The sequence below is a fragment of the Podarcis filfolensis genome (assembly GCF_964270895.1).
Source record: "Podarcis filfolensis genome assembly, chromosome: 6".
Classification (NCBI taxonomy): Eukaryota; Metazoa; Chordata; class Lepidosauria; order Squamata; family Lacertidae; genus Podarcis; species Podarcis filfolensis.
Window position 1 is genome coordinate 93,921,908 of NC_139609.1, and position 72,089 is coordinate 93,993,996.

General features: G+C 42.0%; 2 protein-coding genes across 9 annotated transcripts in view; one reads left to right on the forward strand and one right to left on the reverse strand.

Annotated features, from left to right (window-relative positions):
• The first annotated feature begins 8,826 nt into the window (after positions 1–8,826).
• ZBTB46 (zinc finger and BTB domain containing 46) lies at positions 8,827–58,897 on the forward strand. 7 transcript variants are annotated; one of them, XR_014549171.1, is made up of 9 exons: positions 8,827–9,325; positions 10,524–10,773; positions 23,268–24,238; positions 30,913–31,194; positions 36,061–36,233; positions 38,080–38,131; positions 38,218–38,776; positions 53,146–53,321; positions 55,685–58,897. XR_014549171.1 is itself a non-coding variant. In XM_083618613.1 (8 exons), the coding sequence occupies exons 3-8, from the start codon at positions 23,302–23,304 to the stop codon at positions 56,075–56,077; spliced, it is 2,013 nt and encodes a 670-aa protein (XP_083474739.1). In that variant the 5' UTR covers positions 8,832–9,325; positions 10,524–10,773; positions 23,268–23,301; the 3' UTR covers positions 56,078–58,897. The 7 variants fall into 7 exon arrangements, 4 of the variants coding, with proteins under 4 accessions (XP_083474739.1, XP_083474740.1, XP_083474742.1 ...); XR_014549172.1 differs by lacking the exon at positions 10,524–10,773; XM_083618613.1 differs by lacking the exon at positions 38,218–38,776 and having other exon boundaries at positions 8,832–9,325.
• An 8,124-nt stretch (positions 58,898–67,021) lies between these two features.
• The window catches only part of SLC2A4RG (SLC2A4 regulator), a 46,455-nt gene continuing 41,387 nt past the window's right edge, over positions 67,022–72,089 (reverse strand). For both annotated transcript variants that reach the window (XM_083618843.1, XM_083618844.1), the window contains one exon: positions 67,022–72,089. This exon is cut by the window's right edge and continues 2,329 nt beyond it. The gene's annotated coding sequence lies outside the window, so the exon portion shown is untranslated.

A 72,089-nucleotide genomic window follows, 5' to 3' on the forward strand; every position in this document is an offset into this window, starting at 1 on the left:
TAAACGATGAGCAAATTTGGAACAACCTAGAAGAACTGGGGTGGGGAACAGGGGACTTGACCCTTCCAGCTTTTCCTAGACCCTTTGAGGGAGATTCCTCCTGGAACTCCCCTTTCCATCTCTGAGCACACTCCCCAAGGCAGAAGTCAGGTTGCAGCTGCCGCAGCTCACAAGGGAATGATGCTCGCTTGACACACAGAGCTAAATAAATACATACCTTCCTCCAGCAGAGAGAAGGGGGGCAGGGAGGAGTAAAAAATTCTGGGGGTTGTAGGGTGGGAACTAGGGCCTGCATGCCTGAAATCAAAGACACGCAAGGGCGATGGAGGAATTCATTCCCAGAAGTGGAGGAGTCTACAGAGAAAATACAGTCATAAGCAGCTGGAATGAGAAGACCTTAAGAATGCAATTCGTAAACCACTTACTGTACTTGCAAGTGTTCTCACTGAAGCTATGCTTGGGTTGGTAAAATTATATTACTCATCATAATTTGTAATATTTTATTTTTTGGATAGAAATCACACTTCATCTACAACAGCCTTCTCCAGCTTGGTGCCCTCCAGGTGTTGTTGAACTACAGCTGATGGGAGTTGTAGTCCAACAACACCTGGAGGGCACCAGGTTGGAGAAGGCTGATCTGCATGAACCATACTTGGGGAACAAATGATTTCCAGCTTCACTGCTACATTGTTGGCTGCTGACCAGTCGCAAAGCATGCAAGCAGGAGGCAGGGAAGGGAGAGGAGGGAGTGTGGTGGAACAGTCTGTAAGGATGGACAGGAGTTTTGTGTGAATAAATTTCCGGTGGCAGCAACAGCCACTGGGCAGGAGCATGGCGGAACTTGGGCCCTGCACCCTGCACTCAGTCAGTGTTGGAAGCTGGCCCATAACATGCATCCTAAATAGTCTTACAATGAAGCAAGCAATTGATCCAGACCACATCACAGCTCTTGATACTGGGCGACTTCAAAGAGCTGTTGGCTGAAATGCCATGAAGTGATAAATTGGCTTTTTCATGTCCTCAATCGCGCTTTTAGATTTGCACAAGTACATGGGCTATTGCAACGGGCAAACCATGATTTATCTGACTGGCAACAGAACTCTTCCTAGCAAGAGTTGCCTTCAGCTACCCAACAGAAAAGGCTGCTGAGAAAAAACTATGTCAGCCTTGAAAGACAGCTTTGTTGCATTAATCAATTTGTATTGATCTTCTTTTCTTAAAATAAAGACGTTCAGAGTGCAATGAATGAGCGGATCTGAAGGACGGTTAACAAAATTCACTCAGGCTTTCAAGCGGAGCTGCGGCGGCTTTTGCATGCGTGAAACGATGTTTCTTCACTCTTGCACAGATATTGATCCAATGTCTGTTTTCACTGGGGCCATGCCTGCCGAAAGTTACAATCCGTACATATGGATGCTACGGACAGCGAATGGCTCTACTTATTCAGGCAGAGTAACACCAGGATTTGGTATCAGGGCCTAGCATAAGAATATGCTTTCAAATTTCAAAAAGAAAAAGGAAAAAAGAAAATGCTTTAAGTGAAGGGCTCAGGTTCATAGAATCATAGAATTTGAAGGGACCACAGGGACCACCTATTCTATTCCAACTCCGTGCAATGCAGTGAATATTTTCCCAACGTGGGGCTCAAACCCCCACCCTGAGATTAAGTGTCTTATGCTCTAGTACTGACTGAGCTACGGGCTGAAGCAAAAGCGGGATCTGCAACAAAATGTGTTCCTGGTCAGAGTTCCAGCCAGCCTTTTCCAGAATACTCCATACTGCCACCACCCCAGTTTTCAACCAATTCCCCAGACTTTCACTCAGGATTTCCCCATGCTCAGTTTTTATTGGCAGTTTCTGGGGTGTCACCCCATTAGTTTATTTTCCTCTATAGTGAGAGAGAGGGGGGAGGGACTTCTGCAAACCTCTGGCTTCCCCTGACCACGCTGGTATCTCCCTCTTCAGCATGGATGGTGCTGTTTTGGCTACACCAAAAGGGCTGGCACTCAGAGAACTGAGATCACTATTGGCTTAAACAAGTGGGCCCTGAAAAAAAAATGTTGCTGTGCATCCCTGATGTGCATGTATTATATTACCTGAGCCCTGTGGCTGAGGGGCTTAGTCAGCCTGAATGACAGGAGTCTAGGCTTTAACTTCATGCATGAAATTTAGTTTCTGAACATTTTAAAACTAACTGCATGCATGTCAAATGAGCACGAGGCTTCTGAATGCAACTGGGCTGTGTGATTTGGAGGAAGTCTGATGAGGCAATTTGAGTAAATTGACCTTTTCTGCAACCCACAGACTCCTCCACCCTGCAGTTTGGACAATAAACTGCATTTGTTTTAGAATTTGCTGCAGCAGGTTTATAGTGAGCTGGAAAGTTAGAACTAAGTTACAAAGAGCAGGAACAATTATTTCTTGTGGCTGGTTTTAGGGGTAGTGTAGCTGTAGTGGGATTTGGCACCAGTATATCTACCCTTCCATTCCTGACACTCTTAACCACAATGGCATAAATTAGCATATAGATGTGAAAGGTGAACATGATTAAAAAAGAGGTAATGGAAAGACTGTAGCATATTTTATTAAACTTCAGAATTCTATTGTATGCTTATTCTCTGATGTATTTGCATAGACAGGAAGCCATTATTACTTTTTGCACTTCTTTTTAAAATCCAAAACTTGATTTCCCCTCCTGTAGGCAGGTGTTTTAGCCATCTCAGCATACTGAGTACTGTTCTTTTTTTTAAAAAAAATAATAATATTTATTAACAGTTTAAAGACTATAAAAGAAGAAAAAATTCAACAAAACAATACAATACAATACAAAAACAAAAACACTACATTACACTAACACTAAAACATTAACTTAACAACACAAAACCAACACAATTTAAAACACATCCAATAATTTCAGTATCTTATCTTTCATTCACTTGTTTCCATGACCACCTCACACCTCCCTTTTTGTATTTCACTTCAATTAACTGTTTCAGCAATTCCTTTCCATCTTCCTCTGTTTTCTGTCCTGTAATTTATCTTAACCTATTCTAACCTTATTTTTTCCCTTTAATACATTAAAGATCTATTTGTACTTAATTCCTTATAACATTTCTGCTAAAGCCATATAACTGTTGCGGGGGGGTCAAATTTGACCAGGGGGTCCGGCGCGCTTCCGCTGCGCAGCTTTGCTTTTGCCCCCTGGAACCTTTGACTCCAGCAGAGTAAACACAGCAAGAAGTAGAAGCTTGGACGTTCTGTCGTGTGGCAATAACTCAGGCTTGAAACACAGCAATCCTTATCTTAACGTCTTTATTGCTGTACAGTTCAACACATCGTAAATCTTCCCGGTGAGACGCAGCTCATGGCTCCTTTCTCCGTGGAGCGTAACACACAGACTGGCAAAACACACAGAGATCCACGCCCCTTCCGTGTTCTCTGCCCGCCCTCAGAATGTGAGGCGTCACCACTCAGAACTCTTAACCCTGTAAGTTCTGAGTCTCTCAACACCCCCTCTCGAATCACGTTCTGAGGGGACCTCTGAGTGTTCAACACCTTCCCCATTGCCTTCCGCCCCTTCTTGGCATCGTTGTTAGGCACCTGTTGAACCTCACAAACCTCAGGTTCGCACTGTGCGAAACCAACCCACGCATTCGTGACCTGAAACCTCTCAGGTGGAATCTCCTTTGTTGCCCTTGAAGACCGTCTGGGCACAAACTGGGATTCTTCTCCTGACCCACTGGGGCCAGCAAGTGTGTCTTCCTCATCAGACTCCCCCTCTGACTTGACACGTCTGTGAGCTTTCTCCATTATGCGCACAGGAGATGAGGGCTCACTCTTGGACACTCCCTTAACAACCTGTGGAGACGCCTCCCCCTGGTCCTGATCCTGATCATCGACCAGATCACCATTACCTGGCTCTCCCTCCTGCTCAGATTCGGATTCAGACAGACAATCTGAGACAGCGTCATGGCTGACTTTGCGCCTTGACTTATTTCCCTGCTGCTCTTTGAACTCAGCATGCTTGCTGACCAGAAGCTTGGTCTGATCACCTTCTGGGTATGCGAACCTCCACCCTTTGGTCGCGGGTTCATACCCACAGAAGATCATTTCCTGGTACCTTGGACCACTTTCTTGCTGCAACCACTTTGGTACAGGCACCATGGCCCTGCAACCAAAAGTGCGAAAGAAATGCACAAGCGGCTTCTGCCGATGAAGCAGGAAATACGGGGTGTCACCTACCACTGCATTGTAGCACCTGTTCATCGTGAAATTGGCCGCTTTTACCGCCTCCCCCCAAAAACTGTGAGGCAAACCAGAGTCATCCAGTAGGATTTCGGATGCTCGAACCAGAGCTTTATTCCTCAGCTCTGCCACGCCACTCTCTTGAGGAGAAGTCACCTTGTGACGTATCCCCCTCTGGCGAAAGAAACCCTTTAGAGCAGACCCAGTGACCTCTGAACCACGGTCAAACTGGAAACCTTGCACCTTGGTGGAGAACCTCTGTTCCACCTCCGCAACCCAATCTTTGATCAGTTGCGCTGCTTCCTCCTTCGTTTTCAGAGAAAAAGCCCAGGAGTTCCTGCTGAAATCATCTGTCAGCACCATCAGCCACTTGGCCTTGCCCAGACTTGGCTGTGGCATACCTTTAAGGTCTGCGTGCACAAGCTCAAAAGGCTTTGTGGTCACCCTCTCCACTCTGGGATCATCAAATCCCTTGTTTCTGGCTTTCCTGCAAGCCTTGCAATTCAAAGGTTTCCCACACTCTTTTACCTTGCAACCTTTGGTGCACTCTGATAACATCTGGACGTCCTCGCAGGACCCATGTGACATCCTCTTGTGCCACACGCAAGCACATGACACATGAGTGTGCCCCCCTCCCTCTAGAGGTGATTCCAGAACAAAGAGGTTGTTCTGATCTTTTCCAACACTTACGAGCTGCTCTCCACCTCTGGAAATTGTACAAACATCCTTTTCAAAACTCACAGAATATCCCTCCTGTTAAAGAGAAGGTACAGACAGCAAGCAATGCTTTATCTCAGGGAGAACATAAACCTTCAATTCAGCCTGTAAAAAAGGGACAAACAAGTTAGAAATATGGGTTACACGGCCCTGTGCACCTGTAGCAAATCTAACAGTTTTCTCAGTTGAAACAGCTTTGCAGTTCCACATTTGTCCATCAGGTGGCGCTGTTACCAAATGGGCATTCGCAGCTGAGTCAACAACCCAACGTAGGTCCCTCCCCCGACTGGAGTTGTCCTTCTTTGTTGCCTTAGCAACTGACTTGACCTTGGAGCTCTCGTTGCAGGTGGTGTTTTCCAAAACAGCCATCGAAGCAGTCAACGTCTCTTGTTTCTCACGCCTGCTCCCTCTGCAGGCCCAGTTGCCATGGAAACCCGCCTGGTTCCCATGGGAAATGTCCTTGGGACCTTCCTGCCCTTTGTCTCGCTGTGGACAGCTTCTGCGCAGGTGCTCCGGAGAACCGCAAGCAAAACATCTCCGAGTGGAAAACTTTGCAAACTGGCCTTTGGTCTTGTCTGCCCCCCCAACCTTTCCAGCAGCCCTCCTCCTTGAGGCTTTTCTGCTGTTGGGAAAATGGCTTTTGGCTTCCAGCTGTGGTTTCTCTGCAAACCCCTCTCAGCTCCTGCCAAACAGCCTGGGCACTCTCAAGACTCTTGGAATGGCCTTCCTGGCCTGCACCCCCAAACTTGGATGCACAGCCTCCAGAGGAACAGCTAGCCACTGCTTTCCTCTTCCCAGCTTCCAGCAGCTTTGCAGCATGCAGCTCACGTGTGGGGGCATTCTGGCAGCCCTCCAACACAGTCCCAGCCCCTTCTGGGCCTTCTGGGCATTTTGGGCGTCCACCAGCCCCTTCTGGGCATGGTGCTTCTTCAGAGCAATTCTCAGCCCCCCCTCTGGGCCTGGCTCCCACTGCTTTCTTCAGTGCCTGCCTTCTCCCGGCCCAGGGCTTGCTCCCGTCCACCTTATCAAAAGGGATTGACGACTCCTGGCTGTCTGCCATCTCTCCCCGGGGGCCCAGCTTACTTACAGGTACCTCCCGGTCCGGTAGATATCAGCTCCTCCCGGCTGGCTCCAGCTACTCCTTAGCTCCTCAGCCGATTCTCTTTCCCAGCAGATTCTCTTCCAGCGTCTCATCAGCTGGCCTTTAGCTGCTGGCCTCTTTGCCTGCAGCCCTCTCACACACACGAACGTTGCTTATCTTTATTGCTGACACCCATAACCTGTTGCGGGGGGGTCAAATTTGACCAGGGGGTCCGGCGCGCTTCCGCTGCGCAGCTTTGCTTTTGCCCCCTGGAACCTTTGACTCCAGCAGAGTAAACACAGCAAGAAGTAGAAGCTTGGACGTTCTGTCGTGTGGCAATAACTCAGGCTTGAAACACAGCAATCCTTATCTTAACGTCTTTATTGCTGTACAGTTCAACACATCGTAAATCTTCCCGGTGAGACGCAGCTCATGGCTCCTTTCTCCGTGGAGCGTAACACACAGACTGGCAAAACACACAGAGATCCACGCCCCTTCCGTGTTCTCTGCCCGCCCTCAGAATGTGAGGCGTCACCACTCAGAACTCTTAACCCTGTAAGTTCTGAGTCTCTCAACAATAACTTCATTCCAACATTTTTCTAACGTTCATTAATTTTACAATATTTCTGTAAATAATCTTTAAATTTTTTCCAGTCTTCTTCCACCGACTCTTCTCCCTGGTCTCGGATTCTGCCAGTCATTTCCGCCAGTTCCATATAGTCCATCAACTTCATCTGCCATTCTTCCCGGGTGGGTAAATCTTGTGTCTTTCAATACTTCGCGATCAGTATTCTTGCTGCTGTTGTTGCATACATAAAAAAAGTTCTGTCCTTCTTTGGCACCAATTGGCCGACCATGCCCAGGAGAAAGGCCTCTGGTTTCTTCAGGAAGGTATATTTAAATACCTTTTTCATTTCATTATAAATCATCTCCCAGAATGTCTTAATCCTTGGGCATGTCCACCAAAGGTGAAAGAATGTACCTTCAGTCTCATTGCATTTCCAACATTTATTGTCAGGTAGACTATAAATTTTTGCAAGCTTGACTGGTGTCAGGTACCACCTGTAAATCATTTTCATTAAATTCTCTCTTAGGGCATTACATGCCGTAAATTTCATACCTGTGGTCCATAACTGTTCCCAGTCAGCCATCATAATGTTATGTCCAACGTCATGTGCCCATTTAATCATGGCAGATTTCACCGTTTCATCCTGAGTGTTCCATTTCAACAGCAAGTTATACATTCTTGACAAATTCTTAATTTTGGGATCTAACAATTCTGTTTCCAATTTTGATTTTTCCACCCATACTGAGTACTGTTCTTGAGGGTGTAAATTTGGCTTTTATCAGGCCAGCTGTTTGACTGAAAATTTTGAAATTAAAAAACAAAACACAGCTAGGATCTGGGGGATACCAAACTTATTTTATTCGGCAAACACCCACACTTTATAGATCAGAAAGTTTCCAAAATTGCACAGACAGGTTTTTTCCCCTCTTTTTTGAAGTTAGGAGAGGCTGAGAGTTGGGTCTCCTTGGAATACGTTGATATACCTTTATCAGTTCTGAACTTCCCTGCCGTTAATATAAAGCTGAAAATTATATGGTTTCGCAACACCTGAGGTATTTCTGCCATGTTGTGGAATTTATGTGCACGAGTTATTAGACAGCTTTGAAGAACTCACATTATTTGGGGGCGGGATATTCCCCAATTTATTTATTTGTTTGTTAAATAAATCACATGTGCATTTTGGGCAGATTTGAGGGTAAACCATACACAGCACGGGTCTGCCCTTGTGGCTTGTTGGAAGTTGAAACTGCTTCACATGTACTATTACGTTGTCGTTTTTATGAGGATATACGTTTGACTTTTATTACACCTGTTTTGCAAAAGTCCAGGAAAGAATCGGAACACCATCATTTAAAACTACTGCTAGAGGACAAGAATCCCAAGACTACATTACATGTAGCTAAATTCTGTGCGTCTGCAATCAATCGCAGGAAGCAAGTGGTATTCCATAATGACTAAACCCCTAAATGTTAATTACAGGGGGCACGCTAATAATTAATTTTAATTTTTATATTTAAATCCTTGTTATATTCATGTTGTCTTTTGTATTTCTGATATATATTTTATGATCTGTGATATTGTGTGTGTTGACGCTGGTCTGTGACCGTATTAATAAATTCATTCATTCATTCATTCATGTGCATTTGCTCGGATGGGTGAATTCTATGAAACTCAGCTGGCTTCCAAATTGTTGTTATTTTAAACAGGCAGTTGCTATACATCCAGATCATCTCTTCTCGCTCTGCCTTTGATTTTTGTGGTGGCTTGCGAGTTACTGAGCGTCTGTTGGATCCCTTCTTGCAACGTGCGCTTCAACCCCACGGCACGATGCATTTCCTTTTAATTTCGCCAAGCCCCTCACGGCCAGGAGGAAAGCAGCTACGTGTGCGAATCCCCCCTCACTTCGCTCAACTGTCCCCCTACATTAAGCCCTCGCCGCAATGTTAGAGGGCGTGAAGGACAGCGGGAGCAGGAGGGGAGGAAAGGCCCTGACCGTTGCCAGGGAGACAGAAGCCCCAACTTGCCCTTGGCAACAGTCTTGTCAGGCTCGGCTTCGTCCCATGATGCTCAGCGGCCTCCTTCCCCCCCCCCTCCCGCCCGCCCGCGCGCAACCAACCCTCGTGTCCGGCAAGCTTGACAGTTGCGCTCCCACCTCGCGCGCTCTCTCAATCCCCTGCCGGCGCGAGGGGAGGCCGGGTGGGCGGGGCCTCAACCGACAGAAAGAAAGCGAGGAAAAGAAAAAAAAAAAGACTCCGCGTGGGTGTGGCTTAGGGAGGCCTGTGCTCAGCTACGCCCAATCAGCGACGCGGCTGCTGCACTTCGCCTTCCCCCTCAGCTCTTCCTTTTCCACAGGAGCCCCGCCCACCCTTCGCTTGGCCACGCCCACCTCTAGTTGTGGGGTTTTTTTTTATTGCCGGCTCGAGCGCGGCGGCCCCTCCCCCTCCCCTTCTAGGGCCAAGTTGTGAGGGGAAGTGGAGCGCGCGCGCCTCCTTTCCCTCAGGAGGGGGGGGGCAGGGAAGAAAGCGAGGCGGGAGCGCGCACCAGCTCGCTCTCTTTCCCTCCCCACATCTCTCTCCCCCCCCCAACCATCGTCCCCTCTCTCTCTTTCTCTTCGCCCGACCCCCCCCACCCCCTTCACACAACTCATGAAGAGAAAGACGCGGAGTGTGACCGTGTGGAGCCAGCGCTCCGGCCGCGCTCCTCATGAAGCGCAGGTAAGAGAGAGAGAGAGAGATGGGCAGGCAGGCAGAATAATCAAACAAAACAATTTTTTAAAAAATAAAAAAACCGCTTTCCATTTATACATCTTACAAGGTTAACAATAACACCACCACCCCCTTTATTTCCTTCTTCCCCCGTGTTCGACGGCGACCTCTTTCTCTGCTCTGAGGCGATTTTCTCTGTAATTTGCGGGGGGGGGCGTTGTTGTTTCCTAATTAGCCTTAAGCGCGCTACAAAAACTTGCTTTTTTATTTTATTTCTTTTAAAAAACGCGCCGTCCCCACTTCTTAACCGCATTGGGTTGCGCTCCCGCTCGCGATACTTTTTCCCTTCTCTTTATTTCTAGGAAAAGTATGTTTTGAAAGACCTGGCAACTCGGTCCCCTCGGGTCTCCGCGTATTTATTTATGGCGCGCAGCGGCGCATTTTCAAAGTCTCCTATTAACCTAGTTCCCTGTAGGGAGATTTTTGCGTTTTTCTTGGTGGGGGGGGGACTTTTCACCCCCCCCACACCACTACCACACACCCCTTCTCTCTAGATAGTGGGGTGAGATACACACACACACACACACACACAGACACACACACACACAGACACACACATACATATATACACATATACATACTATGGATGGGGTTTCCTTTGGGGGACAGCAGAGAAGAGAAATTGACCTTTGGGGGGCAGTTGAATGAGGGCATCGGGTTCCCTTCTCCCCCCCCCCTCCTGCCCCACCTCTCCTAATTGAAGGCAAAGGATACTCGTTTCGCCCCCCTCCCTCTCTGTCATGGATTTTAGCCCCCCCCCAACCCCTCGCTCGCCCCTCGCTCGCCCGCCCAATGGGAGGTTCGTGGGGGCCGCGCGTCCTCCTTGCGCGCGGCGCACGCACGCTGTGCCTGTTCCCTGAGATATGCTGGAAGGGCAGCTGGGTAAAATCCCAGCTGGAGGGTGGGACGTGGTTGGGGGGCGGTTTTGCTGAGATGACTTTCCCACCCCCCTGTGTGTGGAAGGGGCATGGAGCTCCTCTGATCTTCCTTCACCTCGGGACATGATGCCTTATTTGGGGCTAGGTGGGTGGATAGATGGGGGACAGCTCTGTGACTGGCAGGGTTTAACCCCCCTCCCTGCTTCTCTCCCACCCCCTCTCTCCTCCTCTTCTCCCCCCACCCCACCCCTCCCTCTAACCTCCAAAAGGGGAATTTTCCAGCTGGTAATTTCTGCTGCGTCAACACCCAGCTCAAGGGAGTGGAGAGGAGACAAGGGGGCATTTTAACAGCAGCTCCACTTCGTGAAATAGCAAGCCTTTCCATTCTGGTTTGATAATTTTATTTGAAAAGCAAACAAAAACCACCCCACAGCGTTTAAAAATAAGCATCTGTGCAAGTTGGACCCAAGAGCTTGACAAGAGAGAGTGGCTCAAAACTGCTTGGAAGAAAGGGATGAGGTAATAATACTGGTGAAACATGTTGTATATTTCTCCTTCGCTTGCTTTCTCTTTCTGCCTCTCTAAAGCCAGGCCTGTTTGGGGTTATTGTCTCCCCCTGAAGTCAGGCACCGATCGGCTGGCCTTTCCTCCATTTTAATTGCAAGCTGAAATATTGGTAGTGACCCTGTATATTTTAAAAAACCCAGTCTTCAGAATAATGCTTTCCCTGCCTAAAGCTGGAGGACTACATAATATGCTAAGTGATAAGTAAGGGAATTGATTTGAAAATGTTGCATACAGGTAGGGAACATTTTATGAAGGGGGTGTCAACACCCCAAAAGAATAATTTGTAGGGAGAGTAAAAGGTTTCCTTTAAAAAACAACAACAACCTAAAGGTGATGGTAGAAGTTTTTAAGTTGTAGATTGCCTTTTTGTGTCTGTAAATAGGTTGTCAGTTCTGTAAAAGTCATGCAAGTAGCATCTGATAACTCAATCCCAGACGACAAATAAGGAATGAACCAGATTTCCAGGACTGTTAACAGTGGTAGGATTCCTTCAATTTAAAGACAGCTCCTTATTGCTTGCTGTACTGCTGGAGAGCCAGAAATAGATATAATAGAACTATTATATGCAGTAATATATTTTTGATGTGTCAATAAATGTAGAAACAAAGGGTAGTTTTACTAGGAGATATTTCTTAAAATTAGCTTTCTCTGTATTCAGTCAAGGTAATTATTTAGCATGGATTAGAGACAAGGTTATTATCAGCAGTGTTTATATATATGCTAATAAGGAAGTGTGTTTTGCAAACAGTGTTTTGCAGGCACCTGTACTGAAGTTATTGTATGCATTTTAATACTTGAGTCATTTCAAATGTTTAGTTGCATTTTCTAAATATATGTTGTACACTAGCATTTTAAGTACCAGTACATATACTGTAACTTGGTTCCCTACTTTTACTGCTTCTATTTTAAGGGGTTTTCTTTGAGAAGAGTATTCTATTTTGGTAAAAGGGAAAGCTAGACTCGGCTTTCTTGCCACGAGACAGACAAAAGCTGCAGTTTTACACAAACTTTGGAAATTGCATGATATCCCCCCCCCCCCCGCCAGCTCGGTGAACTAAAGTTTGGCAGTTTATACTGTGTCACTTTAAATACAGTAGTATTTCAGGGATAAAGGGAACCACTCTTAGCATTTGACAGCCAATTCTGTTTTATTGATTGGCTGTGCTGAACTGAATTAATAGCAGTTGAATGCAGCTATTGCTTGTCAAGTTCTCAGTCTTGTAGTCCTTTCATGATATGGGGTGTGTGTGCATTTAGAGTCTTAGACTTTAGAGCTTACTGTTAACCACAGTTTTCCACATAGTGAAAAATTATCCTCTGGTGTATTACAAGTTAACAAAGGAGAGCCTTATGGGACAGACAGGATCTACAAAACAGTATCCAGGTCTTGATTAACTAGAACTTGCATTTCTCCATCCTGAAAATAATGAGCAAATCTGACAGTGAAATCCTAATGCATGTTTACTTGGAAGTAAGTTTTGCTGTGTTCAGTTAAGCTTACTCCCTAGTAAGTGTGTTTAGGCTTGCGGTGAGATACTAGTGTCAATTGTTATTTAAAGGATGATGAAAAGCTAATTTTGCTGTTAGTAGACTACTTATTGGAATCATATTGTTACAGCTTTTGATTAGGCTATGATGTCCTGTTTACTCCATGAAGCCATATCTAAATAAGTGAGAATGATACATTATGCATTGTAAATTAATTGGATCTGTTTCTTCTCTTTCATATGACATTATTTGCTAATTAAACAGACATAATAACTATTTAAATAAATGATGTATGGCAATATACAGGTCAGATTTTGGAATTTCAGAGAACAGAGGAAATGGGCCACATTGTCCCTATGGCTTGTGTTTTCTAGGACATCCATACAGTAGAGCCTATGTCCTTCTCTTCCAGGTTGTATATTAGAAAAGCTTTCTGAGTAGCTTACAGAAACAACCTTGGCATACTTTATTGGGTGGATAGCCTAAGCGAAGTGAGGCTTCAAACCTAACCTACTTACCTGAGTACCTGGGAGTAAACCTCATTGAATTGAATGAGACTTACTTTTGAGTAGACACTGCTAGGATTGCAGCCTTAATTACAAACTGTAGGTGCCTGCTTGGTCTGGTATTGTTTTGATATTGGCTCGACATACTCTAAAATACATTTCTTCTTGCCTTTACTTCCTCATGAAAGCTTTTGCTTTTCATTGCAATATTCACCATTCCTTCAAGGTTTTATTAATACAAGTACAGTATGCATAGTTTTTGTTTCATAACTTTTTGCCTTTCTAGCTTCTTAAACCAAAATTATTTTCATGAACAGCCCACATCTCCTGAGCAGTGATCCTTTTTTCAACTGAGTTCTGTTTGCTTCTTTTAGCAACATGGCTTTCCTGCATTATTTGTAGTGTGAACTAATCCTTGTTACTATATTCTTAATTTAATTGGTAAATAAAAGGATAAAAGGGGCTTAGTTTAAATCTCAAAAGGCTCCCTGAAATTCAAATAGTTATCCTTTACACTTATAATTCCCTGAACTCTGAAGCTTTGTACCTATGCCAGAAAACTTTGACACCCTGCACAATAGGATTAGCTGAATATTTGTTGTGTACTCAAATGGTTGTTGTCTTATCTTAAACTAGGCAGTTTAAAGGTAAGACATAGTAGGCTTCCCAATCAATTGATCAGTTTCCTCCCGAAATGGAAATAATGCAAAATTAAATTCTTAAGAATGTATGTAGTAATTCACAGAAGCTATTGTAATGGATTTGCCAATAATAAATCCCGCTAAACTAATATTATCTCTATCTTGTATCACTTTACTAGAAAACTTAGCAGACGGTGGGAATTATGTGGATGCAGTTTAGCTTGATTTCAGCAAAGCACTCGACAAAAGTTCTCTGTGATATTTTGGTTAGCACATTGGTTCAGTGAAAGCTGCACGATGGTACAGTCAGATTCACAGCTGGTTGCAAAACAGTATTTGAAGTGGAAAGGGATCTCAACACAGTTGTTCCCAAGTGCCTTCTCAGACAGACACTATGGAGCTTAAAGATCTCCATAGTCTTCTGGGGAGTTGTGGGCAATGAAACAGGATGGACTATGGTGTAGCACAAGTTGGGTAAATCCTGAAACACATATGACTGAACACAGCTAATGAGCATACATTTGTGCGTACTATGTGGCAGTGATGGCAGTGAAAGAGCTTCACCTCTGCCACCATTGCAGCTTGCGGTAGGCATCCAAAAGCTTATACACACAGTGAAGGGGCCATTTGTATCTGTCCCGATAAAGGAGATGATTGGAGGCATTCTGTGACAAATTCGCTAAGCACTTTGAAGATAAAATTGCTTGAATCCATACAGAATTAGATACTGCAGTTAGGACTAGTCTTGTGGATGTTTCCAGAACACCATCTGGTTAAGTTTTATTGAATCAGTTTCAGTTATTATGGCCTGAGGATGTGGGCAAGCTTAAAGGGATTCAGCCTACTGCATGTCTCCTTTGCTAATAAAAGCTAATGTTGAGGGCTGAGAAGGTGCCAGTGGCTTTAAAAGAGGCACTTTCTTTAAACCTGTAGTTGTTAAATAAATACTGCTCCTTGGGCAAGGTGCTTAAGAAATTGATGGTGGTGCACCACCAATTTCAATCCCTTTCAGTCCTGTCTGAATCAGGAGAAATAGTGCAGGTGCTGACCTGATATTTCAAGGTAGTAATGGGCTAGGTATGGGTCAGTAAACTGAATCCAGACATACTGGAGATGCTATGGGTGGGCTTTTATGGGGTTTGGTAAGACAGCCTGTCCTGGATGGGATAGTCCCTTTAAGGAACAGGTCTGTAGCCTGGGTATGTGTACACTTCCGGAGTCATCTTTGTCACTTGAAAGTCAGGTGGCTTCATGATTAGAAGTGATTGTTCCCAGTTATTGATGGTTCACCAGGCATAGCCTTTCCTGGACAGGGATAGCTCTGATAGTTTTCGGATTGGACTATTATATTGCAATACATTCTTATGTGGAGTTGCCCTTCAGTGGTCTGGAATTTGCAACTGGGAAGTGCCAATGGTTGCTCACACCTATTTTGAAATACTTGCACTAGCTGCCAGTTGTCTTTCAGGTGCTTATGATGACATTTAAAGCCCTGAATGGCCTGGGTCCCAAATATTTGAAAAAACACCTCCTCCCATACCCTGCTCTATGATTTGCAGATCAAATTATTTTGGTGGTTCCTAAACCTAATGTGGTCCACGGTGTAGGTGCTTGTGGCAGGACATTCTCTGAAGTGGATCCACACCAATGGAATGAACTATCCTTCCATACCTCAGCCTTACTTGCTTTCCACTGGTAGTTGAAGATGTACCGGTACTACTTTGTCGAGTGGGGCAGGGGTAGTGTTGAGATTCACTGTAGAACTGGGTATAAGTGTTTTTGTTTGTTTGTTTTTTGCTGTTGCTGCTGCCTGCAATTTTTTACTGTAAATTTAATTGATGAATTTCATTTTGTTTCTACAATGTTAAGTTTTGGGCTATTTTTTTTCTTATACATATTCTGTTCTGGCATCTTTGAGTGAAGGAGGTATATAAATTACATATTGTTAGAATAAGTTTAAAATAAATAGTATTATTAGATAAGTACAATTCAGGGGCAGGATTCTCCTAACAAGCCTTATCGGGGAAGTGCGATGCAAGGACTTCCACAAAAGTGCTTTCCCCCGCACCAGAATTAGCTTGGGGAGGGGCATCGAGAGAACCTCCAGAACAGTTCATGGGAGAAGGATCATTCTGATGCAGATGGAATGTTTGTCATAGGGCAATGTTGAGTTCCACTCAGGGTTTTTTGACTCAACTCCAGCATTCACTTTCATATCCACATGGAAGTGTCCAGCAAAAATATTTTGACTGCTGTGTGGCATGATAAATCCAGGCTGCTTCCATCGGGAGCCATAAATAAATTCTTGGATCTGCAGTAATTTGCTATCTACTCATGGGCAAAATTGTTGGTGTTTGACGTGTCTGCTGGAGGTTTATACACATCTTTCTTTTATGTGGTCTTGGGTTCCACAGAGACACAAATTGTACATTGGGCAATTAGCAAGAAGCTGGTCTTGACTGTTGAAACTCCTGGCCGTGGGGCGGGGGGATCTGAGAAATCACAGGCCGATTAGCGTAACATCTGTTCCATAAAACTTGGTGGAAAACATTATCAAAGAAGCATATAGAGGAAGAAGCCTTGCTGCATAAAGACCAGTGTGGCTTCCACAAGGGCACATCGTGACTAACCTTTTAGAGTTCTTGGAAAGTCTTAATAAGTAGTTAATTTCATTCTCATCTGACCCATGCCTGATCTATTGGCCTTTACAGTCTCTGGCCATGGTTGAGGCAGAACTTGGGGACATCAGTTAAAGCTCAGATTAACTAAGGCAGAGAATAGTTGGTTGGTAGGCCATTTTGAATAGGAGAAACTTGCTAGTTACTGTTGAAGTTGGTTCTCCTGTGGTCATGCATTCTTGGGTTGTGTCCCTGGCATTTTAATCTTCAGATTGTAGTTTAGAGCTGCCACAGTCTTTCAGAAAACTTTTGTGAGAAGGCTGAGACCTCTTTCAGATTGCTACATCTCAATGGTTACTACAGTAGCAAACATGGTTTTTTGTTTGCACATCTGGTGGTGGAAGTTAATGTAGAATGTGGTGGCTGAGGTTTGCTGACAAAGTCAGCTTCTATGACTTCATTCCTCTACATGCCAAAACTTAAGATTTGATCCCATTTCTGTCCTCCAATCTGTCCTCCAATCTTTTCTGTTGCATTTGCTTGGAGTACCGTTCTCCCCCAACAGCTTCGTGGGCCTTTTCTGTCTGATTAATCTCTTGCATTCACCTATCACTTTGTGTCAAATTTCATTTCCATAATTGTGTTGAAATCAGCGATGCCTTATACCAGGGGTCTGCAACCTTTAAGACAAAAAGAGCCACTTGGACCGAAGAAAAAAAACCTGGGAGCCGCAAAACCATTGCGACATTTAAAACAGTGGGGAGTGTCGGGGCACACAATGCGCCTCCTCCCCTCGCTAGTATCCGCCCCGGAGCTGCAGCAAAGGTGTAAAAGAGCCACATGCGGCTCCGGAGCCGCAGGTTACTGACCCCTGCCTTATACAGACAACTACCGGTAAGTGTGGCAATTGGCAAGACAACTATAAAGAAGTTGACACACTGGGACCTGCATGCATTATGAACTGCTATCTACTTTTTCTTGCACTGCCAAAGAAATAATCTTTGTTTGACTGTGCTTTCTATGAACCAAAAGCTCACAGCAAAAGTATGCAGGATGAAGTACTGAAACTTCTGTTATCAGAATTTTACCAGAATTGTAGGTCGGGTCACCAACCTAAGGCCCATGGGCCAGAAGCAGCCCGTGGAGGTCGTTTGACCAGTCCACGAGCTGCCCCTGAACTGAGCTGCCCACTCGCACGCTGTGCTAAACCAGCGTGGCGCGGGGACTCGCATCCGCGGCACCAGAAATTGCGTCTGCGCACTTGCAGACTCCAAAAATCACATCTGTGCAGAACTGAAAATCACAGGCGCGCGTGGAAGATCTGGCCCACAGAGGGATCTCCACAGGAAGATAAACCCTGCTGACCCCTGTTGTAGGTGGACTGGGTATTTAATGAGTAGGGATGATACCAGAACTCTTTTGCTGGTTTTGTAGTATCTTAACTTTTTTTTTTTTTTTTTTTTTTTTGCTTTATGATAATATTCTTTATTAAAGTGCAAGGAAGATAAGAAATCCAAATACTTCCCATTTTAAGTCTCATTTCTGTGAAATGTAGGAATGTGGGGAGCTGCTTTATATCAAGTCAGATCCTTAATCCAGCTGGCTTAGTATTGTTGACAGTGACTGGCAGCCATTCTCCAGAGTTTCAGACAGGAGCCCTTCCCAGTCCTATCTGAAGACACGAGGGATTGAACTTGGAAGCTTTTGCATGCAATGTTAGTTCCCCTGCTGCAAACCTAACCACACTCACTTTGATGGAGTGCATACTGCCAAATAATCACATAGCTTAAAGTAAGCTAGTATCTTTGGCTAGCTTCTATTTTTAATTTTTAGTAATGGTTTAACAAATCTAATTCATCTCAAATATCGGGGGGAGGTGGGGAAGAAAGGAGCATTGACTTCCATAATTGAATGTTGTTGTGCTTTGTCCAGATGTCTAATGCAACTTAGAAGACGTGGGTTGACTGTATCTGGACATCTTGTGATCTCTCTTTCTCTCCCCCCACTTCTCTTTCTGAAAGACTGTTGCAGAATAGCTTTTGCACATAAATTCATTAACAAAATTCACTGTTACAGTTTTATTGTGTGATACCTATCCATCCATCCAGGGGTCTGCCTGCTTTTTACATATCCAGAAACTGTAGAAAGTACACTTGTAGTGGATGGAGAAAAATGAAAAATAATCAAAGCAGAGATGTAGAAATTTTCTGACTACAGACACCTATACTGCAGTTATATCATGTTCTATTGTTGCTCTGGCTTTAAAAGTTTCACACATTGCCAATTGATCTGTTTAAACATATCATATTTCTACTAGAGATAAATTTGATTTGTGATGAGAAAAAAAGTCGTGTTTATAAAACTGGAATATACAAAATGGAATAATTGAACTTGAAATAAATTTTGATGAACTATTGCTAGCTTGGCAGGGAAACTAGATGTTACTGCAGCTAACATTTGTGTCAGAACCCATGTAACTGATTTCCTTGTTTAAAAATGTAGGGGTGTTGAAAGTAAAGCATGGGTGGGGGAATAGTGCTGAAACTTCCACTCATGTTTTGTTCTCCATGCTCACAGTATGGTTCTTTGAAGAGAACTAACACCCACCTGTAGGGGAAGAAGCAATTTTTTTAGGGGAGTGAGTATATATGTTGAAAGGGTTCAGGACATCCTCTTTCTGTTTGCATGCTTGCTTGTTTTAAATTGTACACTTCTTCACTCTAGGATATTCATACAACCCACTTTATGACACATACTTTTGCCATCATAATCCCCTTATAAAGGTGCATATCCACTTTAAATCCATAGCTACATTGTTAACTTCTTTGTTTGTGATGCATTTAATCACAGTCAACATTTCAATATGAAATAATAAATAATTCTATGGAGTTTCCTAATTGTGTTTTTAGCCGTATGAGTAACAACTTTACTGTACAGTACCTTGTTAAAGGTTCCTCCTTGTGATATCAGCTAGTATTAAGATTAGGTGTCCTAAAAGTAAGGTGCCTTTTTCATATTAGGGGTAAGAACCAGAAAATTTGACCTGCAGAAGTTGATAGTCCATGCCTGAGAAATTTTTTGGATTGCATTTTTCAAGACCTGTTCTTTCTCTTCATTAATTTAATTGCAGAACTGTAATTAAATTGTAACTATATCTCTTCAGTTATATAGAGTTGAAGTTGTTTCTCAACGTTTGATTGACTCTTGGTAGTTCTTTTGCATGCACCACACTGCACAATTCAGTAGTTCTGTTATCATGGCATTTTGTAGCATGGAGTGAAGCATATTGAAGAGAAAGGAATTCATAAAAAGATGAGCTGTGTTTGAATAGAATGTTGGGATGAAGTGGAAGTCCTACATTCTCTCATTACCACACTGGAAGGCATTGCTGTGGATTCCGATTTCACAAAAAGCCTGACTCTTGATGTACATTTGGCTACTAATATCAGCAAATACTATTGAATGGGACACAGAACACCTGTTAAAACATTTTTCTTTTTCAGCCGGATGATGTTTTTCTCATATAGTATTTAGGAACTTCTGCTAAGTGGTGGCAGTCTAGACTTCTGTTTGGTATTCCCACACAGATTATGTTCTTAATTGTGGTGAGAGATACCTTTTGTTTTCAGTTGCATTTTTACACTTTTCTGCAGTTTTGCAGAAAATGGGACAATTCACTTAAACTTGAAGGCAACTATCTTTCCATTATCACTGTAAAACAGATAACATGCAGTTCATTAAGGCTTCACCGTGAGAAGTGTGCTTAGTTTCCAAGCATAGTGAAAAGCTCATTTGCTGAACCTCATTTCTTTGGATGCTCCCAAGTTCTGAAAATTCATAGTGGTCATTTATGGTTAGATGTTTTCCTTTAGGACTTCATTTGTCTGGGAAGCAATAGTATGAAGAACAGTGTGCTGCTACTGTCTATGAAGATGTCATTGGGAGACATTTTAAGCTTTAGTCTGCAGATTAAAAATTGTTGCCTAATCTGTGGGGTTGACACTAAGCAAAAACTCGGGGATTCAGGATTCTGGAAGGTCTGTCACCTTTCTAGCTGCACAGAAATGCTTGCTTCCTCATCCCTGAATCACATTTAACTGTGCTCGTTTGTAATCTATGTGTATACAGTTTGTAAAATCTGGACCGTCCACAGTACTGATGGAATTTGAATTTATTCCTTTGTGAAGTGATTGTAGTTGGGAATATTCTATACATTAGATTACTAAGTTGATATTTTTCTAATGGGTGTTTACTTAAAAAGTTAATAGATAGATTGATAGAAGTGATCTCATGCTGCCTGAATACCCTCGAAGGCATTTATGAAATATAATGTACACATTTATTTAAATTCAATTAAAAGCCAGGTTATCAAAAATATTGTTTTTATTACTAAAGTGAAGCATGTAAATTAAGTTTATAGTATTGTGTCATTTGCATAAATTATTCCCTTTTGCGGATATTGAGCTACTTTGGTGCAAGAATTGAGTTTTTAGCATAGAATCAAAGAACCTGGCCCTAATCCAAGGAAATTTAGTGACACTTGTAAGTCTCAGTAGGTCAACCTAGCAATGACTCATCTCTTATTTTTCATGTCGGCTAATTGGGAAAGGAATAATTATTATAGAAGAAGACTAAATATAACCAAATGTAGAATAGATAGCTGAAGCAGCCAACACACACTGATATACACTTTCTCAGCTAAAGGACATTCAATTATGCTTACCAGTAACTGTGAACCAGATGTGGTTAAAGCTGGTAAATACCTGGGGGTGGGTGATTGCATTGTGTGATTAGCTGACTTTGTGTTTCCAAGAGAAATTATCTAGTGCTAGGGAAGGAGAGGGAGACTAAGATAATGAGTATAATGTCAACAAAGAATTATCTGAAGACATTGGAAGGACACTTCTCGCATGGAAGCTGAATTAATAACAAGCTTAACTCATGACAGTGTAATAGAAAAATAAATTGGATCATAAAGTCATATTGTGTGGAAGCTACTTAACTGCATTCACATGTGTGATTAGGTGTTAGAAAGTTGGCAGCAATTTGCTGCTTGTGCATGTACTCTTACTCCTAAGAAGTATACAGAATAGATAATAACTTCAGCAGATAATGCATTTTAGTCAGACTTTCTTCTACAATGGTCCACCAGCGGGGTTCTGCTGTTGTGCTGGAATTTCTGTTTCCTATGCTCCCCCTGTGTGCCCCTAATATCTCCTCAGCTGATTTTGAGAGCATGTGGGAACTGAAGTTCTGTTGTGTGCATGGGAGTCTGTTGTGCCAGTGGAGCTGCTGCATTGGAATATGGCCCACATAATTTTTTTATTTTTTATTTACTATGGACATGGTTTTGGCTAGAGATTCCTGTAGACAGTTTATCCAAAAGTTTAAAATCTACAAGGCATAGTACAGGTAGGAAAAGGAGAATGTAAAATTTAATTGAAGGAAATTCATTAGAATGGGTGCATTTTAGTAGCTTTTTAAAACAATGGAAAAGTATAAACAGCAGATATCAACTGAGCACAGAAAGTACATGGTATAAAATGGTTCTGTAAGTAACTTGATGATAAATTTAAAAGAAAATGGAATGACTAGTGTCTTATAAAGCTATAATTAATCTGTACACTCTAGCCTTTTGGGGCTGATGAACACATCTGGAATTTTGAAGTGCTGTGGGCACCAGTCAGAAATGGCAGCTGTGAGTACATGGCACAACACAAAATGGCTGCCACATCTAAAAGAGCAGAAAAAGAGATAGGATCACAAAAAGTGGGCCTACTCCCATCAGCCCCCTCCAAATCAGCCACTTTGCTTTCTTGCATTTCCTTTTCATTGGGATGGTTTTAGTTGCTGCCTCCTGTATAATGTTACGAGTTTCCATCCATAGTTCTTCAGGCACTCTATCCACCAAATCTAAATCCTTAAACCTGTTCCTCACTTCCACTGCGTATTCATAAGGGATTTGACTTAGATTGTATCTTACCCGGCCCAGTGGTTTTTCCTACTTTCTTTAATTTAAGCTTGAATTTTGCTATAAGAAGCTGATCATCTGAGCCACAGTCAGCTCCAGGTCTTGTTTTTGCTGACTGTATAGAGCTTCTCCATCTTTGGCTGCAGAGAATATAATCAATCTGATTTCGATGCTGCCCATCTGGTGATATCCATGTGTAGAGTCGTCTCTTGTGTTGTTGGAAAAGAGTGTTTGTGATGACCAGCTTGTTCTCTTGGCAGAACTCTATTAGCCTTTGCCCTGCTTCGTTTTGAACTCTTCATTTAATTCTGACATCTGCCTGGTTTTCTCTCCCTTCCCAACAATCACCGTAATCTGTGGGCACTGACCACCCTTAGCCCTAGCTGAGGTTGACGTGAATTCAGCTGTTTCTCGCGCAGGATCTAGTAACTTCTTTCCTGAGGAATTTCTGCTATAGGATGCTTTGCCTCTACAAACATAATTATCAACACTAGCTTGCTAGGATCTTAAAATTTGATACCTTAACACAGGAAGCTTATCTCAGTCTCTTTTTCTCTGTAGTTGTGGTAAATACATCATACTTTCTCTTGATTAGTTTTGAAAGGTTAATATCCTGGCATGCTATCTTCAAAGCTTCAAGAATATTCAAAGCTATTGAATATTGATAGTCCAAGTTTACATATTCAGTGCAGGCTATTCTCTTGGGCCAAGCCAGATAGGACCTCAAGTGCTTCTTTATATTTAATGTGCAGGTTTTTAAAAGCACAAATAGCATTAGTTGAAGGGGTAATAATTATGGTGTTTACAGCAAGCTGGTAGGGGGAATTTAACTCTTTATTCCCTTGCTGTGTGCCTGAGAAAATCCATTATCTGAAGCTGGTATTTGCATGGCCAGAAAATCCCCCCATTGCTGCTAAAATGAGGGATTTTCCTCAGGATTTCAGCAGTGGAAGAATGGGTTAAATAATTCCTCCCAGCTGCTGTAATCCCAATAATTACCAACTCCCCCCACCTGACATTAGCATTTCTAAAAACCTGCCTATTAAATGCAAATCCAATATTAAAGTCAAGCAATAAACTCTCTGTTCTAAGTATAATGCCTTAATTATTGTTGTCTTCAAACTTGGAAAGATAGCTAAATGCCTCTCTGAATTTTTGTGGTGATTTAAATAGTATGACAGCCCCTTTAATGTGATAATGACTCTCTATTTCTCCCTTACAGACCTGTGTGGAAGCAGTAGCACAAATATTTCTAAATGAATAATCGAAAGGAAGACATGGAAATTGCCTCCCATTATCGTCATCTGCTTCAAGAACTCAATGAACAAAGACAGCATGGCATCCTCTGTGATGTTTGCATTATAGTGGAGGGAAAGATTTTCAAGGCTCACAAAAACATTTTACTTGGGAGCAGTCGCTACTTCAAGACACTGTACTGCCAGGTGCAGAAGACTTCTGACCAGGCAACGGTCACTCATTTAGATATTGTAACAGCCCAGGGGTTTAAAGCAATCATTGACTTCATGTACTCTGCACACCTTGCATTGACCAGCAGGAATGTTATTGAGGTGATGTCAGCTGCTAGCTATCTCCAGATGACTGATATTGTTCAAGCTTGTCACAATTTCATAAAGGCTGCTCTTGACATAAGCATTAAGTCTGATGCATCAGATGATTTTATTGATTATGAACTTGGAGCAACCTCCAGCAGTAGTACAGATGCTTTGATTTCGGCAGTGGTGGCTGGTAGGAGCATATCTCCCTGGCTAGCTCGGCGGACAAGTCCTGCAAACTCCTCTGGTGATTCAGCCATTGCTAGTTGTCATGAAGGAGGAAGCACATATGGAAAAGAGGATCAAGAACAAAAAATGGATAGTCATGATGACATTTCATCCCAATCTCTGTGGTCTAGTGATATGGGGTATGGATCCTTGCGTATCAAAGAGGAACAGAGCTCTCCATCTCATTATGGAGGAAATGAGTTGCAGTCTGCCAAAGATACTACAATGCAGAATACTTTTTCAGAACAAGGCGCTGCGGATGGATGGCAGCCTACTGGGCGCAGAAAGAACAGAAAAAACAAAGATACTGTGCGCCATATTACACAGCAACTGGGAGATGACAGCAGAACAAGCTCTCCAGTACCACCTTTTCTATCTGCCCAAGGATGGCCATACAGTAGTCGTGAAACAAGTAAGATTTTTTTTTCTTTCTGTCTCTGTAGAATCATATCATGTGATATGTATAATCATTCATGTGAATGCATAATCATTTGTGGCATACTAGTTAAAAGGCCATAAACTTTAATGGTTTGATTACTTGTATAGTAGCGTAAAGGATATGTCTTGCTTTTCACTTGAGATCCAGCTCCGAGGGCCTTCTGGCAGTTCCCTCATTGCAAGAAGTGAGAGTACAGGGAACCAGACAGGGGGCCGCACCCGCCCTGTGGAATGCTCTCCCATCAGATGCTAAGTAAATAACAACTATTTTACTTTTAGAAGACATCTGAAGGCAGCCCCTCCCAAGCTGCTATATATCTCAATGCCAGTAACTGAATTTATTAATGAAAACTTGTGAAAAATAATTATATTAGGCCCTAAATAGATAAATTAACAAGAGAAACACAAATATTTCTGTACCAGAAAAAAAAGCTTTTAAAAGCTGCATAACATGTTCTCTAAAGTAGCAGTGGTACGAAGTATCTTTGAAAATGGAAATCCATTTATGTAAAAGAACGAACACATTTCCTGTTATATAATAGTCAACATCTCAGTTTCTTGAAGATTTTATTCAAATTCTGTGTATTGTACTTGTGTCTTTTTATGCAGCAGTGCCATCTTGGGAAACTTTCAAGCTTAAAAATGTTGTTTCATATACAACATGAAGCATAACCATGTAAATTATGTGTTAAATGTTTTCCTGTGGCTTTACACTGGCTCTTAGAAAATAAAATGATTACTTTCCGGAATGCTTTCTTTCAGTCTGAATTTTGAAGAAGGTAGATGTAACCCCTTTGGTAACTGTCCAGGGTTGTGTGTAGGGCCTGCATTACTGCCCAAATCAGTCACATCAAAGCACGGCATACCTACAGTGGAATTACTGACTGTGTTGTCAATTAACCTTGGAATATCAGCTCAGTTCAAATTTTAGGTCTCTGTCAACCTCCTTCAGTCTTGGTGGTTGATGAAAAACAGCCAGTCAGCTGCAGCAGTTTACAGTATGAGACTGTTTCCAAGCTCAGTGTGTATTAGCTTTTAGTCCATCACTACAACCAGATGTAAGGCAAGCCTATGTGGTAGCATGCTATAAACTAATTCACACTGAGCATTGCACACACCAGCAGTTGACAGAAGACTACCTGCATACGTACTTTTGGGGCTAGAACTCTGTGTTGTATAATGACAGTCTGCACTGTAAGTGGTGCAATATATGGAGCACCAGTTAAAGATTCAATAAAAAATCCTACCATTTTGCAGTTTTGATCCTGTTTGAATAGATTTCATACAGATTAATCTAAAAGCCACAGAAGGGTTATCTCTTAATTAGGATGAACCACAATTTCATGTGGGTGATAGACTCCCACAGTGACGTTACTGCTATTTCCCTCTCATACAGTTCTTACCCAAATAGTCTCAACCTACCTTTCATGCTTCAGATCATGGCTTTCCTCACTGGTGTACACATCTTTTACATATAATGCTCCTCCTCCTCTCTTCCTGTTTGGTCTATTGCTTTTGAATAGGTTATGCCCCTCAATTACTGCTTTCCCAGTCATGAGTCTCATTCCACCACGTTTCAACAATGCCTTTTATGTCATTTTTACCATCCTGTATTAAGAGCTCAAGTTCATCTTATTTCTCGTGCTTTGTGCATTAGTATAGAGACAACTGAACATCATTCTTGGGGATATATGAGTAAGGATAATGTTAGCTGCTGTTATTGTTGTTACTTCTCCGTGATTATTTTAACTAGCCTATATTTTTTAATTTGTTTTTTATTGGTGGGTACCTTTGGTGGTTCTACCTTTGTTATATCAGTTTAGATTGGTGCTTTATTATGGTGTAAGCTTCCTTCAGGGAGCTGGGCTCCAAAAGGCAACCATATAAAAATATATAAATAAATTAAGAAGCACGGAAAAATACATTGTTTTCATTGGTCTCCTTAACAAAATTTGTAAGCCAACGCATAGTGCAGATTTTCTTCATATCAGTAGTTGAGAATCAAATGAAGGATTTAGCTGGCTTATTTTTAATCTTTTCAGTCTGCTTTTCAGTGCTAATATAGGCAGAAAACTATCTTTCTAAATTATTGATATGCATGAAAACAAGGATTTTTTTGAATTGCTGAAAGAGTAGCATTATTATTTTTTTCCTATTGGGTCATTCACATATATTAGGGACATAGTTTTATAGGATTAAGTAAATACAAAACCACTGGGCTGTAGGATTTTGTGGTATTAAAGTCTGGCACTGTAGAGGTCAATTACCTTCACAGGAAGAATGGGAACAGTTGAAATCTGAAGAAGTGTGCATGCACACAAAAGCTTACACCCAGAACAAACTTAGTTGGTCTCTAAGGTGCTACTGGACAATTTTTTATTTATTTCAACTGCGTCAGACCAAAACAGCTACCTACCTGAAAGTTTAAATATAGTTGTGTGTTAACTATTCTGCTTTTTTCTGGCATGTTCCTTTCTTTCCTTTCCTTTGAATACTCAAACATTACCTAATCTATGTATTATTAAAAAGAAAGTAGATTGCTTTGGGAATTGACATCTACAAACACTCCCACCTGCACCTTTTTTGAAATGTTTTTGTATCTATAAGCTTTTGCAATATTGATTTTCAGATGACATTAGATGGTATCTGACTAAGTCATCACAGGAGCAGATCTACTGAAATCAGAGGACGTCACTTGATTTCAATGCCCTGTTCAGCATGTGACTTAGTTAAACATCACCCAGGAAGTCTGTGATTGTTAATCCACAAAAAGGAAGACCCTACTTTGGTGTGCCCATAGATGGAAGTTCATATACACGCTGTGTTCCTAGCTGGGCTTCCTGGGCAGATTTTAATGTGGATGCAGATGTTCCTTTTGAGCAGGGATTGTGGCTTTACTTTGTTGTCCTGTCACACTGTTAGTATTCAAGGAAGAGTAATGTGAACTGGGCTCTAAAGGAAACAAAAATGTAGTAGTACTAGTCAGGACAGAAAACATACTTTATTTCAGATAATAAGGTTTATTGAAGTAAACATTTTGTTAGTTTATTTTAAAAAAATCAAGCCCTGCACAGGGCTGTATTTTAGTATAATGCAGTTGGCTAATTCTTACCACACAAACAGAATGCTCCTCTGAATGCCCTTGTCATATGGATGATACATTGGTGATATTATCAAGGGAACATTCTTGGGGCTGATTCGGATGTTATTTAAAGGTTTATTAACCCACTATATGGCTGTCCCTTCCACATACCGAGCCAAATGTGCAAAGCAACGTTCTGCCTCCCTCCACTCTGCTGCACACATAGGCGAGAGTGAAATCTCTTGTATATTACACTATTCTCTTTTTAGTTTAGTTTAAGTTTATATTGCAGTATTAATTTTTGTTTTTAATTTGATGGCACTAAGCAGAAATATAATTTTCAGAATGGCCCATCTTAAAAAGAGAGCTTTATTTTAAGGTTATTAAATCTGAGTTTCCAGTTAATAACTGCCCTGACTCCTTACAGTACCAGATGGAGGAGGGTTTTCAATTCGTATTCCTGCCATGTCTCAGGTACAGCTCCCACAATTTAATTAAGTTTTTCATTTATCTGTGTCAACTTCTATCAGCATTGTATCATAGTTCATGGACTTGCCCTTCTTCATATTGCAGCAGTAAATTTAATCTTGGACAGTACAGTTCTTGGTTCATCAGCTCCATGATGTGGGTGTGGAAGAAGAATGCTGAGGCAGGATAACTAAAAACAATTTTTCTGCCCAACCACCATGATAGGTTGCTGTTTACTATGTACTTGAAAACTGCCTTCTACCTGCTAAGAAAGGAGGTTGGGAGAATAGTAGTGGGGTGGTTCAGGGATTATTGAATGAAACTGATTTCTTAGATCTGGAATGTGAAATCTCAGGCCTAGAGGCCTCTCTGTTTTGCCCTCAGGATTCTCCTTAGGCTATGCCCCTCTATAGGCCACACTTTGATTGAGTGCTTTTGTCTGGTTCAGTGTGTTTGTGAACTGTGATAATGCCTCTTGGATACCTGGGAGGAGGGTGGATATGTGGTATATGTGTATGTGTAGAAGCCTCAAACTTTTGCATAGCTGGAATGGAATCTCTTGTAAAAAGGTAGGATTCTCATCCATTGCTCAGCCCATTTTTGCATCTGACCCTGCCTACCACTGCTATGTGGATCTTAGAAGGTAGGCCATGAGAGCATATGGATCTTGGGCTGAACGAGGTTCTGCTTCCCTAACCTAGATCCTTTAAAAAATCTGGGTCTAGATTCAGTTAGCCTGACGCACTCGTGGCAACCAGTACAAGGACTCCTGCTAGTGCAAGGGGGGCTCTCTCCCCCCCCCCATTACGCCACCACAGCTCCCCCAAATCCTTTCTGGATGGTTAGGAGACTCAGAACTGTGCTTGGAGGGAGGAGCAGAATTGTTCCATTTGGCAAGTAGAAATGCATTAATTAACAGAACAATCCGAAGACCATGATGTGATGTTGGAGTCCTCCCCTGTTTCCCAGCCTGGTTCTAGGGCTGAGGTGGCCTTGCTTTCCTGCTGAATGACTGTCACCTCTTGGAACCAGAGCAGGCAAGAGTTTTGTTAGACCTCAGTGACTTTTGGTAATATTGAATATGATGTTATTCTGGTCTGTGTGATAGATACAGGGCTTGCCAACAATGTTTTATGTTGGTTCTGATCTCTTTTTTTAGGATACAGTGGTGCTGACAAGCTTCTTCTTGTCTCCATGGCATGCAGTTTGCAGGGTTCCAATTTGTTCCAATGCTGTTATAATCTACATGGAAACACTAGGAAACTTTGTCTGGAGATTTGAGCTGGGCAATCATTAGGTGTGCTGATTACATCCAGCTTCTTCTGCTTCTAGGAAAGATGTTGAGATCCTGACTCATTTTCTAGGTGATTGTAGGATGAGACCTGACGATAGTTCAGTTGGTAGATCATGCGACTCTTAACCTCAGGTTTTTGGGTTTGAGCCCCAAGTTGGGCAAAAGATTCCTGCACTGGAGGGGGTTAAATCAGATGACCCTCATGGTCCCTTCCAACTCTACAATTCTATGATTCTATGAAACGAATAAAGTGAAACATAAATCGGATGAGGTGGGTATTCTGTTGGTTAGTAAACTTGATGATGTCAAAATTGTCAAAATCAGATGACCATGAGGGTCGTCTGATTTAACCCCCTCCAGTGCAGGAATCTTTTGCCCAACTTGGGGCTCAAACCCAAAAACCTGAGATTAAGAGTCGCATAATCTACCAACTGAACTATTGTCACGTCTCATCCAGGCTCTTCTGAATGAGATTGTGCTGAACGATGTGTGTGTGTAGCTTCGGAGTGCTTCCAAATCTGACATTACTCCTGGATATCTCTAAGGTGACTGTGGCCAGGATTGTAGGCAAAGATTTGGCTACATCCAGAGTATAATCTTACAAACTCACTATTGTACAACTTCGCTGTCTCACAGTTTGTTTCCAGGCCCAGTTTGCAGTACTATCTTCTTTGCCCTTGCAGCTGTTTGGGGCTAAGCTAACATTTCTTAAAGATCACCTCCTCTCATTTGAGCCCACCCACCTTCACAGTTATTAGGGGAGACTTGTTTTTTGTTCCTTCTATATCTGATGTGTGACCAGTGGTAGGTGGCAGCACTCAAACTGCCCAGGAGTCTTGATTAATCTCCACTCTATCTGCAAGGCTAAAACAATTGTGTGGGTGTACTGGTTTTTGGGGAATCTGATCAATATCTGCTCTGGTATCTTACAACTGTTTAGAAGATTGCTTTTGGTTTTTCTTTGAGATTATTTTGGTGGTGATTTATTTTTTCCCCCAGAGAGAAGTAGTGTATAGATATTTAAATAAAATAAATGAATAGGGCAAGATGGGTCTAAAACAAGATTTCTGAGGCTTCACTATATTCCGTGCCTAGTTTGTTGAGACATGCACACCGTTTGAAGCATGTACTAGTCCGTTGTACAGTGGTACCTCGGGTTACATGCGCTTCAGGTTACAGACTCCGCTAACCCAGAAATAGTACCTCGGGTTAAGAACTTTGCTCCAGGATGAGAACAGAAATTGTGCTGCGGCGGCAGTGGGAGGCCCCATTAGCTAAAGTGGTGCTTCAGGTTAAGAACAGTTTCAGGTTAAGAACGGACCTCCGGAACGAATTAAGTACTTAACCCGAGGTACCACTGTATTCATAATGTTGTGAAGTTGCAATATGTTGTTTGAATAATTGTAACTGAGCAAGTATAAAGGGGGCATTAAGGTTCTGTTTGTCCATAATGATATTGCACTATTGAGTGCTGTTATAGAGTGTCTTCAGCAGCAGCCACATTTCCCCAGATGTTACTGCTACTATTTTAACAGCAAGAGTGTTTATTTTGCAAAATGAGTGCATAACTTTGCAAAAGTGTGTACTGCATAAATATAGCAACAGTTGTATTACAGCATCAGATGAAGGCATCATAAAACTGGGGAAAAGACAAAGTACGGTAATCTCAGCTCCTTCATTTTAAGCAGGCATATTGATTCTGATGCTGTGGAATGATGGATGGAGGAAGTGCTACAAATGTACATATGGCTGAGAGGACTCTATTGTGATATGTTTACTAATGTTGGGTTTTTCTTCCACTTAGGTGTGGATCTGACAGGGGCAGAATCCAGCAACTCTGACAGCCGAATAGAGAGAGTGGACCTTTATGCAAATGTCGAGGAAGCACTCCTAGGAGGTGAAGCTGGTTATCTCTCTCAGCCTCTTACTCCAGAGAAGGAAGATGCGCTCCAGGCTGTAGCAGTTGCTAATCTGCGGGCAGCCCTTATGAGCAAGAACAGCTTGTTGTCCCTGAAAGCTGACATGCTGGGAGAGGAAAGTTCTCTGCTGTTCGAATACTTACCCAAAGGCACACATTCACTGTCTTGTAAGTTGCTGTTTCTTTGTACACTACTTAAAAGCATTCATAAAGGAGTTGTTTAAAAAAACCAGTTCTAGGCACTCTTATTTTGTATCCTTGTATGGTTCATCCCAAAGTAATGCAGCCTTAATTATTTTGAGTGCTATGCATGTAGAGTCTTAACAAGGTGATACTTGGGCCTAGCTCCCACAAACAGCAGATAAGTGGAAAACCTATGCCTTAATTATACCATTTCATATTGCAGATGATGGGCTTGCACAATTAAGTGTTGCTCCATACAGAAAAATACCCTGCGTGTAGAAGAGTTATAGCCTTGCCTTCCTCCTGAAATACTAGCTTTCTATTCTGAGGTATTTTTTTCATGTGAGGCAGAGTAATTCAGTCATGCAAGATCCTGATCTGAAAAGGTAGCTAGACACAGGTTTTACTATGTTACCAGCAGATTTGTGACAGGTGGGCCTTGGTCTGTCGAAAGTTGCTGGTCAGATAGTGGCATTTGTAAGTAGATGATAATTGGAATCTGCTCCCTATCAGACTCATGAAGGGTAATCTTAAATTGGCAAGCATATATACACATGATTCATAGAGGGTTGAGATGAGAGGAAAGTGAAATGCAAGAAGAAGAAATAGAAAGCAGAACAGTTGAAAGCAGAACCTGAAAGCAGAACAGACAATAAGGCAACTGGTAAGCTAATTCACACATCCCACTGGAGTTTTCTTTAGTTCCCTTGTTGAAGTATGGCCCCCTTAAGATCACTTAGAGTGCTCTGATTGGTTGAAATGTTCTCCTATTAATTTTGGGATATTAACATTCTGAGCACAGTTATGTCCATTTATTTGTTTTGTGTAGCCACTGATCTACATAGAATGCAGAAGGGCAGTGCTGACAACAAATGACATATATTAAAGCTTGTGCCTTAATAAATTTATAGTGGTTAAGGTGCCACAAGACTATTTGTTTTTACTTAATAACGTGAATCCATAATCTAGGCTATGAATCTAGGGTGGTTGGCAGTTTTTATTGGTGTGTTGCTGCTCATCTTGTTAGCCAATCAAATGCATACTTGTTTACCAAACAGATAGGAAAAGGCATCCCTTTTTAAAGCCTTGCTCCATAATAAATCCTCTTGATATAGGATCAAAAACTAACAGATGGGGCTAAAGACACAATTAAGATGATTGTGTGTTCAGTATTTCCTAAATGACAGAAACATAAGGTCTTAAGTAAACATCATTTAATTTCTTTCACTATGGTACAAATTTGGAGGTGGCAAAGAAGACAGTATGTGTGGGCCAAAAACACAGCGTGTTTGTTATCCAGCTAAGTCACACTCAGTCATGAAACAACTTCACTGTATTGATTGTATAGTTGTGCTCCCTGAATTTCACTTCTGCTGAATTGCATGTTCTGCCGTTATCATGGGGAATGGGGAGAGAGGTGAGTAACCTAAATGGGATATCAAATGCAACTAAGCTTCTAAGCAACTAAGCCCCCCACCAATATATATTCAGCAAGAACTGTTGCCTAGCACAAATAGGGGAAACTGTCAATTTTTGTTTTGTAGCTTTGAGACTACTTTGTGGCAGACAGAATAACACTGTGATCTCGTCTCATTTGAAGTGTTTCTCAAGTGTTTATTGCATCATAGATTCATTGAGTATGCTGAGCAACTTTTTATTTGTAGTTCTCTTGCACTCCCAACATTTTAAATGTTTCCTGCTGCTTTGATATGATCACTCAGGAATTTGATGTGGAAGGATGCCATGGCAGTGCTTCAGTTTGTGACACAATGGAAAGCAAAATGTAGAACTTGAACCTTTGACGTAGAAGGGATAAATATATGGGTTTCTTGATATTGGTGCCACAAATAAACTAAGGATGGTATTTGGCAGATATTTTTGTTTAATTTTAGAAGAAGAAAAAGTGTTGGGTGGTTTTTATTTTATTGATTCATGGTCTCTGACGAGTACTGTTGCACTCATGTCTTGCATGTGGGTTTTCTATAGACGTCTGATTGGCCACTGTGAGCACAGACTTCTAGAATGGATAGATAGGCCCTTGGCCTGATCTAGCAGGGTTCTCTGAATATTCTTGAAAACAGGTAAAACTTAACGCAATGTAGCTTTGGGTGATATCTTGAGTAATGTTTGAGTTTTGCTTATTTGCTCAAATTTAATATGCTGAAATTGAATTGTATATATTTTGATAATTTAATCCACTGGAACACATTAAGATTGCAATCTGAAGTAACTAGGAGTAACTCAGTGAAACTTGCTTCCAAGTACATATGCAGTGAATTCAAGCTCATCTCTTGTATTTTTTAGATTTATTTTTATTTATGTATTTTATAGAAACATTCCAAAACTTTGAAACAGTAAATTAGCACCTCCACTATGCAAAAACCTGATTTTTTTTTAAAAAACGTCCCTTGTAAGAGGGCAATAGAGAAGAGGCTTTGAACTATTTCAAAAATACTTTGCTATTTATCAGTTGAGGTAGTCTTTGGAGACTCCTCTCCAGATGTGTCCACCAATTGAGGTACAGTGGGAGGCGACCAGGGATAGCCTTCTCAGGGATAGCACCTTGACGGAGTGAGGCTTACCTTGCACCTACACTTTTTTGGCGTCAGTTTAATTTCCCAGGCTTTAAAAACTATTTCATCCCTAACTGATTTGATCCGATGCTGCCATTACCTCCTGAATTTAATTTTGCTGTATTGTGTATTTTTTGTAAGTCAGATTCTGTTTGGAAGGCAGTATGTACATTAAAATAAGATTTCCTTACCTCCTCTAGGAGGAGGTCCAACAGTTTTGGGGCTTTTGCAAACAAAAGGCTTGTATTTAGAATAGGTTTCTACTAACTAGGGGAATTAAACACTTGAGGGACTTCAAAATATTAAACTTTAATGGTGTCATCGTTTTATTTTATAGTGGAATCTGTGTAATGATATTTAGGTATTTATTAATCATTTTAATAATAATAAAATATCATTGGGACTTTATGGGAAGTCAGCAGTGGGCCCAGTATTTGATAACATGACATGAAAAAAGCATTATTAAAATAAGCAAATAAATTAAAAGCACCAAAATAAGTTCTTTATATGAGGCTGAAAGTGAAATGCGTCAAATTGCTTTCAAATCAATGCATTTGCAATACACTATTCAAGATTAAAACATGTGGAAATTACATGTCTGGAAACCTTTTGAAATAATATATATAATCTGCTGTGAACCCAAGGAATAGAGTGTAAGACTTGAAACTTTTGTTACTTCATCCTTGCTGAGTGGCTTTTCAATGGAATGAATAATCTTGTATATAAATTGGGTGTTTGGATGAATGTGGTATGGAAACACTGTTGCTAATCCTTTGGCTCAGATGTGTTCTTAAACATTTTCTCTCTTATTATTTATGATAGCTTTTTGATATGTCTTAAGTTTAGTACCTCATGTTATTTTTTATGTCATCTCAAACTATTTATAGTAGCAACTTATGCATCAGGTTACCTGTACATTTGACCTTAGGTTTTATAAATCAAGTGACAGTCAATGCATAAAAACCTTCAAAAGCTAAAGAAAAATGTTTGTGGTCATTTTTCAAAAGTACTTTTTATAGAACATGTTTCTTGCTATACATTAATTTTAACAAGATTTAAAACATATATATTCTGTTGCTCTGATACTGCTATTTCATTCTATGCCTTCAGTAGGATTGTGCTTCTTTCTTGCTTTTGCAGTTCAGGATAAAAGTTCTTTATAACCACCATTTATAATCAGAATTTAAATAATTTTGTGGTGTGTGTATAATGCTATCTGATAGCTTAATCATCACACAATTTATTTTGATACATACACAGTTTTCTAAATACATTATTGGTAAGAAAAAGTTCAATTAACTAGTTAATCATACCGTAGTACTGGTCTGGTAGCCTCACACAGGTTCAGAGTGTGTCTAACATAGGTTCCTCTGTGTTACTCACCTTATTGCTACCATTTCAAGTCTTGGGATTAGGCTGTTAAGTCTAGTATTTCGTAATAATTAGTGTTCTATCATGTATGTTTAACTTAAATTCTGCAAATATTTGAAAATAAATTGCTACACATACTTCACGTTTTGTGTGAATAGTGATGTCTTGTGTCCCCAGCATACTGTACTACAGTGCCCTCAACACAAAAATATACAGTATCTGTACCTTGTGTATTTGATCGTGAGATTATGTTTGAGGCTGTATTTCATTAGTGGTCCCAGAACTCTGTGAATTAACTCAGGAAAAATAAGACTTTTTGTACCATAATGCATTATTTTTGTGGGCTGTCTTTAAGCTGGATGTGTGTTGTTTTTGTATTACTTTCCCTAACAGCAACAATGCTAGTTATGACTAACTTAAACATGCTAGTCATTATTAGAGTCTGATGTGTGCATGGGTCTCCCACTGCTGGCTGCAGCAGAGCTCCATAAATTCCTTTTCCAATTGCATAATTGCTAATGAGATGACTTGTTATGACAGTAAGAACAACCTTGTCCTTTTTATGTTTAATTTTTTTGAAGTTTTAAAGAAATGGCAATGAATTAGTCACATACAAAGAACGGATCATTGTATCTTTTGAAAGTTGTTCTCATTTTTGTGCTGCCTTGTGTTCTTTTTCTTGTTTTGACTTCCTTTAGTGACCATTATGCTGCTGTGTGATATAATTCCCACCACACTTTTGGGTGGGGAGGCTATTTAAAACAGTCAATGGGCCTGGAATCTCTGTGGCACTTCGTTCACTCCCACTGACAGAAGATTAAGCTACAGCTGTTCATTCCCTGCCTTTTGTAAAACCACCAGCTGGTGCTAGTTCATGTGGGTGAGACTCGTTTCCTGTGTTCCTCAGGGTCTGGCACCAACTTGAATCGTTCAAGGGGTGAATGTGATGGCAAAGTGGAAGCATCAACTCCTCCTCTGCTGCCTTCATCACACCTTGCCACTCAGAGCCCCACTACCATCATCCCCTCTTCTGGTGAAATATCACCAGATACTGTGAAAAGAGTGATGCCTTCAACTCAGGTAATATTATAGTTATCTGGGGGTAATTCTAGTTTTTAAGTGTTATAAAACTTACGACTGAAATTGTGTCATCATGCTCAGTTTGCTATTCTTAATGTATCTTAGAATTTTGAATTATTCAAATTTGTAACAGACCTAGGCTATTTGTATTGTCCGTAATGTGGTACTCTCCTTTACCTTTACTGCTTTGTGAAATTCTATCAAAATACAAAAAATGCACAGAGTAATTTGTTCCTTCTGTTCCAAACAGCAGTGTGTTTACGGAAATACGTAATACTAACTCTTGCAACACACTTAATGGTTTTGATCTTCAGATCCCTATTTTATAGAAATACTTTCCTGACCTTTTTAAAGGAAACATAAAGGCCGGACTAGAAAAAATACTTCAGAGTCCTAGCAACCAGAATCAAGCATGTACAGAATTGAGAGCTTCCTAAGGACCATTTATCCGCTGTTTAAAAACTTGGTCAATAATTATTCTAAATATCAAAAAGCATGGCAGGAATAATTATTCTTCCTGTAAATGTATCTGGTCTTGTAAAATATATCATATATTATTATTATTATTTTTAGTTAAACAAATGTTTCCCTGATTTTAAAAAAGTGAAAGCAAACTCATCATCGCAGACAACTTGGTGAAAGTATTCAGTAGTAATTACATCTTCACCCCACCTCAGCTAAATCACCCATTATGTCTCATAGGGAAGTACTGTGTAGCATACAAGTAATATTATGCAAATAACTCAAAACTTGAAAATATCCAGTAATTAATCCTTTTAAATTAAACAATACTAAAATGTAGTTAAGGGTGGGGATGGATAAAGGAAACTGGAGCAGATAGTTCTGGTCAGGGATAGTTACACCTTTTTTTTTGGAAATGCCAGAATTTAACAGTTTGGTGCTAAGGATCAGTTAATGTTGGTATACAAATTGCCCTTCTGGGTCTCACTTAACAAGGTCTCTCATAACATATCATGGCCTACTTCTTGGCTTCATAGCCTTTCCTTCATGGTAGTGCTTCAAAATAGAAAAGTATATGCTCGCCTGGCACCATCATTCTATATCATTCTATCATTCTATATTCTAGGCACCAAGCAGTTACTTTCCTCTTTAACCAGGTCTTTAGCCTCTACAGTCATACCTCAGGATGAATACGCTTCGGGTTAGGCAAATTCGGGTTGCGCTCCGCGGCGACCCAGAAGTAATGGAGCGTGTTACTTCTGGGTTTCGCCATGCACGCATGCGCAGAGTGTCAAAATGATGTAATGCGCAGAAGCGCCGAAACGTGACACGCGCAGACATGGGTTACATTTGCTTCGAGATGCGAACAGGGCTCCGGAACGGATCCTGTTCGCATCCCGAGGTACCACTGTAACTATCTTTGGCCTTTTAGGGTGGGTGGGGTGTTTTAAATGTATTTTAAATGTCTTAATGCTTTTTTGTGCATCTAAGTGGGTTTTTGTTTGTAAATTGCTTTGAGTTACCTTTGGCAAGAAAAAGCAACCAATAAATTTAATAAATGATGATGATGATGATGATGACATGGCATACTTGTGAAGCTCTCATTTCTGTACAGAATCTACTGAACACAGATTTTTTGAGATCACAAAATGAACAAATATACAGATACTTAACAGTTCTTATTAGCAGTTTGGGTATATATATTGGTTATATATTTTGAGCATACTTTTAGGTATGAAATGAAACATTGATTTGAGTAACTAAATATTTGTAATGAAGATTTGCAGAAGGAGCAGAATTACAGTGAGTTTTAGTAATTTACAGGTGTTAAAGTACTTGATGTTCTCTGAGTGATCATTAACATAATTGCACTTTTCTTTTGCAGGTCACCTATGATGGATTTCTAACACTGTGGCAGTTAGATAGTTCTGAAACAGGTAAATGGAAAGAAGGAAGACTGTATATTAATAATTCAAAGTATAAAACTTAAAATTTAATTTTTTGCATTTCCTTTTTTTTTTAGATATAAATGCATCACAATCTGAAGATGTGGACTTGGTCCACGAGGGTTTGTTCTTGGATTCTTCTGGCCACAAGAGGCTGAGCTGTGCTTTCTGCAGAAGATTTTTTGAATGTGTGGAAAAGCTGAAGGAACACATTAAGGAACACACTTTCCCCATGATTGTCCCTTTTGATGTAGTGGACTACTCTAGGCCAATACTGGCTAACCTTTCTGAGCACATATCTCCAGGGCAATTTGCCCGTTTCCAGTGTCCAAAGTGTCCTGCTAGCTTCACACTAAAATCCAACATGGATCGTCATGAAAAAACAATCCACTTCAACAGGAAGAAGATGCAATGCCCTTGCTGCCTGAAACTGTTCCGAGACAAGACAGACTTAAACCGGCATCTTATGTCTGTGCACTCCAGCGAACGTTCGTTTATGTGTCTTTTTTGTGGCAAGGGCTTTGGTACCCAGAAAAACCTCAGTACTCATATGAAAGTTTGCTATCTGGGTTCTACACAGCCAGTATCTGAAGAGTTTCTGAATCGTATTGATCAAAATCAGGAATCTGATGATGAGTAAGAAAACTGTTGGGCAATGGAGAGAGTGAGATTAAACTCTTAGAAGTGTATTTCTTAGCTTCTTGACTGGGTAGTGCATTCTGCTTTGTCAGCAGTCTCAGTGCTCAGTACAGTGTGAATGCTGAATCAATGGCCAGGTAATGAAAGAAAGTTGTAAACCTCTTTATCCCCAGGTTCTATGGTCAGGATTCAGAGAGACATAAATCTAGGAGATGCTTCAGACTTAAAGAACAAATATAATTTTGTTATTCAGCAGTAATAATCTTAAGAGAAAATGTTAAAGAAAACACTTTTGTAGTCTAAACAAGATTATTCCTACAGACAGCATCCCATAGTCCCAGGGTAGTTCTGCCTGAGTTGCAGTGTCTTCTGGGTAGATAGTCACTTTTAGATTTTAACAGTAGGTTCAAAGGATCAAAAGGTTTTCCATTCATTTTCTCAGCACATTATTTATTAAAAACATTTCTCTACCTCCTCCCCACATTATCTGAATGCAGTATACAGCAGTATTAAAATATATATAAAAATACAGGGAGAAAATGTAACTGAATTAGTAGGACAGAGTTATAATGTACTTGGATCAACCACCAGCAAAGTTCTGGCAGCACAGATGTGGTAGAACATCTGCCTTGCATGCAGAAGGCCTCTGGCTCAATCCTCAGTATCTCTGGGTAGGGCTGGATGAAACCCCTGGCTGAGACTCTGGAGAACTGCTGCTAGTCGGTTTAGACAACACTGAGCTAGATGAACCAAAGATGTGACAATGTGAGGCAGTTTCCTATGTTTTTAAAAGGCATCTTTTAAATGCCTTTTTAAAAAAGCAGGATTGAAGTCACCTGCTGTCGAAGCCTGCTGGATTGGTTGCACAGTTCAAATATCAGCAAATGAATATCACATTCAAATGATGTGTCATGCAGTGATCTAGAGTAAATGTTTTGTGATATGCAAATTTCATGTTTATTGTAGCAGATTAAGAATGCATTATGCCTTTTTTATAAAAAAAAAACCAGTTATCTCATTTGCATAACTTAGAGAAGCAGGACTTAAAGGAGCATCCCTTTTCTTGACTCCTAGCTTCACACCTGTATATATGAGGATGTATATGAGGGGGTGGAATGCTAGAAAGAGTAAAGTGGGGAGACCAAAATCAAAGAACAGCATCCCCTGAATTTAATTGTTATGTCAGGTGATTGATAGGTGTCATCTTTGACCTGCCAGGGGTCAAGAAGATAGTGATCTGGCCCACTAGCCAAAAGAGGTTCCCCACCCCTGTACTAAATGGGCCACAATATTTTCAAATACCTTCACCCTCTGCGAATTGTATGCAGCTGTAATGAGTGTTATGAGTGTTGTAATACAGCCAGATTTATGGATTTGTACAGTTAGCTCCCATAGAAATACTTCAAAAATGTAAAAACAACAACCCAATTTCTCTAAAATCTGTTGTTTCTTCAATCGGGTAGGCTACACTTCTTTTGAATCCTAGAAATCAGGACAGTATAAATGAGAGACAGCCATGAAAATACTAACTTGTTTTTGGTGTAGCTAAAAGATGGACCTGGGTACAGAACCACCTTGTGATAACAAGCACAAATCTTGGGCCATCTAGAGCACACCTAAAACTGAAAACTTGCCAGCAGGTGTTATGATCCAAGGAGAAATGTTTCCCATTAATAGCTGCTTGAGAGGAATATTATATAGAAGCTTGGAGGAGGTGTCCAGAAATGGCCTGAAGACTAATAGTGAATAACTGGTGGATAGAAAAGGGAAACCCCCAAAGGAAAAAATGATTTTGAACAATACTTATCTATATATTCCCATTCTCCTTGTGAAAAGAACTACAACTTGTTCCACAATGTCAGATTTTTAGCCTTCAGGCCAAAGGTACCGGTATTTAGAATTTATTAAACTAGTTTCCCATCTTTGTGTATTGTTGAAAGCAGTTCTCCTTAAATGGCTGTATAAAAATATTTCAAGGTGCTTCAATGTTTTTTTTCTTAAGTGTTCAAAAGGCAGGCAGGCATTCATTTCTCATGATAATAAGAATCCTGTCCTCCTTAGGCTATGTTATTTCCAATTACAGTTCTGGAATTTTTCAACTTAAAATTATTGCCTGTTCTCTGCTTATTAGCTTACTGACTTTGCTTTGAACAACTGTAGAGGCCTCTCCCCCTTAATGTTGTTTCTTGTTATGCTGCTGCTGCTGTTGGTTTTGCTTTTCATTTTTTGTTAGTCCTGTAAAAATGTCCTCTAGTAAAATCATTTTAAAAGTACTTTCCACACCCTAGTCTTGTTAGGAAGTCCCGCTCTTGGGGAAAGTCGTCATTTTCTTTCTTGCTGCCTGTTAGCCCACGTCTTCCTCTTTTGCTTCTCCTCTTGGAGAACAGACCTACAGATATGTTAAGAACCAAATCCCTTCATTTGTAGAATACAATATTGAGCAAAAGTATGTGATATGTGCATAGAAGCCCCAGTGATTGGTAGAAGTGACTTCTAGTTTCACCTACCTTAGTCTTAGCTTCAGGTGCAAACTGACTACCAAGGAGATAAGTTACTACTGATTCCTTGGTTTCTAGAGCTTCCTTAATCTCTCCAGTCCAGAGATTATGTTGGGTGACACTAGAAATACAATTTCTTGCTGGTCGTGGGGGGCAAAAATCCAAAGCCAGTTGGGGGAAAAACTGTATTTGGACATTTTGCCTTTTGAATAACAAACCCCTTCTAAACTCTCTTGCCATCTCTTTCTTGACTAGCAAAAATTTGTGTTTGGCAGGGCATGAGCGTGCAAGCAAATACTTTTTCTCTTCCAATTAGCACAACTAGCCTGCCATTTTACCGTCTGGCAACTGCTGAATAATTTACTTTGCTCTTTGACAAACAGTAGGTCATGAGAGAAGAAAGCACAGCAGGGCAGACAGAGATCAGCACACAGGAGTTGAGAGGGAAAAAAGAGAAAGCTCTGTGTCTCTGAAGGAATAGCTCTTTTTTATTTGCTTGCATGATGCTTATTTTTTGCTAGTAAGGAGACAATGTACAGTATAAGGTGTTGAGGCTAAAACAGAATAGCTACCCATGAAAGTCTCCTGCGTGTATCCCACTGAATGCAGCACATCTTGGATGTGTGTAAAATGTTCCTAATGGGTAGTTCCTACTAGAATTAAGTGTCCTCAAAAGACTGGGTGGCCATTCCATGTATTCAATCCAGACAGGAGTAGTATCGTAATATTTGCATTATGACCACCACCAACAAAAAAATCATAAATCCATGAGTTGGCTTTCTGTGGTTCAGTGTTAAACAATATTAAACAAAACAAAGATACAGAAATGGCAGGTTGCTGCCTAAAGATTCAGCATAGTATATACCCAGAATAAAAGACTTCAGGTGGCATCAAAACATAGAAACTTTTGGAAAGTGGCAAACACCATCTTGTCTAACAGTGCCCTGATTGATGACCATTCAGACGCTACATACTGGATTATGACCCCCTAACAGCCACGCACCCACCCCAGCCAACTAGTATTTTTTAAAGCATGAAGCTTGTTGGAAAAAGCTGGAATTCAGAAGCTAGCTGAGTTTTTCATTAATTCTAAGAAGGGTATTATGATACTGTTTCATTTAGATTGACACTACTTGGTTTTGTCGTCGTTATTTATTAGTCACTTTTCTCAGAAAAAAGAACTCCAAGTGACTTCCAATGAACAAGTATAAAAACAGAATAAAACAATCTTAAGTACACAAGTATTATCTATGCACAGATCAAACTCAATCCCTCCCCCACTAAAAGATAAGCAGGAAATTAAGATTTAAAAGCCTGGGAGAAAAGGAATATTTTTGCCTGGCACCTAAAGACACCTAATGTTGATGCCAGGCATGCCTCCCTGGGGAGAGAATTCTGTAAGCGGAGCTCACCATTCTGAAGGCCTGTTCTTACGTGTATAATAAAACTCTGCCTATCTATAGTGAACCAAATAATCACTAGCTATCCTGCTTCCTCTTAAAGACTGTCATGTTATAAACTGAATCCATTGCTTGAATTTATAATCCCGTTTATGAAAAATATTCAGTGTATAGCAGACAGTGTATTGATACAGTAGACTTGTTGATTTGTGTTTGATGATTGGTGTGTTCATTTTAAACTAGAAGATTGGGTGAATTTTTATGATGTATATGATTGTAGGGATTACTCTATTGCAGGCATAGGCAAACTCAGCCCTCCAGACGTTTTGGGACTACAACTTCTATGATCCCTAGCTAACAGGACCAGTGGTCAGGGATGATGGGAATTGTAGTCCCAAAAACATCTGGAGTTCCGAGTTTGCCTATGCCTGCTCTATTGGAAAGGTTAGCTAAGGGGAGTCATTGAACAAGTATAAGTAATTTGAGCATACCACCACCCCGGAATTGTTTCCTTGTGTTTCCACTGTATCCTTGAGATTATAGGGGGAAAGTGCTATTTCACAGCAGTAAATCCAATGAAATTTATTCCATGCTTTGCTCAGTCATTTAAGCAGGTGTGCATTAAGGGCAGCAGCATAGTGAACATTCCTGCTCCATTATACATTATAATAAATGTATATTTTAAAACATCTTAACATTTAGTTCTGCTATGGTCCTGATTGTGCAAATCAAATTTAATTGATTAGGGCTGTGCTGTTAGGCCCTCTTGAGGATAAAGGAGGCAATTTTAACCTTCTGAGAGTGGTCATCATGTTGCAAATGAAGTAAAAGTTTATTATTACTGATAGTAAGAAATTTGCGTGAGTAGTAAGTAAGGCTTCAGTCCTAATCCATTTACCAGATAATGAGCCCCAATAGTGCTTACTTATGAGTATACATGGTTAGGGTTGTACTTTAAATTGTAATAAAGCTCCAATCTAGTGTGCTACAATTATTCTACCAAAGAGGTTTTCTATTTTTAAAAAAGTAAAGCCATAAAAAGTACCTCAGAAACAATACTTGAACTTATAAGAACACTGTATGTTTTGATAACAATAACACTTTTAAGATGCAAAAGTATGCATTTTGTGTGAATGAATGAATATATTTGCAAAGTGAATGATTTCTGAAACCTTTTAAAGGTTAACAGCGTTACTTGTAAATAAATGTTCATTATTATGGTGCTATTTACAGAGTGTTGCTCTATCGTTATTTTGTCCTTGGTGGCACTGATAATGACTCTTATAATCTAATTGGGATGCAGTGCAGCAGCATCTTTTCTTAACGCAAACCCAAATGAAATGAATTATTCTTTTGTACAAATCCAGTGCTTGCAAAAGTAACGATGGATAAAAGAAAGGTGCAATGGGTGGAGGAGTTTTTGATACCCCCCTTCAGCTGAGGAGTGAGCCCAGTTTCTTTTTTGACAGTTAGAAAGACAAGCACATACCTACTAGCAAATCAAACACTGCTTCAACAGTGAACCTTTCTTCTTCCATTCATTCCTGTTTTACACGACAACACCCATTTTTATTTTCTAAAGCACTGGATGCATCTGACCATCCATCAACTTAAACATTTTAAAAATAGCTTTTATTAGAGCACGAAACTGGTCAGGGGATAAAAGTGGTATTTCTTGGTGACATGAAGGACACCAGCCAGTCAATGCTGTTTACAGATCGCTTCTCTTGCAAATCTCTTGTATATTTTAATTGTGTTCATTAGACAAAAAGTATGCTGTAAATGCCTGTACTATAGCACCTTTACTAAACTATTAAATACTTCCAGATATGTTTATTGTCACTACTGTGAAATTCAGAAATAAGCTGTGGAATGAATGTAATTTCTAGTGGTGCTCTGTTTTACAGAGCTAGAAATAGGTGCATATTTGAAGTGGGGATTGTTTTAAATAAAATTTTAATTGAAAAATGTATTAACTGTTGCTTCTCCTTGACCAATGCATTGCCAAAGTTTGCTTGAGGAGGAAAGTTCTTTTGGCTGACAAAGAAATTATAAGGAATCCAAAACTTTAAGCACCTAGACCAATAAAATACCAGTAGTACATAGTAAAGAATTCTCTAGTTTGCTGGTCCCATCTGCCTTTCAAAAATGTAAATTGCTATATTGTATTTTTCATTTGGTTGTGCATATCTTGTGTTTTATAGAAAAGATAAAACAAGGTTTGTAAATAAATTAATACAGCAAACTGAACTTTCTTCCCTGGATTCTGCTGTGCTGCATTGTGGAGAACTCTGCTTTGCATTTTAACTAGTCAGTTAAGGCTGCAGTCGTATGCACACTTACCTGACATTAAATCTCATTGCATTTATAACTTCTGAGCAGACATGTATAGCATTGCACTAAAACCATGTCTAATAATGCCCACGTGAAATGCAACTGCATGCAAACTGCTCCCAATGGCAAGATTAACTTCCCATGTAATATAATGTTTGTGTATTTCTATTTTCTGTGAGCCATCTCACAGATATGCAGATCAGTAAGTAAGTAAATAGGTAATAGTTGGTGCATCTGACTTGTGATAAATTTTCACCACGTCTAGCTTAGCATGGATGGCCAGCATGGTTCTCTCCAGGTGTTGTTGGCCTTCAACTCCTATCAGCCTTAGCCCACAAGGCCAGTGGTTAGGGATGATGGGAGTTGTAATCCAGCAAATTATAAAGATCCACACGTTCCCTACACCTGCTCTGCAACATTAAACCAGCCATGGGAGAAAGCTGTCTGACCAAGCTCATTTCTGTGGTATATGGAGGCTATGAGCAGCATTAAAAGCAAGCACTATCTTCATAGTTCCAACATGAGTTATATCCTAGGATAGTTAACTTTAAAAAATCAGCTCCAGCTCTTCCAGACTTTACAAATGTAGGGTGCACACACAGAGATTCTATTTCAATCAGAATTTTGGCCCAGTTTCAGCACAGAAACTGCCTTGGTTGCCCTCAGTCGGAAGAGAAATGGGAAATGTGTCCCTATTAATTCTCCTTGATTTTTCAACAGCTTTTGATACCACTGACTATGCTATCCTTCTGTCCCAGTTAGGGGTAGATGACACTGCTTTGCCCTACTTGGATGATCGTTTCCAGAGGTTGATGCTTGGCAAGTGGTCTTTGACCAGGAAACTGTAGATGTTAAACTGTTGTCAGCAATATGCTGATAACACACAGCTCTACTTCTCCTTTACATCTGCAGGTGAGGCAGTAGATGTGTTGGACCGTTGTCTTGCTTCAGTAATGAACTGGATGAGAGCCAACAAACTGAAGCTCAGTTCACATAAGACTAGGCACTGTTAGTGGGTGGTTCCCTAGACCAGATGGGTGGGAGCTTGCTTGCTCTTGATGGGGTAACACTCCCTCTGAAAGAGTGGGTATATAGCTTGCAGGTGCTCCTGGATCTTTTGCTGTTGCTTGAGGCTCAGGTGGCCTCGGCATGGAGTGGTTTCCATCAGCTCAGCTGGTGGCCCAGCTGCGCCCCTATCTGGACAGGGATAGCCTAACTTCTGTCATCTATACACTGGTGACCTCTAGGTTAGATTACTGCAATGCGTTATGCGTAGGGCTGCCTCTGAAGAAGGTTCGGAAACTTCAGCTGTTGCAGAATTCAGCGGCCAGGTTGCTCAGTGGAGCAAGACAGTTTGAGCATATTATGCTGATCCTGGCCCAACTGCACTGGCTGCCAATTAGTTTCTAGGCCCAATTCAAAGTGCTGAATTTGACCTATAAAGCCTTAAACATCTCAGGACCTCAATACCTCCAGGACCACTTCTACCCATATGAACTGACCCAGACTCCGATATCACCCACCACCTGAGGCCCTTCGTCATGTGCATCCTCCATGAGAAATCCGGAGGGTGGCAACACGAGAATGGGCCTTTTCTGCAGTGGAATGCCCTCCCCAGAGAGGTTCACCTAGCGCCTTCACTGTACATCTTTAGGCGCCAGGCAAAAATGTTCCTCTTCAACCAGGCCTTTTCCCCGATTAACATTATGTGTCCTTTTAAATGTGTTGTGGAAGCAAGGTGGTTATTGTTTTGTTCTTGTTTTTATTAAGTATTTTGTATTTTTATGCTGTGAACCACCCTGAGATCTTTGAATGAAGGATGGTATACAAATTTAATAAATAAAATATATAAACAGTAGCTTTGAGAGTTGTTGAAGATGGTATGCTTTCAGTAGCCATTGGAATGATTCCCTTGCACATGGTGCGTTCACTCACTCACTCTCAGGTTTTTTGGAAGACTACAAAAACCTGAAAAGCCTATGAATAGAGATTATAATCGGATGAGATAGCCACAGTCTTAGCAGCCGTGGCTCTGTTATACTACCTTCTGCTCTCGGTTGTCTTAATGAAGCTTTGAGAAATTAACCAATTACATGGCTGTTACTTTCTTTGTAAAGTTGCTTGTTCTGTGTCTGTGTCTGAATAGTTTTTAAAATAGTGAAGTTGAAGTGCAGGCTGTAGTTAACGCTTGGTGACCTTTACTTGAACGGCTTACAGTTTGCTCATTTTGTCTAGACTTTTTAGTAACTGGTTTATTACGAACCTATCTAATGCAAGCCATTTATTTTGCCTAGTCCACTGCTAGTGAAGAGGGGCAACTGGAGAGGAGCTATCACTATAACTTGATCCCGTTTGCTGATCACTACCTTATAAGAATGAATTATTTCAGTGGTGTTTGGATATTAAGAAGACAGGTTGTACTGGATGTAGTCAAAGCGAGATGAATCTCTTAAATAAGAGCAGGCTAAGAATTAGAATGTACAGTTATATTAACTCTTAAACTTTGGTAAAGAATTATAAATCCTTAAAGTATTTATTTTGACTGATGACGGGTGTTTAGGTGTGATAATATTGTACATCTGTTTCAAATTGTGCTTGCAGTACTGCTTGATTAAAGAATACAATCTTTGTGCTCCCTCTGTTGTGTGAATGGTCTGCTGTTGCGGAAACTGATTTACTCAACTGGGCTGAAATTTAGTGGTTCCTGAGTGTATATAAATTAAGAAAAACCAAGCATCTACCTTTGAAAGGAAGTGTATGATCATTCAGTATTATTTTATTCAATTTACTTGAGATTTAACAGCCAAGGTGCTAAAAGCATCAGTTCTGCTCTCTCGCTCTCTATTTTGTAATCATGACTCTTTAGTTTCTACCTAATTTAGTTTTCCTTGTTTCCATCTGAAGCTTGTGGTGACTCACTTAATCTGAGAATTAGCAAATGGTCGGTTTAGGGGGAAATTTGACACTAAATGTGTTGCTCCTGCGAACTCACATCTCTCAGGTCCATGTTTGATGCTAATTAATGAACTTCCTTGTAGCCTACAGAGTTGGCATGAACAGTAACTACATCACCTTCCTGACACATGGCACCTCTGTTCAAATATTATTTGAATAGAATGAAACCATTGGGAGCATTAGATAAGAAAACATGAACATTAGTACAGTATTTGAAGTAGGTATATGCACCAATCATGAAGGTGTTCCAATTGAAGATGGTCTCTGTATGACATTCAGTGTGTATTATGTGTAGCAGCCTTGAGACTTTCCCCTGGTGACTGTTCTCTGTTCCCCTGTTGTAACTGTTCATCCCTTAGTCTCCATACCTTTATCTTCATTCTCTTTTGCCTCCCTTCTTTTGCCAAGAAACTCCCACCTCTTGTAAGGTGGACTATTTGCAATTGTATGTGCAAATTTACATTCTTTGTACAAGTCTTTAATTGGGATTGCTTTTTATAAAAGGAGATATCATCAGAATGCATACAGTCTGCGTATTGATCACAATATTGTTAGTTTCTTCTGTGTAAAATGCATTTTTCCTCCCATTATCTGTAGTGTAATCATCCTATGGGCCGTGTCCAGAAAGTGGTGTTGGGGGATGAGTGTTCAGACCCCTGGGCTCTCACTTGTGGGGTGCCTCAGGGTTCTGTCCTCTCCCCCATACTTTTTAATATCTACATGAAGCCGCTGGGAGAGATCATCAGGGGGTTTGGGCTGGGTGTTCATCAGTATGCAGATGACACCCAGCTCTACCTCTCTTTTAAATCAGAACCAGTGAAGGTGGTGAATGTCCTGTGTGAGTGCCTGGAGGCGGTTGGAGGATGGATGGCGGCTAACAGTTTGGGGTTGAATCCTGACAAGACAGAAGTACTGTTTTGGGGGGACAGGGGGCGGGTGGGTGTGGGGGACTCCCTGGTCCTGAATGGGGTAACTGTGCCCCTGAAGGACCAGGTGCACAGCCTGGGAGTCATTTTGGACTCACAGCTGTCCATGGAGGCGCAGGTTAATTCTGTGTCCAGGGCGGCTGTCTACCAGCTCCATCAGGTACACAGGCTGAGACCCTACCTGCCCATCAGATGTCCCATCAGATGTCCAGGAAATAAGCAGCTATCCTATTTTTTAAAGACATCTGAAGGCAGCCCTGATTAGGGAAGTTTCTAATATTTAATGCTATATTGTTTTTAACACTTGATTGGGAGCTGCCCAGAGTGGCTGGGGAAACTCAGCCAGATGGGCGGGGTATAAATAATAAATAATTATAATTATTTTGTTTGCCACCTTGATTTTTCCTGCAGACTCCCAAACTTGACCATTAGGACCCAAATCTTTGGTACTAGCAAAATTGGTTTCATAAAATTCATCATTTTTATTTGTAAAAAAACCACGCTCTGTTCTTTGTCCTGTGACTCCAGTTTAAAGTAATAATTTCATAAAGTAATAAATGTTAAGAACAAAATTATAAGTAACACAAATAATAGAATAAAATCAGCCTTTCACTTTCCTGAATTTAAGTGTCCCACTACCTTAAAAAGCCTGATGAAAAGACAAGTCTTTGGCTGGTGCCTAAAACTGGATAATATTGGTTCCAACTAAACCTCTAGAGGGGAGCATGTTCCCCTGCAGGGGTGCTATTATGGAGAAGGCCATCTGGGTTTAATCAAGGTTTACCATCATGATTTAATATGTGATATTTTAAGATAAAGCAGTACAGAAGAGAGTGAATATTTAGATAAAAAGAATATTGTGATATCTTAAAGACTAATACATTTATTATGGCATTATGCCATAATAAAATTTTTAGTCTTTAAGGACTTTGTTGTTTTTGCTGTTGCAAACTTACATGGCTATCCCTCTGGAAGTTGTTAATTTAAATAGATGATTACCTTTCAATAAATAAGATCCAAGCTGCTGTTTTCACCTGTTTAGTTAGTGCATATTCCACTTCCAATCTTATTTGGAGGGGGAAGCATTTACCCAGCTGCTCTGTAGAGTCTGTTGGCAAATTAGACCCCGGGGCTCTCGTTACTGCAGTTTCCCTAGAGTCTATCTGAGTGCACATCTCCTCTAAAAGCAGGACAACAAGGAGAAGCACTACTGATAGTCCAAAAAATTATATGAATTTTTCATCCAAAATATTCAAAAAGTCACAAAGGGGAGTACTACAATCCCAATATTTCTTTGGGATTTTGAGCTATATCGTATATAGAAAAATAATTTAACACAAGATGTTGTTTGCTGTTGCTGGTACGCTCTCTCCGTTTGCAGCAGTGAAAATGATTTATAGGTGGCTGCTGTTGGATAAGTGTAGAACCCTTTTCTTGTTTTTTGGTCAACGCGCGATTCTGCATTTGAAAGGTTAATAGCCATGTTACCCCACAAGCGCCATTTCACTTTGGGGCTAGTCCAGGATTATAAAATGAGGTCCCGCATGCAGTCGTCGGTGTGTTGCATTTACGGTTCACTGGCTCACAGCAAGTTATTTCTGGCCTGATTCCAAGCATCAGGTCATTGTTGCTAAGGCGAGCTCTGCCTGAACACCAGACACCTGCACATAGGACAAGTAACAGAGGATGTGCTTTAGCAAACATTTACTTCTTTTTCTTGGTGTTTCATCAGACCTTGGTGATACAGTATTGACAATTTTCAGCTACAGCAAAGTACCGTATTTTTCGCCCTATAGGACGCACTTTTTCCCCTCCAAAAATGAAGGGGAAATGTGTGTGCGTCCTATGGGGCGAATGCAGGCTTTCGCTGAAGCCTGGAGAGAGAGAGGGGTCAGTGTGCACCGACCCCTCTTGCTCTCCAGGCTTCAGGAAGCTATCCGCAAGCTATGCTTCGGGCTTCGCGCAGCTTCCGCAGCCTGCTGCCTGGAGCGCGGGGCGCGCTGAAGCCATGGGGGGGGGATAATTTTTTTTCTTTATCCCCCCCCCAAAAAAACTAGGTGCGTCCTATGGGCCGGTGCGTCCTATAGGGTGAAAAATACGGTATTTTACAGTCCCACCAGAAAAACCTTTCTGATGAAGCTACTTCTTGTTTCTGCACTGACACGGTGATAGCTGTATGGGTGTTTCTAACCAGTACAAAGGTGTTGCAGCTTAAATCAATACATTTGCTTGTACAGAATTTCAGACCTTGAGACTATCCTGTCCTAATAGGAAGCATCTGCTGTTGAGATTTTTTTTGCTAATTCCCCTGCTGTTGAGAAATGTTTGCTAATTCCCGCTATTGGGTGTTAGTACACACCACAGCAAAATATTATTGGGTATATGCTTACTTGATTCTTGGAACTGGCCAGGCCTTCTGGGCTTCACTATAGCCTAGCATGCACTGAGAGGGCAACCCTAGGCTAGAACATACCCAGTATTTTTCCATGGTTGTATTTTACAGGGGAATATTAGTACTGTAATGTAGGTAAAGATTGATTCGGGTGGTTTCCCCCCCAGGGAAATTCATCTGCTTCCACTGGCATTTATTCCTATTTTTAAAAACAGAATACCCTCTCTTTGAATTAGTGTCTCTCCCTGGTAAATCTTGGAAGCTTATTGGGTTTCCCAATATATTGTGTTATGAAACTGTGCAGATTGATTGAGATGAATCTCTGTGGCACAATGGGTCAGTGCACCTGGCTGTTAACCATAATGTTGGTGGTTGGAGCCCACCCAGAGACAGTGTTCGAAACCTCCATTGTTCTAGGTGCATTTTGTGGCCGGGAATTTCATTAGTGCAAGCAGTATCTGAGCTCTGGGCACAGTACTGTGCCTAAGATTTCAGATTAAAACGGCAGAGTAGAAAGAAAGGAGGACCTTTTTCTGCCTCCCTACTTCCAGCTACTCTCTGAAGACTAGAAAAGAGACCCTCTTAAGAATATTAGGGGAGTGGGCTGGGGAAGGACTATACCATGTGAAAAAGGAACATAATATTTTAGCTGCAGTTCATTGATTTTCAGCTTTGTACTTTTGTTATAAAAAAGCGCACCTAGACATTCCATTGTTGTGCCCATAACCTAGGTTTAAGGTGCCATTTAGGTTTCATATCTCAGTTTCTAACGCTGCCCAAGGATGGTTGTGGGCAGGATTCCTGTATTGCAGGGGGTTGGACTAGATCACCCTTGGGATCCCTTCCAACTCTTCCTTTCTGTGATTCTGTGAGTACCATTTTTGTGAGAGCCTTCCTGTACCCATGAAATAAAGGTAAAGGGACCCCTGACCATTAGGTCCAGTCGTGGCCGACTCTGGGGTTGTGGCGCTCATCTCGCTTTATTGGCCGAGGGAGCCGGCGTACAGCTTCCAGGTCATGTGGCCAGCATGACTAAGCCGCTTCTGGCGAACCAGAGCAGCGCATGGAAACGGCGTTTACCTTCCCGCCAGAGTGGTACCTATTTATCTACTTGCACTTTGACGTGCTTTCGAACTGCTAGGTGGGCAGGAGCAGGGACCGAGCAATTGGAGCTCACCCCGTTGTGGGGATTCGAACTGCCGACCTTCTGATCGGCAATCCTAGGCTCTGTGGTTTAACCCACAGCGCCACCCGCGTCCCATACCCATGAAATACACACCCATTAAACAGAAGAGCACAGCTTGTCTTTATAAGAGTTTGCCAACTTTCCATGAGGAAAGACAATGAACATTAACTTAGTCTATTTATAAAGGGTTACGTCTCTATAAGAACACTTCAGTGGTATACAACAACAAAAGGAACAACAATTAAGATGCCCAGTGCATACTTCCTGCTCTGTCACATCGTTCTGTTCCATGTGGAGCAGTTTTTCTGTGATTCATCATTGTGATAGTTGTATCTGTCTTTATAATTGTATATTTTATTGTTGTAACCAACCATGGGACATTATGGTGAAGGGTAGGTAAGAAATCTTATAAATCAATAAATAAATGGAATTCTAGATAAATATGGGAATGGGCCTGTAAATATGGGAATGGCGTGTAAGTCTATAAGGTTACAGCAAGAATACTAAAAGCCCTGCTACAAAAGTAGTTTTTGAAGCTTTGCCCTTGGTGTCCTTGATTCCCATTAGAACAGAGTTTTTCTATTGGTCTGTTGGATAAGCAGTTAGTTGTGTGTCTGCTGAAGAACAGGACTGTGCTAGAGTTGTAACCTGCACTGTGTTGTGTTTCTCTTCCAGTAAACGAATTCACAGTGATCAGAAAGAAGTTCAAATGCCCCTACTGCAGTTTCTCAGCCATGCACCAGTGTATCCTGAAGAGGCATATGCGATCCCACACTGGAGAACGGCCCTATCCTTGTGAAATTTGTGGGAAGAAATTCACCCGCCGGGAGCACATGAAACGGCATACCTTGGTAAGTTTGGCGCCTTTGGAGTTGCTCCGAAGGGCAGGGGGCAGCTGGAAAACGCAGGAGTGGTTTGCGACTGTGAACATGAAAGGTGATGTTTTATGTGCACATGTTCCTTTCTCTGTCTGTGAAAGGAAGAGAAAGTGAAAGTGAACTTTCAAGGCTTTGTTCCTCCCATTTTGTGGACGTGCATGGAAAGAAGGAATCAGCTGCTTGGGGAGCCCATATGGTTCTAAGGAAGAAGACATATTTTAATTCAGGGAGATGGGATGGGTCAGTTGACAATGGGTCTCTTACAACAATTCTGTGTTTGGACACTGTCCATATGAAAGAGTTTGATACCAATCATAGAAATGTAAGCCAGATCTTTCTCGTTACATTGCTGCTATGCTTGTTAACCCTTGAGCCAAATGCATGATGGATTTTCTCACTATGAGGTGTCTTGAAGGGAGGCGTATGTATATGCTGTCCTGCTGTTTCTTATGGGCTGTTGGGCCCAAGAAATTGTCATAACAGATGACAGTGATGTTTGTTAAAAGTCTGTAAGGATGTAAAGAAACGTCATTGTCAAGCTACATATCGATCAGCTGGCAATCAAAATGCTTTTTAAGAGGCTGCATGCTCCAGAGCAACCACATATCCTAAAAAACAAGAAGGCGACTTCATATATTTCTGTGTGGACCTTATTCTTGCTCTTAATGTATTTCAATGATGTGTGCTCCTGCCCCTCCCACAACTGAACCACGCATCTCCTGTGTTAGGACTTGCAGTTAACACACTCACACACCCACTTATATTATTTGGGTGCAATATATTGTACTGTTATCCTCAGCTGCACTAATGCCACCTTAAGATTCAGCAGATTTCCCCACCTTCTAGAAAGGCATTGGCTAATATGGGCTCTGGTCAAGTTGGTGGTTCCATAATTTGTTGTCTGAAGTCCAAGTGAAATTTGGATTCTCTTGTTATCAGAAATACAGACCGAACTGTCTCTTTGATAGAGCTGGTCTTTAAACATTTTTTACACCTTTTGGTAGGAGGATTGAAGGATAGAAGCCATGTACTTGAGTAACTAAGCTTTTAGTTGTGAAGGGAAAAACCTGCTTCCTTCTGTGTAGTGTCCAAAATGTACATCAGGCCGTACTTTCTGCAGACAACCTGTCTTTCTCCCAGCTGCCTCCTGATAGGACTTTCTTTTCCCCTTTGAGGGGAAAGTTTGTTATATAGTCAGCTGATACACCTCTGGCTGCCTAAGGCAGGTGCGAATGCTGCGTCTTAGCTTGCCAAATGGCGGCATTTATAGACAAGATGGGCAGCTAGCCTGCACTGCTGAAGCAGCAATATTGAAGGGGCTTCTGTTATCTGTTGCCATAGTACCCAAAACCCCACTGCCTTCTCCTTCCTTCCGTGAATGCTTGTCCATTCGGATGAGTGCCCAGCCATCTGGTCGTGGGACTGGTTGCTCCCCGAGATGCCCCTTGATTTGCATCCTTGGGCTGGAGTTAGTCATATGCCACTCAGTAGCCCCTGAGCTTCATCCAGCTACTCTTTCTTTCTTTCTTTCTTTCTTTCTTTCTTTCTTTCTTTCTTTCTTTCTCTCTTTCTCTCTCTCTCTCTCTCTCTCTCTCTCTCTCTCTCTCTCGCCTATTCTTTTAAGGCCTGTAGTTTGTTGTTACATGGTACAGGGGGAGGGGAGGAACCCTGCACAAGGAACAAATGTGGACTTCTTGCACTGTTTTATTTGTGTCGTTTCAAATGTTATTTTATTTAATTTGCAGGTTGCCTTGCCTTTCGAGGCTCAGGGCAAATAATAACCATTACATTTGAAAACAAAATACAATTGAATTAAAATAATCTCCCCTAGTTTAACCCTAGACACTAAATCCTAGCTCAGAACAAACATTGATATGGTACTTCTTCAAAATTATAAAATCAAACCTCCACTTTTTAGTCACTTTTGGCAGTATGAGTGTGAGTGATGACAATAAAGGGGCACACAGACGGGAGATTGTCCATTTTGAATTTTTGTTATGAACCTTCCAGTGTTAAAATGAGCATTGCCTGGCCATCCTAATCTGTGCAAAGGTACCTAAAATATAGCTTCTGAAACTCATAGCCTTGTTTAGAGGCAACACAGCGGCAAGTTCTGCTTTTATGCTTTCAAGGTTTCCTGCATCTATTCCTGATTGCTGGCAGACGAAATCATGTTAGAACAAAATGAAGAAATTCGAGACAGCTGCTTTGAAAAGAAAAACAAAAAACTTCACTAGTTGTTGCAATGTGATCTAGCTGCCATTGCACCATAAAGTCTCTTACTTGCAGACCCACCTGCCTTAACTTTGTCTTTCCTCCCTGCTCCCCTTATCAAGGTCCACAGCAAAGACAAAAAATACGTCTGCAAAGTGTGCAACCGAGTGTTTATGTCTGCAGCCAGCGTGGGGATTAAGCACGGTTCCCGCCGCCATGGCATTTGCACAGATTGTTCTGGCCAAGGCATGGCCAGCCACTTGGATGCCAGCGGAGGAGATGGCTCCCCTGACGAATTGTACGGCACAGAAGAAGGCCCATATATGGAAGATCCTGACGACCTCAAAGCAGAAGGAGATGAAGACATGGGGGGTGACGATGACATAAAATGGAAAGATGACATAGAAATTTCACAAGACGACGTGATTTTGGAAGATGACAAAGATGACATTGACTCTCCACAGGAGAATGAAAACTCTGAGGATACCGACAAGGATTTCACTTGGATTTCTTAGGGATTTTTGTTCTGCTCAATCTGTTTGGGATGGGGCAGGGAAGAGGAAGGTTGTGTTGGAAAAGCTCAAGTAGCCTTGCTAATTTCCTTGTGTACAAAAATGTCTTGTGTGTGAAGCATTTTTTTCCCCAAGCAAACAAGCTCTTTATTTGTTCCCTCCAGATACTGTATCAGCAAACATTTCCCCTGAAACGTTTCCACTTTCTTGCCTGTTGCCCTTCACATGGTCCTGAAATGCGTAGAATCATGTCCTTGTCTTTCAGTGAGAGCCAACCAGATTGTATGCAGGCCCCATGGAGCTTCCACCCTCAAATTTTCCTCTACTGTCAGCTTGAAATATGGAGGACTCTTACTTCTCAAACAATAATTACCAAAACATTTTGAAACAACTCTGCTTCCAGTAGCCAGGGATTTGTGACAAGTTTACCCATGGTAAAGTCCGGGACGTGGGTGGTGCTGTGGTCTAAACCCCTGAGCTTCTTGGGCTTGCCGATTGGAACAGGCATCCCCAACCTGCGCCCCTCCAGATGTTTTGGCCTACAACTCCCATGATCCCTAGCTAACAGGACCAGTGGTCAGGGATGATGGGAACTGTAGTCCAAAACATCTGGAGGGCCGAAGGTTGGGGATGCCTGGATTGCAAGGTCCGTGGTTCGAATTCCCGCAACGGGGTGAGCTCCTGTTGCTCTGTCCCAGCTCCTGCCAACCTAGCAGTTGGAAAGCATGCTGGTGCAAGTAGATAAATAGGTACCACTGCGGCAGGAAGGCAAACGGCATTTCCGTGCTCTCTGGTTTCCGTCACAGTGTTCCACTGCGCCAGAAGTGGTTTAGTCATGACCCGGAAAGCTGTCTGCGGACAAACGGCGGCTCCCTTGGCCTGAAAGTGAGATGAGCACCACAATCCCATACGCCTTTGACTGGACTTAACCGTCCAGGGGTCCTTTACCTTTTTTTACCTTCCCCATGGTAAACAGAGCAGTGCGAGCATTTCAGGACTTTTACCTTTAATAATGCAACTCTTTCAGTAAGCCAGAGAGATCAATAGCCTTTCAGGTCTATAGTCTTCACTAGAACTGGGACACTTGCCCTCAGGTCAATTGAGCAAAGGATTCAGTTGCCCATTGGCATTTGTAATATAAAGATACCCTCCTCTGAGGTTTTATTTGTGATGCTATATGATGCAGGGATATTTGCTGCAAAAGTGTCCCCTAGTGGCCAAGTCTTGTAAATGCACTTTTCTTCTGGTGTGGCTGTCTTTCTCTCTTGTTCAGTGACATATGGCAATATTCAGCGTACCACCTTCTTTGCCAAGTTCTGCCAAGCTCTGTTAGAACGTACCCATGTGGGGTATTTTTTGTCAGGTCTTGGACGCATTAATTTTTCACGGCAAGTGTACCAATCCCTGCTATCATACACGTTTGTGTCATAGTTCCCTCTGAAGAATCAGGGATTGCTCTGCCAGGTGGAAAGGTAAATTGTCCGTCACCAGTGGCAGAACTCTGGGTGCCAGTAAGGACAACAGAGTGGGAAATAGGAGGTGTGGCACAATGCACCCAGAAGTTACCCTGTGTCCGCCTCATTTGAAATTGAGAGGAACTGCACAAGAAATATGAAATAAGGTGAGCATTGAAAAGGGCAGATTTCAGATTTCTTTGGCAGCCCCGAGAGAATGGCACAAACTCCCCAAATGACCTGAGTTCTTCCTTCTCTTCTTTGGCTACTGCTTCTGTGCTTCAAGTGTAGTGCCAGACCGTTTGTCGTGGGTGCATCTATGTCCCTGAATCTGGAAAATTCGGACTATGTATTTAAGCATCCAAGCAGATCTTCCACATCTTGTCTACCAGTTGTGGCCGCAGGCTTGTACCCTGCAGCACCCACGGAGAAGTATCTAGGGTCATGATCCCAAGAACTGGCGAGTTGTATGTTTCATAGTTGGCTACTGCTGCTTTTCTGGTGCAGCCTTGAAATAGTAAACTGGCCTGTACATTTCATCTTTGGAACAGATTTCTATGCAGAATAATGTGTGTGCTACCAATTGTGCTTGAAACCTGTCACAGGAAGCAGCCTTCAGGGCAAGGAAATTGAATATAAAAGGTGCTATTATTATTATTTTTTTGTGCAGCAAGGACAACAGGCTTCTAAGATTGTGTACAGATGATCATTTCTAAAGAGCAATGGAAGTGTCTTTTCTGCACTGGAGGGGCAAAATCTGACTAATGCCTAACATTTACTTCCAATTGCAGCTACTTCTCCATATAAGACAATGAAGGGCATGGAACCGACTAGATCAGAATGAAAAAGCACCTGGTTTTCATCAGTTAACTCCCAAATGAAACCTTGAATAGCAGGTCATTGCTGTGAAAGACAGGGAGCAGATTCCACTTCCCGTTTTTTATTTTTCCTTTTTCTTGTAAAGAGAGTGTATAAGCATATTATTTAATGTACATATATTAAAAAACACACACATTGCAATTGATTTCAGAACTGTTCCACAGATGATTACTAGTGTTCCTTGTCATGGGCGCCATCACACTAGGTGCTAAGGAAGGTCACACGCCTTATGGCAGCAGTTGTCAGTCATGCTGCTTAATGCTCGTTTCGGCCTTCAAACATACACTGCTTGAAGTACTGCAGAAATCTGCAAACATATTCATAGAAAACTTTTTAAAAAAAGAATAACAAAAAAAATAGCTGGACAGCAATTGCTAAGCCTGTACAGTATGGCTTCAAATTCTTCAGGGCTATCATCTGTACACAGCCTGAGGACAGAGCTTGCAAAAAATAATAGTCCCAAAACAAAACCGTGCAAACAAAAAAACAACCACCACCATGCATGTTTCTCCTCTGGAAGAACATCAAAGCCAGCTTTTCTGAATCCAAAGAAGACAAACCCCAGTGGTGACAACCTTTCAATGTTAAAATGCCTTTCACTGAAGATACTAACCCTTCACTGACGTGTTTAATGCAAGAATTTCCATCTGGTCTTGCACTAATGAACAGCTTCCTTTAAAGAGCTTTGCTGGTGTAAACCACACCATTTCATTGACACTTGTTTCAGTGCTTTATTCATGGGTCACTGTGTAATGTTTCAGCTTCCTTTACTTGGATAAATCTCAGGCTAATAAAGAGAACTGAGAGGGAAATTCACTCATTTTATTTTTCTACGCACTTCTTTTCTTCCTCTCCATCCGTTGTCACTCCCCACCATTTCGCAAGACCACATTCACTGGTGTATTTTAGGCTGTCTTGCTGAAGTTACTCCATGCTCTTAGTGCTTAACTAGCTCAAAGAAAAGTTTTATTATGTGAATGTGGAATGCTCTGCTGCTAGACAAGGGTACAGAATTGTTTTTATTTAGCCAGGGAAACATGGCCAATAACCAAATACTTTAATATTCTCAAGGGAGAGTGCAGGGCGGGGGCTAGAATCCAAGACTCTTCTTGTATTTGAGCTTGTTGTACAGCCTCATTCTATTTCAACTGGAAGACAAATGTTTTAATACTGGACTTTCATAAACACCTTTCTAAATGCTGCAGAAAAAAAAGCTATGCACAATGGAGACCTTGGTTCTAGAAAATGCTGGAGCAGTTCTAGAAAATGCTGGAGATTTGAGTTTCTTGACTCCCTTTTCACTGTCATCATCTTGTATGGAACAAAGGACATCAGGAATTGAGGAGTCCTAGTGTTTGGCATGAATAAAGCTTTTTTGTTTGGGGGGCACACTCCTGAATTTAAGACATTCCATTTTCCTCCCACCTTGACTTGACAGTTGGATTTCACACACAAACCAACTCTTGCTGGCCATATCTGCAAAGTGGTTCCCTGTGTACTCAGTTTGGCTTGTTAGTACTTAAACCAAAAGTGCAGGAAACCTTCCATGAAAGTGAGGTGGTGGGAAGTAATTTTCACTTTCTCTTGAACCTTCCTGGCCCCTCCTTCTCTCCACTCTACCTTGGGAACTTTGGTTATTATGTAGACTGCCAATTCCATGTTGCTGTCTTCATTGGTTCATATGTGGTGTGGTGATAGAATAGGGACAAAGGACCTTCATACATGCATCTTCTTCTTCTTTGGCGATCACTCGTAGCCGAGTAAGATTGTCTTCCATAAACACGGTTTTAACAATGAGTCCATAAGTGACTGTGGAGGCCAATTCTGGATCCACACGTCCTTCCACAGTGATGGTGCATCTATACCTAGATGATTCTCTAAAACACTAGGGAGTTATGAAAGTACCACTCATCCCTGAATTGACTTTCCGTGTTGCTTTTCCCTCATCTTGGTTAAACTTGATTTTGTATTCATTTTCCTCCCCCCGCCCCGTGCTTGCTTGATTTAAAATGGTTTTCTTCCTCTCTCTAAATAGGAGCCACTTGTTTTTTATACATTTTATTAGTGTCATTTCTGTGCTATTTTGACTAAGTGGAAGCAACGAGACGCATGAAATGTGAATGTTTCAGCTTTCTCAGTGACAACATTGCAGATGTACACTGTATGTGTGTGTTGAGATCTCAGAAAAACCGCAAAGATCTTGGGAACTTCTTTTAAACACGATTTTAAAGAAGCTTGAGCTGTTTTGGGTTCTCGTACGAGTTCACTGGGTTTTGCTCAGGATCTGTTCCTGATGGTCTGTGCCCTCTTCTGTCGCTTTGCTAGTCAAGTAGTTTTATCTGGAAGTGGACAGTGTCTCCAACCCTGCAGGTAGGCACTTAATTTTGATTACTCAAATGGGTGTCTGCTGTGTGCTTGTCTTTAAACAAAGCCTACATAGCTTGTGATTCGCCAAACCACATTTCTGCACTCACCTGTAGGCTGCTAGAACAGGATCAAGGTCATGCTGGGCTGTTTTCATGCTGGGTAGGTGTGATTAAACATCAAAGAAGACCTTTCTGAGGGAAAGAGCTGTTTGACAGCAGAACAGACCCCTGCAGAAGGTGGTGGACTCTCCTTCCCTGGAGGCAATCCGTCGGGGATGCTTTCGTTGAGATCCCTGCATTTCAGGGGGTTGGACTAGATGACCCTCAGAATCCCTTCCAATTCTACGATTCTATGAATTAGATCAGTGCTTTGTTTTGCCAAGAAAATACAGCAAGCCCATTTGGGGTCTAGCAACCACTGTAAACTGTGAAGAAGATGCTGGCAAGGCTGCAAAGTATCAGCCGATCGGAGAGGTTTAGTGGTGTCTCTTAGACTGCCTATGGCAGGCATGGCCAAACTCTGGCCCTCCAGGTGTTTTGGGACTACAATTCCCATCATCCCCGACCACTGGTCCTGTTAGCAAGGGATGATGGGAGTTGTAGTCCCAAAACATCTGGAGGGCCAAGTTTAGCCATGCCTGGCCTATAGCGCAGGCATAGGCAAACTCCGGCCCTCCGGATGTTTTGGGACTACAGTTCCCATCATCCCTGGCCACTGGTTCTGTTAGCTAGGGGTGATGGGAATTGTAGTTCCAAACATCTGGAGGGCCGGCGTTTGCCTATGACTGCTATAGAGGATGTGACTCAGATGAGGTGATTGGCTGCAGTTACTTTTCTATGGTCTTTCCCCCACATTAGACTTTGGTAGGTTTGTGACTTGGAAGCTGTAAAGCAGCTATAAAGATTTTGCACCCTAGTATTAGAAATCAATTTCATTGATTATAAGCATTTCATATGCATTTAAGATTCTGTGGTAAGCACGTTGCAATTAAGAATCTGAGCAGTGTTGCAATATATATATATATATATATATATATATATATATATATATATATATATAGTTTTAACCATATTGAGCTCCTAATCATTTCATCTTCCTGTTATTATTTTGCTTGTACCTTTGTACCTTTTTTTCATTGATTCATGCTGCTTTGATCATGATGTTGAGCTGGTCGGTGTGTTGTCCACTGAGTCCAGCATTGTTTCCTTGACTGGCAGCAGCCCACCAAGACCACAGGCAGCAGTCATCCCTTTGGCTCTGTTTAACTAGCATTACCAGGAATTGAACTCAGGACTTTTGCAAGCAAAAAATATGCATCTACCAGGAGGGAGGAGTGGCATTCTTTTCCCTGACGAATCATAATCCTGAGATTCCAAGTTTCATTTTTTAAGAACAAGAAGTTTCTAGCATTTATAGAACCTGAGCTATGAAACAAAACATGCATTCAGGGTGCTCTGCTCATTTTAAGATTGGCGTTTTGTGTTACCAAAAAAGAAGAAATGGAATTGTTCTGCGCACATGTGTATTTTAATCAGGGATTAACTTCCTTGTAGAATGCTGCCCTGCATTTCAAAGAGGCTTGTGCAGGAGAACATCCCCCTACAGCAGGGGGAGCAAAAAGGTTGCCTGGGCTCTTCTCATCTCTGGCCATCGATTGTACGACTCAATGGGCAGTGTAATTTCTTGCAGGCTGGGTAACCTGAATTTTTATTTATTTTTGGGTTTATACCCGGAAGCTCTCCTGCCTACATGTGTCTGAATTAAATGGGAGTTATTCAGGAGTGAGACTCCCATCCTTCTTAATGAGGTAAGCACAGGAGAGATACCCCTGACTTGTGCCCAAAATTGGTATGTTTTGATTCCCTCTGAATTTGGCATATCTGGCCAAAAAGCTTGGCTACCTTCAGATAAGGCTCTTCACAATCATGCTTATGCTTCCAGTGTTACACATCACCCCCCCCCCTTTTAAGTAAAAAGAGAGAAGCTCTAATAAAGTTGTTCAGTAACTGGAAACTTTGCAATATGATTGAAGATAATCTACTTTTAGTTCATTCTGTGACATGTGCAACTCTTAAGCCATACTGAACTGGGTTTTTATTTTGTTAAGGTTCTCTGTCGTATGGTTTGAATTTCTGCCTTGTTTATTTTTAAAGAATTCCTTCATAGGAAGGGATGCCATGTGTGTGTATGTGTGGGGGTGTGCTTTCATATATATAAATATAAATATATTTATTTTTCAGCGTGCTTAAACCTGTCTACTAAAATGTAACTAAAGCAAACAAAAAAGGGCAGTGTTTGAACATTGTTGATTATTTTTTTTGCTGGGAATATTCTATATTATACTGACTTTATATATTATTATAAACCTGTGTTTGTATTGCCGATGTTTAATATTTTGAGGGTGGGGATATGGGCAGATTTTAGAACCCAGAAGTCAGTTGGGAAACGAGTGTGTGTTTGTACTGATTTTCTGTCATTGTAGTTCAGGTAACTATGACCTTATTTTCTAGATGATCTCACACTTTCCTGTCTGTCTAGGCGAGTGCCAGAGGTCTGCCAAGCCGATTACATTTACTTTGTCATGAGATTAACTTAGACATACTTGCAAAAATCAGTCTGTTTCAATAAATTGGGATATTGCTGCTAAAAGTATCGGTTTCTATTTTTAAGTTTCAACGCGCTTCTTACAATTTCCTGTTCTTGACCGGGGCTATTTGCAGATAGGGCAGGTGGGGTGTACTGTATGGAGACCTACTCCTATAGCAGAAAAAAATGTGTGTGTGATCAAAATGAATACTTGATTCCCCTGCAAGCCCCAAAACTGACAGATGGAGGTGTGCACATACATTTCCCCCCCTACTGTCAACAGGGAGAAGCTTGCAGCCATGATCCCTTGACCACACCTGGTCCTTGAGCTCATGGTGGCCAACCCAAAAAAAAGGGATCTTGGTGTCATAGTGGGTAACTCAGTGAACATGTTGCAGCAGCTGTGAAAAATGTGAATTCCATCTTACAAGCCATTTGGAAAAGGGGTGAAAATACAACCTGCAGTATCAACGTTGTCGTATGCCATGTAGATTTGTGGAAAATGGGAAAACTGCTGTGCGATTTAGCAGTCTCTAGCACATTTGATACGCACACCAAAATATGGATCTGGAGCTAGATCATGTTCAAAGGGATCCTAAGTGATTTAATAAATACAGAGACCCAATACCTTGAAGTCTCTTTAAGTGTTAGAACCCCCCTTTTCTACCCTGGCTGTTGGGGAGAATTTGGTTTGAAAACTCACATGCAGCACTGAAAACATGGGTGTAACAGCGCTATTCCCTGCCCAGTGCTGAATGTCCACAACCCCGTCTTGGCATGATTCAGCACTGAGAGCTGTGCCCATGAAGTTGCTTCCCATAGCTTCTCTCCCTGCACAAGGAATCAAACATGGCTGTGAAATATAGTCAATACAGGGTGCGAGGGAGAAACCCCTTTGTGGGATATTTCAAGTGTATTTTGCTATGTAAGCTGTTGGGGGGGGGGAGAACTTGACAAAAAGCAGCCTGCTGATTATGAAGGATTTGTAAAGCATTTTCTTCCACTTCCTTAGGCATTTACCTGATTTTTAAAAATATGACCCCACCACCACCCTAGGTGTAAAGGAGGATACATGATGCTTTCATTCTACTAGCCTTATTTTAGAAGGCTGAACCTAATTTCAGAAGGCTTGACTGCACCAAGGTTTCAGTAAGGTAGTGCAATGTAGGCAGTCGTGTCCGACTCTTTGTGACCCCCTGGACCAGAGCATGCCAGGCACTCCAGTCTTCCACTGCCTCCCAGAGTTTGGTCAAACTCATGCTGGTAGCTTCGAGAACACTGTCCAACCATCTCATCTTCTGTCGTCCCCTTCTCCTTGTGCCCTCCATCTTTCCCAACATCAGGGTCTTTTCCAGGGAGTCTTCTCATGAGGTGGCCAAAGTATCGTAGCCTCAGCTTCACGGGCCTAGGTATTCTATACTACTGGAATAGATGCCCCCCCTTACACAAAACAAACCTAGATATAGAAGTGTGTCAGGGAGAAAGCTAGAACACTTGTTCCTGATGTGCTAGCTTTCTATGTGCAGGGAGCACTGTTGACCCAGAGGAGCAGCCCATCATTCCCATACTCTTAAAACAGTTCTAGTACATGTTTACGTCAGCGAGAAGTGCACTAATCCACTGTCAATTGCCAGCTCCTCGACTGTATGCACACAGCCCTTCTGTCTGCTTCCAGATGCACATCTAACCCTTTGCTGCTAGGGGGAGACAGATGTTCAGCAGAACTTCCTTCTGCAACGTGTGCAGATTGTGCAAGGTTAGCAAACGTTCGCCCTGCTTGCGCTGCAGTATTTTGCTTCTGCAAAACCGCAGGAGGGGTGAAGCAGATTGAGGCAAGCCTGAGTACTGGCAATACCGTACACAGCTAATCTCTCCCAGTTGGCCCTTGTTGAGAGCGAGGCATGGCAAACACCAGCCTTTGCTAACTTGGCACGCAGATGTGCCGACTGGGGCAAATGGGTACTGTAATCCAAAATGGCTGGAGGGACAACAGGTTGGCAAAGGCTGGTTTTGACCTAGGAAAAGCCTTAAAGCAGCTCAGGACTGCAATACCTCAAGGACAACCTCTCTGCATACGAACCAACCTGTGATCATGCGAGGGCCTTGTGTGTGTGCCTCCTCCACAAGAGGTCCAGAGGGTGGCAACACGAGAACGGGCCTTTTCTGTGATGGCTCCCCATTTATGGAATGCTCTCCCTAGGGAAGCTCACCAGGCACGTTTGTTAAATATCTTGAGGCACCTGGAGAAAGCATTCTTCTCCTCCCAGGCCTTTGCCTAGTTAAACGATCCATGGCCTTTTTAAACTATGCATGGGGGCATGTGTATTATTGTTTGTTACTATGCTACATATTGTTATGAAGGGACGCGGGTGGCGCTGTGGTCTAAACCGCTGAGCCTCTTAGGTTTGCCGATCAGTAGGTTGGCAGTTTGAATTCCCACGACGGGGTGAGCTCCCATTGCTCTGTCCCAGCTCCTGCCAACCCTGCAGTTCGAATGCACACCAGCACAAGTAGATAAACAGGTACCGCTGTGGCAGGAAGGTAAATGACGTTTCCATGAGCTCTGGTCTCCATCAGTGTTCTGTTGTGTGAGAAGTGGCTTAGTCCTGCTGGCCACATGACCCAGAAAGCTGTCTGTGGACAAATGCCGGCTCCCTCAGCCTGAAAGCAAGATGAGCACCGCAACCCCAGTCACCTGTGATTGGACTTAACCGTCCAGGGGTCCTTTACCTTTTTATATTATTATATTGTAAACCGCCCTGTGGTCTTTGGATGGAGGGTGGTACAGAAGTTTAATAAATAATAGCAACTTCATGTTGAAATTAACTGAATTGGGATGTCTAGCCTATTTCCACCTGGGAACGGCCTCGGTCCAGTATACCTGAAGGAGCGTTTTACCCCCACTGTTCTGCCCGGATGTTGAGGTCCAGCTCCGAGGGCCTTCTGGCAGTTCCCTCACTGTGAGAAGCCAAGTTACAGAGGGCCTTCTCGGTCGTGGCACCCGCCCTGTGGAACACCCTCCCATCAGATGTCGAAGAGATAAACAACTACCTGACATTTAGAAGACATCTGAAGGCAGCCCTCTTTAGGGAAGTTTTTAATGTGTGGCATTTTAATATATTTTTAATCTTTGTTGGAAGCCGCCCAGAGTGGCTGGGGAACAAATAATAAATTATTATTAATGGGACTAAACAAAGCAGACCTAATAGCTCTCCATTCTTAGGAGGGCAGCACCCCTTACAGACTCAACCTGGAGGCTGACTCCATTCTTTTTCCATTAGATATCTACTGATTTCTCCTCAATGCTGCTGCTAGGATGATGCAGAAGTTGCTGGGTCCGAGCAAACACTTTTGAAAGTGATCTACATCCAAGAGCCCCACCTCCCATAAAAGCCACCCGTTGTCTCCCACTTCAAAAGGGTCAGTGTGGTTTAGTGGTTGGACTGCTAGAATAGGGCCTGGGGTTCAAATCCCTACTTGGCCATGGAGCTCTTGGGCCAATTGCTGCCTCTCAGCTTAACGTACCTCGCAGGTTTGTTTTGGGGATTAAACAAAGGAGGGCAGAAAACCATGTACATCACCTTGAGCTCTCTGGAGAAAAAGGCAGGCTATAAATGCAATAAATAACACCAAAACCCAGAAAGACCAAGACACAAGCACATTCTTGAAAAACAACAACTTTTTTCCCCTCTGAATATCTGATAAAAGTCTCAATTTGATTGGCACGCTTCCTCTGATACCAAAGGTCACCTGAGCACAGCACAGCACACACATACAGACATACACGCAAACACACAGTCAGTATAAGAAGCGCCACCTCTGCACTTCTAACATCCTGAAAGAAAAGGTTCCTTAAAGGGGGGGCAGGGAAAGAAGAGAACTGTTTGTCGCATCCTGGGCTGTGTAAATATCCTTCCAACCGTAGCAAAACAAAAATCCTAGTTTGGTTTCTTCCTCTTCTCTTGGCTTGTTTTTTAAAAAGCTTTTCAAAATACATTTCTTGCTGTGGCAGCACTTAGGAATGTTTTAGCTTGCTATTTTTATACACACAAAAAGAAGTGTTTGTGTTTTGCTAATAGCGCCATAGCTCTCCTAGCTGATTTGTGTGTCACAAGTGGGAGATCATTGATCTAGAAAAGGATTTGTCTGCCTGTGGCCCTAAAAAAAACAGTCATCAAAACACGGGGAAGATACATTCAATGTCAAAACTACACGCTCTCCATAACTGCAGATGCCCCAGCTACAAAAAGGAAGTGCCAATTTAATCTTGCAACCTCCAAGGAGGTTTTGGGATATTGTGGCAAAATCAGTTCCTCACCGTCTGGCCATTCTCTGAAAAGCAGAATAGAGCAGTAACGCTTAACACCCACAAACGGCTTCTGAAGCCGGCTGCCTCTGATCTGAGATTATGATCAAGTTGACACACTGTCCAAGCCTCATTTACAGACCGTCTAGCCCTGCCAGGGATGATTCCCAGAACCAACAGGCATGTTCCACATTCCACTGATGCAAGGCCCAGCCGGCAATTTGACCCAATTTTGTTGCACCTGCCAACAGTGAGCTGTCCCACTTTTTAATGTGTTGTTTTGCTTTGCTAGATTGATATTCAAAGCAATGTAGAGAACAAACAAGGCCATAAATATGAATCAAGTTAAAAGCATTTTTCTGCTGGGGAATTTTCACATGCATTCTCTGCTGCTTGCAGTTGCTAATGGCAAAGAAACTGTTCAGGCAGGTTGCGGAATGACAACCTTTCCTCAGAGAAGCCAGAGTCCCTCACAAAAAGGAGGTAGGGGAACATCCCAGGCACTGCAAGCTCTGTGTTGACCTCCATTTGGAAATTACCGGCCGCCCTCCTTGTTTCCCCACTAAGGGCCTAATCTAACCCAACAGCTCTTGACCAGTAAGAAGAGAGCATTTCTGGCTGGCGCAGTCTTGGCCAGACCAGTCTGGCCATTAAAATGGCATTTATAGAATCATAAAAGCCATGGATGGATGCTAGACTTAGCCTACACAAGCAGCAGCAGCAGCAGCTTGAAGAAACCGGAGTTGAATGCACCCCTTCGTAAAAGAACTCCCTGGAAGTGGAAATTCAGCATATTGAGAAGGGATCTCACGCAGCCCTGCTCTATGCTGTGCTAGCTTTTTACCTGCAGGGAGTTTTTAAGAGATAGGATGCCAGTCAAAAACCTGGTATTTCCCCCAACCTACTCCCCCAAGACCCTTTTATTCTGTTTTATCTGACCGCCCTTAAACATTGCATGTTTGAGGATTTAGTTAATGGCTATAATCCCACTCAAATGTTAAAAGGTCCAAAAGATATGCACAGGGCAGAACCTAATTCTGGGAATTCAAGTGGGGAAACAGGTATTTACAGAGCTTCACCAACTGTATCTGGCATTGTCAAGATCCAACAAATATTGGCCACTTACTGCAAAAAAAAATGGGGCTTGAGATTTGTGCAAACTCTCTTGAAAGTGATCTAATACACGGCAACAAGCCCGACTTGGGAATCCGATAGTTGGTCACATCACTGCCAAGAGCCAGAGATTATTCTCCCAGCATGTTTGACTGCCTTTTCTAACTGCCTGCAGCCCAGGGGGTGTATACAAAGTAGAACTAAGGAACTTGTTCCATCAGCACACAGATTTGAACTAGCGCAATAGATTCCCCCCACCCAATGCTCTCTCCTAAATATGCTCTGGGTTCCCACCACCACCACCAACCACCCAGAGAAAATTTAGGATCGTGTGCCGGGAGGGGGTGTAGAGGAGGGCAGTCTAGTGCACAAGTTTAAATCTTTGCACAGATGCAATGTTAACTGGATATCACTGCTGGGCACTGCAAATTTTACTTGAGGAAAGGGCAACCACTGATCTCTCCCACCCCACTTTTTATTACTTGAATGGGTTTTTCTATCTCTTTTTTAAAGGCTTACGGTGATTTAGAAGCAATGGCATTTTAGCACAGGGCTAAAATGCCACCGATAAATATTTAAGGTAAGATTTCAAACTGTGAACATCCCAGTTGAAGTGCAAACACCCACTGGGTGCTCGAGGCGTCTCGGCTGCGTTTTGAAAGTGTTTTGCTTCTGCTGAAACTTCTGAGGACAAAAAGCCCTCCCTCCAGGGGTGTTGTTAAGACAAGGTGGCCCAGGAGGCCTGAGCCTTTTGCATCTGACCATGGGACTCCTATCTATCCCCCAATCTGAAAATCAACATGTCTGTGCTCCTATACATATTAACTATTATATGCAAATATCATGCAACTGTGTCAGGGCTTGTCTACACTTGAGCTTCTCGAATGCCTAGGAAACACGGTTCTCCTTTTCCTGGGAAAAACACAACCAACAGCAATCTGCAGAAAACCCAATTGCAGTTTGCTCAATTGAACACTAGAGAGCGGAGAAACCGGGGAAGAGGAAGTGCAGATAAGCCCTCATCTCAGTTGGTTTCTTGAGGAAGGAACAACTGCAAGGAAACCACCGATTTAACTCAGTACCATAAGACACTAGCCTCTTAGGCTGTCAATACTCTTTTAATATTTTCTTTTGCCGTTTGAGGTTAAAACAGAGGCTTGCTGGTTTAAATAAGTGGGGCGGGGAGGAAGAAAATGGAGCAAGGTTGCCAACTTAAAAAAAGAAATCTTCCCTTTACTTCTGTGCCTGACGCAGCTGCTTGATCTTTAGGTAGCAAGTATTCCCTCCAGTCTGGGAAAAGCTTCACCTACTGAGGATCAAATAAATGTTTGCAAGGGACAGAGTCGTCTACTTCTCCCCTTGGCAGCCAACAGTCTTAAAGCACATTCTGGCTTCAATCCAGTTTTGGTTTGCATTTTAAATGTCAGGAAATATGCAGGGCAGGCCAGAGAGGAGAGGTGCCCCTCTCGGAGGAAGGCAGACCTGAATCCTCAAAAGCCCCGATTCTACCAGAAAGATTCAAATTCCGCAGCCCACTTTGCAGCTTCCGAGACCTGGAGGGCATGGCGTATAAACCAGACCCTTTGTTTCACTTCCTTGCCTTTGGCAACATTCTAGGCAGCCTTTCTCAACGTTAGGTCCCCCAACGCTACATTGCTGGACTACAACTCCCATCATTCCTACCTAGCAGGACCAGAGGGCAGGGAAGATGGGGAGTTCCAGTCCAACATCTGGAGACCCAACATTGAAAAAGCTTGCTCTAGGGCAGGCTTCCTCAAACTTGGCCCTCCATATGTTTTGAGACTACAACTCCCATCATCCCTGACCACTGGTCCTGCTAGCTAGGGATCATGGGAGTTGTAGGCCAAAAACATCTGGAGGGCCGAGTTTGAAGAAGCCTGCTCTAGGGCAAGTGTCATTGGGACCGAAGTACCACTTGACCTCCAGCTATTTAACAGAGAAGGGTGGGGGCTCATCCCTTGACAAGCCAAGTCATGTGACTAGGATTGTTTTCACAGTCTTCTGCTGCTGGCACTTATAGTGGCTTGCTACTGCAGGCAGTGGAAGTTGCTGCTGTTCCACGTTAGAAAATTCCCTGGATATACAAAACAAGCACGTGAGGAAGATTCTAACTTCGCATTTACTCTGCCATGCCTTTAAAACTTCCCATGTGCATGGATATTGTCCAGGAACAGCTGTTCCTCTCTTGAACATCTATGGTTGGTCTCATGTTCTAACCATGTTTACTCAGAGGTAAGTCCCATTCACTTCAGCTGGGCTCACATGCAAGTGCTTCCAAGCGAGTCTCAGACCCTTGGAGCACAATCCTACCCACGCTTACTCAGAAGTAAGTCTACATTCAATGGAGAGCTGCCGCTCTAATATGTCTCCAATAAAATAATCTGAACTTTTTAACAGATTCCAAAGCTGCTTTTATATATATTTATATATAAAATAAAGCTTCCTGAACACACACACAAACACACACACAGTTGCTTGCCATGCAGCACAATCTGACTGCTTACTCAGAAGCAAGTCCCTCAAGAGGGCGTACTGCTACATAAGCACACAAAGGACTGCAGCCTTCGTCTAGAAAAGGCCACTTTGAATAGGGGTGATGGGGAAAGGGCTGATTATCTTCCAACAGTTAACAACAATTGTGGCCGACTCGGGAGGACTTTGTCCATTCCACTGCAGGCAAGAGACTGCACAGCAAAGCTTTTTTAAAAAATGGGGGGCGGGGGCGGCGGGGAGAGAGAAGAACTACCTCTCTCACTAGCCAGTGCAGTTTTGCTTAAAGTGAGAGGGAGAAAGGACGCTGGAGGTTGGGGAGTGAGGTTCATTCCCTCTACAAAAAGGGAAGCCAGACTTTTGGAAAGTTAACAGGATAACTTCCCCAACCACCTAACGTTCACCTTGTGTATTACGGGGAGGCAAGCCTTACAAATGCAAACTTTGCTACCATTCGATTTCTTAAAGAACATCATACCCCCCCAAAAAACCTCAAATCCTTGTGCAGTTTGGTGTAGTGCAAAGAGTGGCGATCCAATGAGGCATTTCCCGGCAGTCTGGTTCCCAAAGCTGATCGTCCTCATTTTCAAAGCATGAGGACGACAGGCGCAGGCACCCTGGAAATGTGCAACACAATGTGCAAATGCCGCTGAAATAAGGCAGCGGCGCAAGAATGGAGACGCACTCCTGCCGCCGCTTGTTGTTTCAGCGCGGTTCCCTCTGGGTACATTTAGGCTAAAAGCAGATTTTATCTGAGGACCATGGATTCCCATTAATAGCTACCCAACTTTACAAGGTC

Bases quoted from the DNA above. Each gene is read 5' to 3' on its own strand.
- ZBTB46 (XM_083618613.1), top strand. From the start codon at position 23,302: ATGAATAATCGAAAGGAAGACATGGAAATTGCCTCCCATTATCGTCAT. The intron at 31,195-36,060 runs GTAAGTTGCTGT...TGTGTTCCTCAG, and splicing joins AGGCACACATTCACTGTCTT to GGTCTGGCACCAACTTGAAT. The intron at 36,234-38,079 runs GTAATATTATAG...TTTCTTTTGCAG, and splicing joins GAGTGATGCCTTCAACTCAG to GTCACCTATGATGGATTTCT.